The 60948-nt window shown below is 39.8% G+C and overlaps 3 protein-coding genes across 4 annotated transcripts; all 3 read right to left on the reverse strand.

Annotated features, from left to right (window-relative positions):
* Positions 1–18612: 18612 nt before the first annotated feature.
* On the reverse strand, positions 18613–21131 carry LOC143863333 (uncharacterized). Its single transcript, XM_077374017.1, has 4 exons — positions 20613–21131; positions 19485–20390; positions 18975–19367; positions 18613–18699 (listed from the first exon to the last, which is right to left on the reverse strand). Exons 1-4 carry the CDS (start codon positions 21129–21131, stop codon positions 18613–18615), a joined length of 1905 nt encoding a protein of 634 aa, XP_077230132.1.
* Positions 21132–37041: 15910 nt separating this feature from the next.
* On the reverse strand, positions 37042–58543 carry LOC143863982 (putative complex I intermediate-associated protein 30). Of its 2 annotated transcripts, none has more exons than XM_077374791.1 (7): positions 58311–58543; positions 51657–51770; positions 43383–43451; positions 41422–41513; positions 38422–38502; positions 38174–38272; positions 37042–37430 (listed from the first exon to the last, which is right to left on the reverse strand). In XM_077374791.1, exons 1-7 carry the CDS (start codon positions 58360–58362, stop codon positions 37242–37244), a joined length of 696 nt encoding a protein of 231 aa, XP_077230906.1. In that variant the 5' UTR covers positions 58363–58543; the 3' UTR covers positions 37042–37241. The 2 variants fall into 2 exon arrangements, with proteins under 2 accessions (XP_077230906.1, XP_077230907.1); XM_077374792.1 differs by having other exon boundaries at positions 43401–43451; positions 58311–58536.
* Positions 55242–56956, reverse strand: LOC143863221 (uncharacterized). Its single transcript, XM_077373887.1, has 2 exons — positions 55971–56956; positions 55242–55878 (listed from the first exon to the last, which is right to left on the reverse strand). Exons 1-2 carry the CDS (start codon positions 56013–56015, stop codon positions 55429–55431), a joined length of 495 nt encoding a protein of 164 aa, XP_077230002.1. The 5' UTR covers positions 56016–56956; the 3' UTR covers positions 55242–55428.
* Positions 58544–60948: the final 2405 nt, after the last annotated feature.

Raw genomic sequence — 60948 nt, forward strand, 5'->3', positions numbered from 1 at the left:
TTTTCCTGAAATTTAGACCAAAATTCGGTATGGAATAAAATATTAATTTTAATGGTTTCGTTGGATTTCGGCCGAAATTTCAGTTTCGGTGAGGACCGAAACTAAAATTTGAAACCATGCACTCTACATGAGACCATGTAAAGCAAAAAATAGTTAAGATATGTTTAACATTACGAACATCAGTGGAGCAAATTAGTGGTAAATTAATCATGCCACGTGGGTCCAGTGGGGCCACCTATTTAGTGCTGTTGTTATTACATGTGAAACGTGACGTGTCAAGCTGTTCCAAGGCTATTTATCTAGACAAAAGGTTGATAAAGGCACTAAAATCTCAAGAAAGCAAATCAAATAGAGAAAAAGGGATAAGGAAGGGGGCGCATGACCCTACCATTAGTCCCTTATCTCACCAAACCCACGTATAAAAAGTAGAGCCTTTTGGACTCTAGTGTAACAACATAAAACATGTGGTGTATGTTGAATAATCATATATTTATACCTAGATTTGATGTACAGTAGACAAATGGTCACTGATCTGTTAAGAGTCGAATCCCCGATGTGAAAACTAGAATTTCCCTACCACTTTGATCTACTCTTCTATTCAACTCTGAGATAAATGGTGCTCTCTTCCGATCTCTAAATTTCAGAGATTGTACATCTTCTATCACGGTCACTCCTACGCTGGCCGTGCATCTTCCTCATCCAACTCTTTATGCATCTTCTTCATCCGACTTTTTGTCATTGTCATGCTTATGTTTCTGTTGCACTAGGTTTTATATCTGTCTGCCCGGTAAAAAAAGAATTCTGGTGGCCACCTACTGCCACTAACTTACTGCCGCTAACAAGCAGGTGTCGTCCAGGGTTGCCGCGATCCACTAAAGACATTCAAGAACATTTCTACGAAAGAAACTGAAGAAGATTACCCATGTTACGCACTTACATACGGTAAAGACTTTGAACAATATTGATATTCGCTTGAACGCAATCTGACAATCTCTCCTAATAAAGTACTTTCTTATATCTTATTTCACTGGGTGATTGTATTAGGTAGCATAGGAACAATACTAATTTCAACTTTGACAAATAATATATAAAGAGATTATAAATGTTTAGAGCATTAATTATTAGAGCCCCAACTTTATACTAATTTTTTCTAATTAAGAGACACCAAAAGACATGAAAAGATTGTTAAGTGGGTGTCTTTGAATCTCTTGCTCACGAGATTTACAAATAATATATTAAGAATTGTTGAATTATTCATCGGTAGAGAGAGAGAGAGAGAGAGAGAGAGAGAGAGAGAGAGAGAGAGAGAGAGAGAGAGAGATTTCTTAATTTTATGCCTACCCAATAATATGGCAATTCTTTACATTATCGCCATAATATGCCATAGAAAAGACACCTAACAAAGAGATCCTTATGCCAAATGAGTTGCTACACCTAATGCTTTAGATAGAGTTTAGACCCTGTTAGTTTGGATTTTGAGAAACCGACTGTGAGTCCAAAACTGATTATTAGACCCAAAATTAAACGTAAAATAGAGTCCAATAACCAGTCTTGGACTACACAATCGGTTCTCAAAATCCAAAACAAACAGAGCCTTAACCTTGATTATTTATATAGATTACAAGCCTAATGATAGCAGATTAAGAACACCCTATTGTCTTACACAGTTATACCACCAATAAAGCAATGCTTGTTGTATTATTCATGGGATACAAAGCCTAGACGTACCCTGATTAAATCAGACTGAGCAACTAATTATTACTTACTAGAAGTCTTGAGATTCTCCAAATTAAGTTCTCATTGTTTATTAAAATAACTTTATTTGGAAATAAGGACTAATTTTGGTGAGGCATCCAAATAGGAGTTTTTGTTGCAGAGTAGTTTGTATCTGTAGGAGATGAAATATAGAAATCGGTTTGCTTCAAGGCGCGATATCGCTTTCCTTAAGACAGATTTCGCCCCCACCAGAAGTGTGCAAAGGAGATCCGCAAACTGCCTCCAAGATACAATGAAGCCAGTAGAAATGTCCTACTAATATTTGACGATGCTATGCACAAGCGGAGTCAAATCCGAAATGCCCTTTGAGAATAACAAGCCTTAGAGAATCAGTCTAATTACTGTTACTGCAGTATAATAGTAATTAGACAAATAACAATGAAAATAGTAGAAAAAACGAATTTAGAGGGATACAAAAGAGAGTATAATTACACGAGAAGTCTTGAGAATTGCACCAGAAATGGATAAATTCGTCTCTCTTGAAATGGCTAGGTTCTGCACTTTTTATAGAGCCTCTGGTGACTTTTCAGTATGAAAAGCACCCCCGCATAGTGACTTTCCAGTTCGGTTTGAATTCTGGTCGTTAGATTGCGCCCATACGCGATTCAACGATCTAGATCAATCATGGAGTGGCTGTTGGGATATTTAAAACCCCGTCCTTCCCATAACGGTTAGATTGTGACTGATCGCAACTCTATAGTTCGAATCGTATCCGATCGCCTCTTGACCGTTGGGACGATCCAGACGCAACCATTCAATCCGATGGCCCAGATCTCACTCGATCAGACACTATCCGTTGGAGTACACTAGGCCTGCTGGGCCAACCGTTGGGCCCGAACCCAATGCCCAACCCAACCGAATGGACCGAACCACTCGGTCTATCCACTCAACCAGGTCTAGATCCAATGGCTCGGATCAAATCTGGAAAAATCAAAGGCTCCAATCGCTCCTCGCTACGATGCGCCTTCCCCATAACCATTAGATTGTGACTGATTGCAACTCTATGGTTCGAATCGTATCCTATCGCCTCTTGACCGTTGGGACGATCCAGACGTAACCATTCAATCCGATGGCCCAGATCTCACCTGACCAGACACTATCCGTTGGAGTACAGTAGGCCCGCTGGGCCAACCATTGGGCCTGAACCCAATGCCCAACCCAACCAAATGGACCGAATCACTCGGTCTATCCACTCAACCAGGTCTAGATCCAATGGCTCGGATCAAATCTGAAAAAAGCAAAGGCTCCAATCGCTCCTCACTACGATGCGCCTTCCCCATAACCATTAGATTGTGACTGATTGCCGTATCTGATCCCTCTTGACCATTGGGACGATCCAGACGCAACTATTCAATCCGATGGCCCAAATCTCACCCGATCAGACACTATCTGTTGGAGTACACTAGGCCCGCTGGGCCAACCGTTGGGCCCGAACCCAATGCCCAACCCAATTGAATGGACCGAACCACTCGGTCTATCCACTCAACTAGAAGTTCAAAGTGCGCCTAAAAAGCGCCAATAAGGCACCACTATGCGCCCTATAGCCCATTGCCCACGCTGCCGTGCACGTGCGCGAGCGCGGACGGTGGGTTGCACTGTCCTGCGGTTCGACCATGGCTAAGACCTATTGTGCACTTAAACAAGAGAGGAATGGGTGAAGTAATATATGCCCATCTCCAACTTTTCTCCGGAGCAATGTGGGAGTATCTTTTCAATGCACTTCTACACTCTTTCCAAAAGCAAAAGCAAAAAGCAACTTTACAAAAAAATAGTTTTTCTTTTCTAAAACAACTTAAAGGAAATATTTTCCAAAACTTGTTTTGACCACAAAATACTTGATTTTGAAAAATATCTAACAATCCCCCACCATTTTCAAAATCTAAGAAAGTTTTGTCATCAGGCTTGGAATCTTTATGCATAAATAAAGGTATCTCTCAATTTGAACCTTTACTTAGTGAAAATACATCAAAGTTAACCAGAATTCCATAGTAGACATGTCTTTAAACTAGCCATCTATTTGGTTAACCGGACACGTCTCACACATAAGAATTCATCTCTTTAGGCAATTTCTGAAAAACCGACACACGTATTGGCCTTGTGTCTATATCTTGGTTTCATGAGCGCTCTAGAGACTAGCCAAGTCTCATACGAAGCGGCACCACTCCCACACTCACATAAGTAGACTTATCAAGAGTGCCCCTGTAACTATAACACTTCAAACACTTTGTTATAAATCTATTAAGAGCTCAAATGCTCGGCCTTTCCTTTTTATACATTACAGGTATTAAGCAATTTACCTTGGGATGGAAATATAATATATTATAGTGCTTGCAATCACTCCATATGATGTACTTTGACTCATTGAACTCAAGACTTGATATTTATTTAAGTGTTGAGTCGAGATTCCATCATTGGTGACCATTTGGTAATGGCTTTAACCCTATCCCTAATGATGGTTTTCACATCAGATCTCTCGCAAGAGCTTTAGTGAATGGATCAGCCAAATTGTGGCTTGATCTCACATAATCAATAGTTACTACTCCATTAGTAAGTAACTCTCTCACAGTACTGTGCCTAAGTCCTATATGTCTGGACTTACCATTATAAACATGATTATATGCCCTAGATAGTGTGGCCTGACTATCACAGTGAACATAAATCGATGGTATAGGTTTAGGCCATAACATAATCTCCAGTAGCAAATTCCGAAGCCATTCCGCCTCTTCACAACATGCTGCCACAGTTATAAACTCTGCTTCCATAGTTGAAGTTGTTATACATGTCTGTTTCTTAGAGCCCAGGAGACTGCTCCCCCACCAAGGGTGAAAATTCACCCACTAGTTGATGTATGATCTGTACAATCAGTTATCTAACTAGCATCAGTGTATCCTTCTATTACAGTTGGATACCCATTATAACATAAACCATAGTCTATAGTTTTCTTTAAATATTTTAATACTCTACAGACTGCATTCCAATGAGAAAAATTTGGACTACTGGTAAACCTACTAAGCTTACCTACAACAAATGCTATGTCAGGCCTAGTACAAGTCATAGCATACATAAGGCTACCAATCACACTAGCATACCCTAGTTGAGAAATAGTCCTTCCAGAATTAAGATATAACCTCCCACTAGGATCAAAAGGAGTTGAAACAGGTGAACAATCAAAATGATTAAACTTTTTAAGAACTTTTTCAATATAATGTGACTGGGTCAGAGTCAAACTACTGTTATGTCTTATGATTGTTATACCCAAGATCACAACTGCTTCACCCATTGCTTTCATATCAAAGTTTTGAGATAAAAATAATTTAGTACTTTGAATACATTCAATATATGTACTAAATATTAACATATCATCAACATATAAACATATAATGACATCTTTGCCACCTTTAAAGTTGCTATATACATATTTATCTGACTCATGTATTCTATAACCATTAGAAACTAACATCTTATCAAATCTTTTATGCCATTGCTTAGGAGCTTGCTTTAAGCCATATAAAGATTTGACTAATTTACAGACTTTATGCTCTTGACCAGGTAAAATAAAACCTTCAGGTTGTTCCATGTACACTTCTTCATCAAGTTCACCATTTAAAAATGCACTTTTAACATCCATTTGGTGAATGTGAAGTTTGTATATGGAAGCAAGAGCAATCAAGACTCTAATGGTAGAAATCCTAGCAACTGGTGCATATGTGTCAAAATAATCAATTCCGAGTTTTTGAGTAAACCCTTTGGCAACTTTGAGTAAATCCTAGCTTTAAATTTCTATATGGTTCCATCTATTTTGATCTTCTTCTTGAAGATCCACTTACACCCTATAGGTTTAGAACCAGGTGGTAGATCAACTAAATACTAAGTCTTATTACCCATGATAGAATCCATTTCGTCATTAATGGCTTCTTTTCAAAAATCGGCATCCTGTGACTTTATAGCTTCCTCATAGGTTTGAGGGTCACTTTCCACATTTAAATCTAACATTATAGAAGATTTGAGTTTTTCTCTTGTCCCTTCTACTAGGTATGTAACAAAGTCAGGACCAAAACTCTTTTTCCTTCTATCTCTTTTACTTCTTCTAATTTCACTAGGTTCACCAACTTCTGTTTGTAATTCTAAAGAAGGTTTTACAGAAGTACTAGGTTGAACTTCTGTTGGAATTGAAGTGAACCTAGTTTCATAGAAAAAGGCATCTCTAGATTCAATTATTGTATTCATTTCTAGAAAATTATTAGGTTCTATAACTAGAAACCTATAGGCCTTACTATGGTTAGCATATCCGAAGAAGATACACTATATACCTTTCTCACCTAATTTCCTTAATTTAGGTTTATGAACTTTAACTATGGCCCTACAATCCCAAACTTTAAGATAATTCAAGTTTGGTTTTCTTTTCTTCCATAACTCATAAGGGGTTACATTAGACTTTTTACTTGGTACGCTATTCAATATGTAACCAGTAGTAAGTAATGCTTCACCCCAAAAACTTTTATTCAAACCAGAATTAACAAGCATAGCATTAACCATTTCAGTTAAAGTTCTATTTTTTCTTTCTGCTACACCATTTTGTTGTGGTATATAAGGGGCAGAAGTTTCATGAATTATGCCCACTGATTCACAGAAAAGAGGAAAATGGTATTCACTACCCCTATCGGATCTAAGACATTAAATTTTTGTTTCTGTGGACCCCGATCCGAGAGAGAGGCGGCGGCGGACGTGCCCCACGCGCGAAGTCTCATGATCATCCACGTGAATGGAGAGCTCTACCAGGGAACTCTCGAAAGAATGTGTCTCTCACAGCATGAGTGGCGATATAAAAGGTGAGATACCTCTCGATTCGGGGACTAGCCCAGATTTGAGGCGTACCTTAAACAAAGAAGAGTCGCCTTCCAAGGAAGTGGGCCAAGGATCCCATACTATGCTCTGTTGCAACGGATAACCAGAGATTATAAAAAGAGGGTTCGTGCCTGGTTACGAATTCGAAAGGTCCAAAGAGCACCTCGTCCGCCCAAGTGCAAGCACCTGGTCTCTTAAGCCATTTACTTAATGATTTTGAAGAATTTTGGGCAAAAGTCATATGAAATAGGAATCAATATCTCCGAGAAGACGTCTATCTAATCATGCATGTCTCGGAGATGAAAATAATAAGCACACATAAGATAAATGAAATAAGTGTCATCTGAGAATAATTAGGTTATGAATGTCATACCTAATTGGTGTCTAAGTTCTGATGTGCAAACGCATGCATGCTGCAACTAAAGGTATAGGATCTGTACATGAAAGTAAGAAAACACAGCAAAACATACAACATAAATCAATTCTAAACATAACTGGATAAAATGAATCCTAAAACTCTAATGCATTGACTCGGACCAAGATGGCCGTCCATCCCAGCTGCTCTACGTATCCCGGCCTCAGGAAGAATCAGAGTCAACATAGTTCGATGCCCTATTCTAAACTACTATGCCTAACCATCTAGAACCGCTATCCTAGACTCAATTCCACTAGACTCGACTGATTTTTAAAGCTTTTTTGTACAATTGCTTAAGTTCATGTGAGTTGTAATTTTTAGGACTCTATATGCCCTAACTAATGCAAGTTGGTTAGCCTTAAGCTAATGCAGGTGGGCCCTACATCCTACGTGTATCTAGGCTATGCAACCTAAGGAAAACCATGGGTTGGTTATATGCTTCCTAGTCTAGCCATCGATTTGACTAAGTGTCTAACCGATCAACTTGAGGCCTTCTAACTCTAGGGACACTCACACGACAGGACACACCATATCAATACAAATCAGGACAGACTTCTAACTCTAAGACATCCCAAATAGCTAGGACAGACTCCTAACTCTAGAGGAAGATCTTTTTGAAAAGGGTTTGAATATTTTTGTATTTTTGGAAGATTTGAAATGTTTATTTTTAAAGGTTTGGCTGGACTTGGGATGTGGATCCCAAGCTGCACTACGTACCCTATGGAAAGGGATCAAGCCAACGTAGTTCCGAACATAATTCCTAACTATTCTCCTAATGACTCAAGATTTTTGAGATTTTTGGTTTTTTTAGATGTTTTTTATGTTTTCAAGGGTTTTTGATATGTTTTTGAATTTTTAAGTGTTTTTTGAAATGTTTTTGTTGTTTTCAAGTATTTTCGAAATGCTTTTGAATTTTTTTTGACACCAGAGAATAGAATCATATCATCATAAGGGTAGGGTAGACTTCTGGAATCCCGCAAAGGTCGGACATCATCCTATGCTTTGCGGGGGAAAAAGACAGAAACACGACTCTGCAAGGGTTGGACAGCATCCTATACCTTGCAAGAGCGGATAGAAGAACATGATCTGATGAAAGGTTGGATAAAATCCTAACCCCTATGATGATAGAATTTGATTCCTGAACAAGAGGACTGACTCTCTAGACTAAGGACGGATTCCTATGCTAGTAGACTATCAAACTAAGATAAAGCTCACAAGTAATAAGGAAAAAGAGACCTTGTGCATATTTGGTAAAGGTAAAACACCCAGCCGGGCCGGACAGCTACCTAGCCCTAGGGTGCAACAAATGTGCAACCCAATACCGATAAGGGTAAGGGTATGATGCCAAGCCGAGTAGGATGTTCTCCCAAAACCAAATGATGCACAAAGAGGAGGTTTAGCAAGAAAAGTCTCTTAGATACAGAGGTAGAATAGAGAAAAATTGCTAACAAGAAAAAAGAGACCTTGTGCATATTTGGCAAAGGTAAAACACCCAGCCGGGCCGGACAGCTACCTAGCCCTATGGTGCAACAAATGTGCAACCCAATACCCATAAGGGTAGGGGTATGATGCCAAGCCGAGTAGGGTGTTCTCCCAAAACCAAAAGACGCACAAAGAGGAGGTTTAGTAAGAGAATGAGACTGGGTAAGTCTCTTAGACACATAGGTAAAATAGAGAAAAATTCTAACAAGACTAGGCAAGTCTTCTAGGCACAGAGATGAGATAGAGAAAAATGCTAGCAAGACTGGGCAAGTCTCTTAGGATGGGCTTGGGCTATCACCTTCATCGCCCTTGCAATGAGAGGGGATTCTAGTATCTAAAGAAAATTAACAGCAATCTATAAGACTGTGTTAGTCTATCAAAGAGAAAAGAAAAAGCTACCAGATAATTGCAAATTCCACTCTATTCTTATAAAAATAAATCAAGTGCTAAGCAAAAGAAGAATTTTCAATAAAAAAAACAATACACAATCTATAGCAATCATAAAATGGCAAACAACATTAATTAGTCCAGACCAGCCGCTGGATAGCCTAATAAAGTAAAAGAAAAACAATATCAAACACTTCTATGCCCAACCACAAACACCACCCCAATATGGGGATGAAATCAGATGATGCTAAAGTAATCATCTGATATCATATACATATGATAATATTTCTAATCTCGCCTTGAGATCAGACAGTACTCATGTCGATGATATCGAATAGAGTAGTCATCTGATCTCCTTCTTCATATTAAAGAATTTATTTAAATAAAAGTCGAATGAGTATAATAAATGAATGTCCAAAAGAAAATCAAGACTAAAAAGAAATACTTTTATTGACATAATAAATAAAATGAACATAAAGACTTATGTTATGAACAGAACCAACATGATGAACTGAACAAGTGTATGAACCATGTAAATCAATAATATAAAAAATGAACCAATGAAAGGCTGTTACCAGATATGCTGTGATGCTAGTACTCACAAACATGGTTGAACAACTCATTAAGTAATGTGAAAGAATAAAAATAAAGGATATGGGGGTTTCCTTTCTTTTTAACTATGAAACTATAATCATAATGGACAATTTCCAAAGCAGGACAATACTACAAAAAGATAACTTGCTATACATATCTCTAAACAAAAATAAAATAACAAAAATTACTGTAAATATTTTTATGATTCTCAAAAATATTTTCTACTGAAAGAAATCTTGAAGTTTTAAATGTTCTCAAAGAGAAATCATAGCAGGCTCAATATTGTATAGATTCATACAAAATTATCAAATTGACATCTACCTGTAAACTCAAATCATTTTCCTACTCAACATGTTAAGCTTATGTATATTTGTTACTTGCAGCTGATAATAAAAAAATAAATAAAAAATAAAATATATATATATATATATATATATATATATGGACATAATAGATCATTCAAACACAAAATTTAAATAGATCATGAAACAAATCATGCAAATAAATCTATAACATGTACAGAATCATTTAATTTTTAAGTTAATAATTACAATTACTATATATATATATATATATATATAATAAATGAGAAATTTCTGAAATATTGATTTACAATTAAACACATACCTGATAAAATCCCTCTAAGGATAAAGCCTGCCTAATTGATATAAACTGAGAGTGATGTTACGGCAACGTGATATTCTGCTTGCTTAAAGCTCTCCAAAATCATCAAAATTACAGAAATCTCACTCAAATTGAGCAGATCTATCTTGAACTACTGCCGCATATTCCATTTATAATGAAATACAATCAAATCGGAGAGTGAGATGCACTGATTCTTCGGATCTTGTTAGATCTCAGCAGGATCAACAAAACTCAGGAAAAATTGGGAAAAATGGAATTCAATTCAGTTGAACAGGTCAGATCAGCTGATTTGACCGGTCGGAGCTTGACCGGAGTTCTAATTTGCCGGCCGGAGAAGAAGAAGTGATCGGAGAAAATAGAGCTTAGGGAAAATCTATCTCTGTTTCTCTGATTTGCTTTGCACAGATCTTGAGGTAACAATATTTGAACCAAAAGATTATACGGAGCTAGGGTGCTGAGGAAGGAGATTAGCCGGAGCTCGAATCCGCCGGTGGACTCACTGAAAGAAAAAAAAAATCGGAGTCTTGCCGGAGAAGAGGGAGTTTGATCAGAGAAGGATCGGATGGTGGAGGATGTTGCTGGAGATCTGATGGATCTGATCGGAAAATCCGATCGGAGATGAGAGAAACTCGAATCTCTCTCTCTCCCTCTCTCTCTGTTAGGATGAGATCTTCCCCCTCCTTTCAGCGAAAATGAGAATCTCTTGGTCGGAGCAAAAACCGGAATGAGGCCGGAGAAGAAAGAGCTTGTCGGAGAAGTGAAATAGGCCGGATTCCGATCGGATCTTAGCCAGAGAAAGAAAAGGGAGAGGGTTAATGGATTTAGGGAAAATCTCTCTTGCTCTCTCTCTGTTTCAGAGATCTCTTCTGTAACTGGAAAATGACCGGAAGCCGGCCGGAGTATTGCCGGATCTCAGGTAAATGATCGGAGAAGAAAAGCAAAACCCATTCTCTCTCTGTGCGATTTTCTCTCCTCCTCTGTCAAAATCTTTTTTTTTTTAAAATGAGCTTAAATTTGTATTTATAGAGAAAATAAGAGAGTTGATATCTGCACCACCATTTTGATGAGGCGCGCGGTTGCGCGAAAAGTGATGGGCGCACCATGCTATCGTGTCCTATTCGGCCAATGTGCGCACCGCTCCAGGATAAATTCGCCCCCTCTTAGGATAAACTCACCCTCCTTCTGCGAACTTGACCTACGACCTTGTTTGACTCGTTCGCTAGGCAAACGAACTCGGATTTTGACGAGAATTTGCAGGGACCTTGCTGGGACCCTAACCTAGCTTAGGGTGAAATTTAGAGTTTTAAAACATTGGTTTGGTTAGGTTTTGCTCAAACACGGGAGGCTTAGGGTACGGTCAAAATGGGGTGTCTACAGATGCCCCTCTTTGGCAGAGCGTACTTGTCACGCGAATGTCAAAGCTGAAAAGACAAACCATTTTGGCCGACCCGAAAAAGAAGCAAATCAAATTTTGATTTTTGGTTTTGAAAATGATATTTACAAAGATAACACAGTGAAATAGCCTTTCACCGGACTCTGACTCTGCAAACACTGGTGAGATAGCCTCTCTCCAACTCGTAACTCAACAATGGATATATGGATGAGATAACCTCTCTTACAAACTTTAAAGGATTGATTTGATTGTGAATGATCTTGAAATTTGAAAATAAAAAAAAGAATCTGGATGCCATGTGAAAATGGTTTTGAATGCCGTGTGAAAACGGACTTTGAATGCCATGGTGAAAACATTTTTTTTTTTAAATCTTTCAAATGCTGAAAGAAAAGACCAAATTCCAAATCGCGGAGCCATTGGCGAAAACAGCTTTTAAAATCTTTCAAATGGTGAAAGAAAAGACCAAACTCCAAATCGCGGAGCCATTGGCGAAAACAGCTTTTAAAATCTTTCAAATGGTGAAAGAAATGACCAAACTCCAAATCGCAGAGCCATTGGCAGAAATAGCTTTTAAAATCTTTCAAATGGTGAAAGAAAAGACCAAACTCCAAATCGCGGAGCCATTGGCGAAAACAGCTTTTAAAATCTTTCAAATGGTGAAAGAAATGACCAAACTCCAAATCGCGGAGCCATTGGCGAAAACAACTTTTAAAATATTTCAAATGGTGAAAGAAATGACCAAACTCCAAATCGCGGAGCCATTGGCAGAAATAGCTTTTAAAATCTTTCAAATGGTGAAAGAAAAGACCAAACTCCAAATCGCGGAGCCATTGGCGAAAACAGCTTTTAAAATCTTTCAAATGATGAAAAAAATGACCAAACTCCAAATCGCGGAGCCATTGGCGAAAACAGCTTTTAAAATCTTTCAAATGGTGAAAGAAATGACCAAACTCCAAATCGCGGAGCCATTGGCAGAAATATATATTTTTTTTAAATGAAAGGAAAATTCATTGAAATGATTGAAGAAATGACCAATCTTTGATCGATTTCACAAGGTGAATAAGTCATTCTTTGCCAAGAATGATTGAAAATGCATGATCTTTGCTGAAGATAAAACTCAAGAAACTTGAAGAAAATTTCAGGTATTAACCCTTTTAAAATGAGTGAAGAGCATTTTGCTGAGGGTTTGACGATTGCAGGAGCAAATTCTAGACTCCGCTAGGGATAAGATTTTCTGAAAACTGGACTTCAAAAGAAAATAATTTGATTGAAGAGACTGACTCAAAGATTGTGCTCAAGCTTCTCTGGTTTTCTTTTGCTGAGAATAGTTATCCCAGTTATCATCACGTTTGATATCTTTTATGACGTAAGTCATAAAAGATGCCCCTAGTATGAAATACTTCCATGACAGATTCGTAAGAGAGCAAAACACAGGGAAATGGTCAAAAATTTTCATTTCTTTGAATACTTGAGGTTACAAAGCTTTCAGGTTTACAACAGGCTGTATCTGCCCGACAACCGCCTTTCACCTCCGATGATCTCATGCCATTCCATTTGAGCTTGAAAACCCGCCATATGGACTTGAGAATCTACCATCTTCTGAGCTTCACACTGCTGCGCATCACCCTTGAGGGGATACAAATTCATCATTTTTTTTTCTCATCACCCCAGCCTTGGGAAAGATACTAACTACACAGGACTTTGGAGTTTAAACTTGACTCGACATAGAAAAGACCTGGACAACCAGCAAACGAGGACTTCGACGGGCACAATGATTTAAACTCTAAAAGAGACTGAATCTGCTCCTTAGCTTGATAAGTATTTTTAAAATGGTACAATCTACCACTCTTAGAATCTTTCGAAAACCGTATTTAAAGGTGTTTTATTCCTTTTTCGGTATTTCCATCATGGTTATTATTCCCTTGGATTGTTTAGTCTCAACCCCCTGGCTTAGAGAGTGTCAGAAGAATTTCTGCCGGCGCTTACTCAGACTTTGGAGTAGTGCCACCGAAGAAATGAAAGTCTTGCTGGCTTTCAGAGGTTCTGTCCTTTATGAAGTCACTGCCATGACCAAATTGCCTTTTCAGGTTTTCGATTTGGCGGACCGTATGCCTTAATTTTTGCCTGGACTGTCTGCCCTTGCAGATTTTCCATCCAGCAGGCTCTGCACCCTAATTTTTGCTTAAGCCGCCCTTTCGAGTTTTCAGCTTAGCGGGCGAATGACCCTAACTTTTGCCTAGACTGCCCTTACGGGTTTTCAGTCTAGCGGGTCTAAGACTCCATCATTTTTTTTCTTTTTTTTCTGTTTCTCTACAAACCTGGGCCTAATTACACCAGAAGGACTTTATAGGTAGGCTTGGGTTCAAACAAGTTACACATTTAGTAAGTTTTCATGTATTTGACCGAATCTGGCCCTCCAGACTGCCTACGTATCCCCAAAGAAAATGGGAATCAGGTCCGCGTAGTTCGCCCATTTGGGTTTCAAAAATTGATTGTTTTCTTTCTTTCCTCTTTTTTTAAGGATTTGAAAGGTTTGAAGGATTTGACCGAACCTGAATTGATTCAGGCTACCTACGTACCCTGTAAAAAGGAATCAGGTCATGACGTAGTTCAGGCTCAATATCTTTTATGACGCAAGTCATAAAAGATGCCCCTGGTTTGAATTTATCAAAGAAATAAGGTTTTCTCTTTCTTTCTTTTTTTAGGATCAAAGGGTTTGCAAATGGTTTTTGACTTTGAGGATATTGGCTTTTAAGCTCTGATCGATCAAGGACGGCCTCCTGGTGTATTTAAGCATAATATTTCTTTAGTTGGTCCAGGTTTGTAGGTTATGTTAATTTTTCTCCATTTTCATTGAGGAGTCTAACGGCTTTTCCAGGCAGGACTTCATCAACAATATAAGGGCCAGACCAATTTGGCCTGAACTTCCCTCTGGGATCAAACACCGGTGCCCTGTAAGACTTCAAGACGAGATCTCCTGGCTTCAACTCTCGGACCTTGACTTTCTTGTTGAAGGCTCTTTCGATTCTTCTCTGATACCCTTGGATGTGATACAAGGCTCTCAACCTCTTTTCATCAATCATCTGTAATTCCTGATGTCTGGCTCTTGCCCACTCAGACTCTGACAGATTCGCTTCCATCATAACTCTTAGGGACGGGATTCTCACTTCAACAGGGAGGACTGCTTCCATTCCATACACTAGAGAGTATGGAGTTACACCTGTAGAGGATCTGATCGATGTCCTGTAAGCCCATAAAGCAAAAGGAAGCTTGTTCGACCAGTCCTTATAAGTCTCGGTCATCTTACTGATTATGACCTTGATATTCTTATTCGCTGCCTCTACAGCCCCGTTTGTCTGCGATCTGTAAGGAGATGACTTATGATGCTTGATTTTAAACTCTTCGCACAGGTGCACTACTTCTTTCTTGAAATGAGATCCATTGTCAGAAATCAGTTCATGAGGTACTCCATATCTACAAATGATATTCGCACGGATGAACTTCGCAACTGTATTGGAAGTTATGAAAGCAAATGAAGCAGCTTCTATCCATTTCGTGAAATAGTCAATGGCCACCAAGATGTATTCATGTCCACTTGACGATTTAGGATAGACTTTGCCAATGATGTCAATCCCCCATACTGAGAATGGCCATGGCGAGGTCATAGAATGCAGCTCTGACGGAGGCACATGAATAAGATTCGCATAGACTTGGCATTTATGACATTTCTTCACGAATGCGAAACAATCTGTTTCCATTGTGGGCCAATAGAATCCAAGTCTTAGGATTTTCCTTGACAACATCTTACCATTCATGTGAGGACCGCAAACACCTTCATGTGTTTGCTCTATGAGCTCTGCAGCCTGATCTTCATCAACACACAGAAGCTGAATACCGTCAAATGACCTTCTGTACAACTCTTCACCACAAATGATGAAGTTGGCAGCGAACTTCTGAAGAGTTTTCCTCTCTTTGCTGGAAGCTTCAGGCGGATGCCCCTTGCCTGAAATGAAATTTCTGATATCTGTATACCATGGTTTACCATCTGGACACCTGGCAGATATTTCAATGGCATTCACATGTGCTGGAGCCCATTGTAATCTTACAGCTAAAGGTTGAACCTCCATTGTAGCAGAAATGTCCAACATTGATGCCAGAGTAGCCAGAGCATCAGCAAAATGATTTCTTGTCCTCGACAAATGAGTAAAGGTGACATTCCTAAACTTCCCGACCAAAGATGCGAGATAAGTGTGATATGAGATCAACCTTGCCTCTTTCGTTTTCCAATCCCTATTTATTTGACAAATAATCAGGATTGAACTCCGAACACATCGATGTCTTGAATTTGCAAAGCTAAAGCTGCCTCAAGTCCTGCGATGCATGCTTCATATTCTGCCATATTATTGGTGCATTCAAACTGCAACTTGATGGATATCGGGATGTACTCCTTTTTTGGAGATACCAAAACTGCCCCTATTCCTTGACCATGATTATTGACAGCTCCGTCAAAGTACATAAGCCACTTGGAACTCGGAATCTCTTCTTCAATGTCCATGATCTCCTCATCAGGAAAATCAGCCTTCAGAAAAGCATTCTCCTCAACAGGAGCATCAGCCAACTGCTCAGCGATGACCCGTCCTTTAATTGATTTTTGAGTGACATAAGTGATGTCAAACTCAGACAACAATAGCAACCATCTAGCTGTTCTTCCAGTAAGAGCGGGTTTCTCAAACAAATATTTCAGCGGATCCATCCGTGAGAGTAAAAATATCTTGTTCGACAGAAGATAATGTCTAAGCATTTGAGTCGCCCAAACCAATGCTAAACATGTCTTTTCCAAAACAGTATATTTGATTTCATACTCTAGCATTTTCTTACTGATATAGTAGATGGGCTTTTCTTTCTTAGACCCCACATCCTGCTGAGCAAGCATACAACCCATTGCTGTATCTGTGATGGACAAATACATCAACAATGGTTGACCAGGAATGACTGGGGATAGAACAGGCGGCAAAGACAAGCATTGCTTGACCTTTTCAAATGCTTCCTGACATTCTTCATTCCATTTCTTGGAAGAATTCTTTTTTAATAACTTGAAGATGGGTTCACATGTCATAGTTAAATGAGATATGAATCTCCTCAAATATTGCACTTTGCCAAGGAATCCACGAATCTGCTTTTCTGTCTTTGGTGGTTGCATTTCTTGGATAGCCTTGATCTTCTGAGGGTCCACTTCGATTCCTCTTTCACTGACCATGAATCCAAGCAACTTCCCTGATGTGACCCCAAATACACATTTATTAGGGTTCAAGCGAAGCTGAAACTTTCGGATTCGTTCGAAAAACTTTCTCAAAGCGATTGTATGCTCCGGCCGAGTTTTGCCTTTGACTATCATGTCATCTACATAGACCTCGACTTCCTTATGAATCATGTCATGAAGAAGAGTTGTCGCAGCCCTCTGATAGGTGGCACCAGCATTCTTGAGACCGAACGGCATCACTCTGTAGCAATATGTCCCCCACTGAGTAATAAATGCCGTCTTCATCATGTCTTCAGGCGCCATTTTAATTTGGTTGTACCCTGAGAATCCATCCATAAAGGATAAGAGTGCATGTCCAGCGGTATTGTCAACCAGGATATCAATATTCGAAAGCGGAAAATCATCTTTTGGACTTGCCTTGTTCAGATCTCTGAAATCAACACACATCCTGACTTTTCCATCTTTCTTGGGTACCGGTACAATATTTGCAAGCCATTCAGGATACTCAACTACTCCGATGAATTTCACTTCGAGTAGTTTCTTAACCTCATCATGAACTTTCAACTCCCATTCTGTTTTCAGTTTCCGGAGTTTTTGCTTCTTCGGCTTGATGCCAGGGATTAGAGGTAATCTGTGTTGGACAATGTCCTCGCTCAATCCCGGCATGTCGTCGTAAGACCAAGCAAAAACCTCCTTAAACTTTTTTAGCAAGGTGATTAATTCTTCGCGCTCCTCAGGAGATAAAATTTTGCCAATTCGTATTTTCCGAATTAAGGTTTCATCACCTATATTTACGGTTTCAATTTCCTCTTCAAGTGGTTTAGCGCGGCGACTCTCCTCTTGTTGAATCATATGCTTGATTTCAAAGGGAGTTTCATCGGCTTCCTCATTAGAGGGGGAGTCTTGATTGTTATTATTACTTACTTGATCAGGTTTAGAAGCAGAATCAGCAGAAGAAACAAGTATAGGAATATAAGCAAAAGAGTTTTTTATTTCATCAGAATCAATGATTACATCAGATGACTCGCCCACATCAGGCGTTACAAACTCTGAAACAGAATGAAAAAAAAAGTCGACATCAGTATCGACACAATGGGAAATATGTACAGACGAGGAATCCATGAATATATCCTCAGACTTGGACTCAATGCCACCAGGAACAGACTCGTCACCCACTCCAGAGGTAGACCCGACCTCTCTACAGTACATGCATCAAAAGAAAAGTTATAAATGACAGACTCTGGGACGGACTCAGAAACTGACACATACTTTGAAACAACTGACTCTTTTGAAGGGACTGGAATATACTGAAGGACTAAATGGGGTATAACCTGTGAGGTCCAGTTATCCAGAGGTCCCTCGGCTGGGGTGATATAGTCCTCTGGGTTCAGAAAAGGTGCATCTCTTCCAATCATAGCAATGACTGGTGCCTCGGTCTGAAACAAAGAATTCAAGAGTTCCGGTTCGAAGTTCTCAACCCAGTCTAAGTCTGATTCCTCTGTCACAACTGACTCTGCAATCTGCTTACTGTAAAATTCTGCTGGCAGCTCATCTGCAAAGAAAATCTCAAGACCCGGCAGCTTGGTCCCATTCTCATCATACCATGGCTCTGAAAAACCGTAATAAGGGCAATCAGCTCCCTCTTTTCGGAATCTGCCATTCATGATCATACTGAACGGTCCCATGGGAAACTCTAAACCCTTGCGGCGACACTCGGCCCATTTGAACATGTAAGCTCTCATTTCTTGCATCTCCTTGCGAGTTGGCTTGTATCCCAACCCAAATAATCCGTCAACCGCTTTCAACTCAGGCCGCTCAGTCGGACCCTGCATATTCTTTCCCAAACCTGCCCCTGGGAGATATCCAAATCGGCGCATCATCTTGACTACCCGAGTATTGGTGCTAGAGAGAAACATAATTTCTTCACTCATAGCCTCTTTCATGGTGATAGCCGAAACTTCCACTGAAAATCCTGTCAGACTGATATCTCTTGTGTTTTCAGTAACAAGCTCTTGAGATATTTGTCCGACTTCTGGCTCGGGATCTCCCTTGACTGTGATCACCCGGTTGTTTCGAATGAATTTCAGTTTTTGATGAAGTGTGGAAGGGATAACTCCAACCTTGTGCAGCCAAGGTCGACCAAGCAACAGACAAAAAGAAGTCTTAATATCCAATACTTGGAATTCAATGTCAAAGGTTTCTCCTCCGATGACAATCTCAGTAGCCAACGTTCCGATAACGTCCCTTCGAGTATCATCATATGCCAGTATGCCTTGCTCAGATGGAATGAAGTCTTCAGGCCCAAACCCCAGAGTAGTGGCAGTGCTCAAAGGACACACGTTCAAAGCTGACCCATTGTCTACCAGTACTTCTGATACTTTCTTCTGATTGCAAAGCAGGGTAATCTTAAGAGGACGAGTATGATCCTTTCCTTCTGAAGGCAAGTCCTCATCTGAGAAAGATAAGGCTTTTGAAGCCTTGGTCATGGCCACCAAACCGACCAACTCATCAGGAGTAATCTCAACTGATACTTGAGACGAATTCAACTCACGAAGTACAACTTGTCGGTGCTTCGGCGATGCCATCAGTAAGCCCCAGATAGAAACATTAGCTTGGGTTTTCTTGAGCTGATTCAACAAGTTATCTTCTTCTTCCTCAAATTTCTGCTTCTGCCTCTGACTGTCAACCCCTCTTGCAACTTCAGCGGGATTTTCAACTCTAAGCTCAGCTGGTTTGAAGACTCGTCCACCACGTGTGACGTGGCGGAGCTCATCGCATTGATCATTCAAGAGCAACAGATCTTCATCATCTATCTTAAGGATGTATGGGGTTTTTATCTCTTCTTCCTCATCATCACTCACCCTTAGGACGTACAGAGATTCAGATTCTTTCTCTTCATCCTCACACTGGAAAACATATGACTGGTTTGATGGCCCAGCCACATCAGGGTCGTTCCAGGATAATACATATGGCTTTTCTGATTCCACCCACTGATCTTCTCCTTCAAATTTCCAGACATAGGGTTCTTCGGATTCCACAGCACATATGAAGGAAGCAGGATCAATAACAGACTCTTCAGCGCAAATGACATTGACTGAAGGTGGAGGCGGCATTGCATGTGTTGGAAGAGGGTTTCTGGTAACATTTGGTAACTCGATTGACAGCTCCTTCCTATCAATCATATTTTGAATTTGGTGTTTCAAAGCTAAACACCTATCAGTAATATGGCCAGTGTTACGATGATAATCACAGAACTGATCCTCTCTCCAGGATCTCGGCAACGGGTTGGGAGGAGGCTTAATATCAGGCAGCTTGATCTTTCTGTCCTTCAACAGCTTCTTCAAAGCTACGGACAAAGAATATGGAAGGGGATCAAAATGACGAGGAGGCTTCTGCTCCATCGGCGGCCTTCTCACTTCAGTGATTACCCTGGGTGGAGGTCTGACATAATTAACATTATGTACTTCTTTTGGCGCCATCACAGGTCGCTTCCCCTCTCGAACATCAGATGGAATTCTTGATCTCAGGCCTTTAGCCAATGCATCTTCTATCTGGGTCCCAGTCTTAATGAGATGGTTGAAATCGAGGAAATACTGGATAGCCATATGGTGATAATATTGTGGTGACAGATTTTTCACCACAATCTTGATTTGATCCTCATCTGACAGACGATGAGTCATTTGCGCGGCTTTCCTTCTCCATCTGCGGATGAAGGAAGTAAAAGTTTCATTATGGCCCTGCTTCAAAGCCTTCAAATCTCTCTTAGTTACATCGATCCCCTCTTCCATAGAGAATTGTTCGACGAACCTATTTGCAATATTCTCTAGAGTTCGGATCTCCTCTGATTTCAAACTCAGGAACCACTTCTTAGCTGTTCCAACAAGGGATCTAGGAAATAGAAGAGCAACTTGCTCTGGAGATAAACCATGCTGCTGAAGAAGCGGAAGGACTGACATTAGATGGCTTCTAGGACACCCGGTCCCGTCATATTTATCCATATCCGGAACTTTGAATCTAGGGGGCAATGTGACTCCTGGATACAACATAAAATCAGCCATGTTCAACTTTTTCGGGCCTTGAAATTTTATGTTTTCCATCTCTCGGGCTAACATATCCATTCTGTCCGCCATCGCTCTGTCCTCATTGGCTCTATTCAGATTAGGATGACAATTTTCTTCTGCATACTGCTCATCATCAATATCGTCTTCGACATTTAAAACAGTAGGTCGGGCCATTGCAGGAGGGGGAGGAGGTAAAACCGAAGGGTGCTGAGCCACATGCTCCTTGGAGGTAGATTCTCTATCATTTTTCAGACGGGCTATCTCCTCATTCATGTTATTCATCTGTTGAAGCATAGCCTTCATCATCTCACTCATCTCGGCCAAAGCACTTCCAGAGTCGGCCATCTGTGCAATAGGAAATTGGACGGGCGAAGGAATTTCCTGGAGATTGGAGAAAGGTAATGCAGAGGAGGTAAAAGAAATTGGTGAGGAAGAAAAATGACTCAGCCTGGAATCAGCGGACTGACGGGACCAGGTTGATTTTGAAACAAGGATTTTCTTAGGAGCAATGACTGCTCAATCAAGAATCCTGTAATGGAAATATGAACACTAGATTAAAAATTTGATAATTGAGATAAACTATTCTCATCAAATAATGACAAGAGAAACAGAAAACACACTTTCATTGATAAGAAATTTGGGATTACAATTGATGAAAACATCAGTCTTTGATTTCAATTAGATAAACAAATGGTAATTGAAGAAATCAATACGACAAAAATATGATAAGGTCTTCAAGGTCTTTCGATACGGGCTCTCTTTCCCTCGGGTTCTTCTGAAAAATCATTCCGCTTGATCTTAGACGATAGAGCAAATCTCTGACTAATGACTTTGTTTCTCCAGGCAGTTACAATAGACTGGATGAGATCAGGAGTAAGTTTCTCGCAAAGAGGAGGGGTTACGATTCTGGGAGGATATGGTTTTCCCGTAATCTGGTAAAGCAAACGCATGGGTGCGTAGAAGGTTGATTTTTCCAAACCCATAAGATATACAAAGGAATATGGGTAAGTACTAGTAATGACCTGAAGGCATGAATGACTCACCATGTGAAGTTGGTCATGGTCTACATGCTGCAACCAATGGTGCCATTCGTCAATGGATTGGGGTTGGTTGGCCATTGATTGCCATGACGAATGATCCTTAAGGGTATACTTAATGGAATTTTGTGGCTTAAGAATAGTAAGGTTTTCACAAAGCCACAAATAAAGCAGTTTAGCACACCCATAGAAACTATTTTGGACTTTTGAAGGATCAATACGATCTAGTCCTAAGATAGTTTCTGCTAACATAGTAGGAATAGGATTTCTTCCTTTGTTAATCTGGTCTACTATGCCCAGCAGAGCCAATGGGGCAACACGGGGGTCGCCACGAATGATATGGCGAGCAAAAACTCCAAAGATTAAGGCACTACGCCGACAGCTTTGGAAACGGGAGTTAGTAGGGTCAGTGTTTTTAGAAAAAATTTCAATAAGGATATGGTGGACCTCTACATGCGTGCCTTTGAAGCAAGGTAAGGCATCAACGATATCATTTTTGAATAACCCGCAAAAGAGGGAATTAGAAGAGTTTATGTTTGCAGGTTGAATCCAGAGTCCTTCAGATGTGATCTCTAGCAAGGCGCACCAATCTTCAAAGATTGGGCAAAGTTCAAAGGAACCGAATCGAAACGCATGAAGAATGGGATCCCAAAGCTTTGCAACTGCCTGAAGAAATTTCCAATTTATACCAGATACGCTCAAGTAATTGAACGTGCTTATGAATCGATCGATCATGCTTCGCTCATGCTCACGCGGAAGGGTTCTGATGACTTCACTTATCCAAATCTTCAACATATTATTCGACATGATTGAACCTGACATTCAGATAAGATAGAGATTATGAAGGAATAAGAAGGACCTTGCAAATGATAAGAATAATTTGACAATCATTTATATAGGAAGGATACGATTGGTGACAATGGATTTTTCATCTATGATCAGAATGATCAACAGATCAGAAAATAGAACACAGTCATGGAATGACAGAAGTAGGTCATAGGCTGGATCTAAATCTGGCGATGAATATTAACTTTACGATCAAGGAGATCAAGATGATAGATCATGGTCATGAGGATAACAAAGAAGCCATCGGCCAGATCTCAAAACGAAACAGGTAGACAACAAATATATGCACAAATTGAATCTATGATACAACACAAGAATGGTTATCCTCCAAAAAAGGATAATAAAATAGATTATGACCAACAATGACATGTATGGGTCACTGACACTGACGAAAGAACGTGAACGCAATTGATCAAATCAAAGATTCCCATTAAGAGTGAACTTTTAAGCTAACTGATACTGAAAATGGGAACCGAAACAATGCAAACTGACTCTAAAGACTAGCAGTCATGCTCAAAATGATTTGGATAAAATCCGGCAGCATAACGGCTATATAGGGAGGTCAGGGTAAAGTAAACTCATGAGGCAATGATAAGATAGGCTCATGGTTATCTAACTCTATCCACAAAAGGTTCTAGGTAAAATTTGACAGCATGACAGTGCTACAAAGGGTATATGGGTAAAAGGAAATAGTAATGTAGCACTCTGAACAAGAATACTAATCATCTCAAAATGACAGTGTTATGAGAAGAAGGTAATTGGATAAAACTTGACCAAAGTTGAGTCTATGTGACACAGGGTCTAATCCAATGGCTGAAAGATCGAATGACAGATCATGACTATGGTAAGGCAAGTAAGAGTCATATATTAGATATGAAACTGGATAATGAGTGGATGTAACCCACTGAATTGAATAAGGAACTCTAATTAAAGAGAGAAAGGGAGAACCCTAATCTAAAAATCAAAACATATATATATATATATACATATATATCCTAACCAGGGGCACCAGCCCTAAATATATCCAAACAGAGTCAAGATACTTGACTCAAGACAGACATGTGAGTGTACTAGGACCGCATTGTAACCACATAAGGTGAGTTACAATAATCTATACACAGGACAAGGTTCCTAAATCTAGGTTCCAACATGTGTAAGTAACACATGTTCGCTCCTATATGAATAAAATACATATATAAGTACAAGCAAGTCCTAATTGGGTTTTTACTAGGTTAGCAAATATACTCATGTACATAATATATGTAAAAGGAAAGTAGAGCTCCGGACTCAATCAGGTACTATGCATATGATCCATACTTAGTATGTATAACACAAGTGCACCGAGTGCTATACATAGTATGCTTCATTGCTCATCGGCTGCTGTAAACACAAGTGCACCGAGTGTTTACGGGTGCAGCACGAGCGCATAGCTTGAAAATAGATACAACAGCACCAACAGGGTAATGACATCCCATGTGGCACGCATTGTTTCTATCCCGTGGAGCCAATTATAATAAAATCAATAAAAGAAAATAAAAAACAAAATGATGTATGTCTCTGTGCAGTGTGTGAATCCCTTGTTTTAAACACCTATTTGGTGCCCCTGGATTCTAAGCGATTGAATTCCAATTTATAATGATTTTAGCTCAAAATTCTTCAAAATTAATAACAAATGGCATTTTAACAGAGTTAGGCAATGTTCTAAGAGCATCCCCAGCAGAGTCGCCAGCCTGTGGACCCCGATCCGAGAGAGAGGCGGCGGCGGACGTGCCCCACGCGCGAAGTCTCATGATCATCCACGTGAATGGAGAGCTCTACCAGGGAACTCTCGAAAGAATGTGTCTCTCACAGCATGAGTGGCGATATAAAAGGTGAGATACCTCTCGATTCGGGGACTAGCCCAGATTCGAGGCGTACCTTAAACAAAGAAGAGTCGCCTTCCAAGGAAGTGGGCCAAGGATCCCATACTATGCTCTGTTGCAACGGATAACCAGAGATTATAAAAAGAGGGTTCGTGCCTGGTTACGAATTCGAAAGGTCCAAAGAGCACCTCGTCCGCCCAAGTGCAAGCACCTGGTCTCTTAAGCCATTTACTTAATGATTTTGAAGAATTTTGGGCAAAAGTCATATGAAATAGGAATCAATATCTCCGAGAAGACGTCTATCTAATCATGCATGTCTCGGAGATGAAAATAATAAGCACACATAAGATAAATGAAATAAGTGTCATCTGAGAATAACTAGGTTATGAATGTCATACCTAATTGGTGTCTAAGTTCTGATGTGCAAACGCATGCATGCTGCAACTAAAGGTATAGGATCTGTACATGAAAGTAAGAAAACACAGCAAAACATACAACATAAATCAATTCTAAACATAACTGGATAAAATGAATCCTAAAACTCTAATGCATTGACTCGGACCAAGATGGCCGTCCATCCCAGCTGCTCTACGTATCCCGGCCTCGGAAAGAATCAGAGTCAACGTAGTTCGATGCCCTATTCTAAACTACTATGCCTAACCATCTAGAACCGCTATCCTAGACTCAATTCCACTAGACTCGACTGATTTTTAAAGCTTTTTTGTACAATTGCTTAAGTTCATGTGAGTTGTAATTTTTAGGACTCTATATGCCCTAACTAATGCAAGTTGGTTAGCCTTAAGCTAATGCAGGTGGGCCCTACATCCTACGTGTATCTAGGCTATGCAACCTAAGGAAAACCATGGGTTGGTTATATGCTTCCTAGTCTAGCCATCGATTTGACTAAGTGTCTAACCGATCAACTTGAGGCCTCCTAACTCTAGGGACACTCACACGACAGGACACACCATATCAATACAAATCAGGACAGACTTCTAACTCTAAGACATCCAAAATAGCTAGGACAGACTCCTAACTCTAGAGGAAGATCTTTTTGAAAAGGGTTTGAATATTTTTGTATTTTTGGAAGATTTGAAATGTTTATTTTTAAAGGTTTGGCTGGACTTGGGATGTGGATCCCAAGCTGCACTACGTACCCTATGGAAAGGGATCAAGCCAACGTAGTTCCGAACATAATTCCTAACTATTCTCCTAATGACTCAAGATTTTTGAGATTTTTGGTTTTTTTAGATGTTTTTTATGTTTTCAAGGGTTTTTGATATGTTTTTGAATTTTTAAGTGTTTTTTGAAATGTTTTTGTTGTTTTCAAGTATTTTCGAAATGTTTTTGAATTTTTTTTGACACCAGAGAATAGAATCATATCATCATAAGGGTAGGGTAGACTTCTGGAATCCCGCAAAGGTCGGACATCATCCTATGCTTTGCGGGGGAAAAAGACAGAAACACGACTCTGCAAGGGTTGGACAACATCCTATACCTTGCAAGAGCGGATAGAAGAACATGATCTGATGAAAGGTTGTATAAAATCCTAACCCCTATGATGATAGAATTTGATTCCTGAACAAGAGGACTGACTCTCTAGACTAAGGACGGATTCCTATGCTAGTAGACTATTAAACTAAGATAAAGCTCACAAGTAATAAGGAAAAAGAGACCTTGTGCATATTTGGTAAAGGTAAAACACCCAGCCGGGCCGGACAGCTACCTAGCCCTAGGGTGCAACAAATGTGCAACCCAATACTCATAAGGGTAAGGGTATGATGCCAAGCCGAGTAGGATGTTCTCCCAAAACCAAATGATGCACAAAGAGGAGGTTTAGCAAGAAAAGTCTCTTAGATACAGAGGTAGAATAGAGAAAAATTGCTAACAAGAAAAAAGAGACCTTGTGCATATTTGGCAAAGGTAAAACACCCAGCCGGGCCGGACATCTACCTAGCCCTATGGTGCAACAAATGTGCAACCCAATACCCATAAGGGTAGGGGTATGATGCCAAGCCGAGTAGGGTGTTCTCCCAAAACCAAAAGACGCACAAAGAGGAGGTTTAGTAAGAGAATGAGACTGGGTAAGTCTCTTAGACACAGAGGTAGAATAGAGAAAAATTCTAACAAGACTAGGCAAGTCTCCTAGGCACAGAGATGAGATAGAGAAAAATGCTAGCAAGACTGGGCAAGTCTCTTAGGATGGGCTTGGGCTATCACCTTCATCGCCCTTGCAATGAGAGGGGATTCTAGTATCTAAAGAAAATTAACAGCAATCTATAAGACTGTGTTAGTCTATCAAAGAGAAAAGAAAAAGCTACCAGATAATTGCAAATTCCACTCTATTCTTATAAAAATAAATCAAGTGCTAAGCAAAAGAAGAATTTTCAATAAAAAAAAAACAATACACAATCTATAGCAATCATAAAATGGCAAACAACATTAATTAGTCAACACCAGCCGCTGGATAGCCTAATAAAGTAAAAGAAAAACAATATCAAACACTTCTATGCTCAACTACAAACACCACCCCAATATGGGGATGAAATCAGATGATGCTAAAGTAATCATCTGATATCATATACATATGATAATATTTCTAATCTCGCCTTGAGATCAGACAGTACTCATGTCGATGATATCGAATAGAGTAGTCATCTGATCTCCTTCTTCCTATTAAACAATTTATTTAAATAAAAGTCGAATGAGTATAATAAATGAATGTCCAAAAGAAAATCAAGACTAAAAAGAAATACTTTTATTGACATAATAAATAAAATGAACATAAAGACTTATGTTATGAACAGAACCAACATGATGAACTGAACAAGTGTATGAACCATGTAAATCAATAATATAAAAAATGAACCAATGAAAGGCTGTTACCAGATATGCTGTGATGCTAGTACTCCCAAACATGGTTGAACAACTCATTAAGTAATGTGAAAGAATAAAAATAAAAGATATGGGGGTTTCCTTTCTTTTTAACTATGAAACTATAATCATAATGGACAATTTCCAAAGCAGGACAATACTACAAAAAGATAACTTGCTATACATATCTCTAAACAAAAATAAAATAACAAAAATTACTGTAAATATTTTTATGATTCTCAAAAATATTTTCTACTGAAAGAAATCTTGAAGTTTTAAATGTTCTCAAAGAGAAATCATAGCAGGCTCAATATTGTATAGATTCATACAAAATTATCAAATTGACATCTACCTGTAAACTCAAATCATTTTCCTACTCAACATGTTAAGCTTATGTACATTTGTTACTTGCAGCTGATAATTATATATATATATATATATATATATATATATATATATGGACATAATAGATCATTCAAACACAAAATTTAAATAGATCATGAAACAAATCATGCAAATAAATCTATAACATGTACAGAATCATTTAATTTTTAAGTTAATAATTACAATTACTAAATATATATATATATATAATAAATGAGAAATTTCTGAAATATTGATTTACAATTAGACACATACCTGATAAAATCCCTCTGAGGATAAAGCCTGCCTAATTGATATAAACTGAGAGTGATGTTACGGCAACGTGATATTCTGCTTGCTTAAAGCTCTCCAAAATCATCAAAATTACAGAAATCTCACTCAAATTGAGCAGATCTATCTTGAACTACTGCCGCATATTCCATTTATAATGAAATACAATCAAATCGGAGAGTGAGATGCACTGATTCTTCGGATCTTGTTAGATCTCAGCAGGATCAACAAAACTCAGGAAAAATGGGGAAAAATGGAATTCAATTCAGTTGAACACGTCAGATCAGCTGATTTGACCGGTCGGAGCTTGACTGGAGTTCTAATTTGCCGGCCGGAGAAGAAGAAGTGATCGGAGAAAATAGAGCTTAGGGAAAATCTATCTCTCTTTCTCTGATTTGCTTTGCACAGATCTTGAGGTAACAGTATTTGAACCAAAAGATTATACGGAGCTAGGGTGCTGAGGAAGGAGATTATCCGGAGCTCGAATCCGCCGGTGGACTCACGGAAAGAAAAAAAAATCGGAGTCTTGCCGGAGAAGAAGGAGTTTGATCAGAGAAGGATCGGATGGTGGAGGATGTTGCTGGAGATCCGATGGATCTGATCGGAAAATCCGATCGGAGATGAGAGAAACTCGAATCTCTCTCTCTCCCTCTCTCTCTGTTATGATGAGATCTTCCCCCTCCTTTCAGCGAAAATGAGAATCTCTTGGTCGGAGCAAAAACCGGAATGAGGCCGGAGAAGAAAGAGCTTGTCGGAGAAGTGAAATAGGCCGGATTCCGATCGGATCTTAGCCAGAGAAAGAAAAGGGAGAGGGTTAATGGATTTAGGGAAAATCTCTCTTGCTCTCTCTGTTTCAGAGATCTCTTCTGTAACTGGAAAATGACCGGAAGCCAGCCGGAGTATTGCCGGATCTCAGGTAAATGATCGGAGAAGAAAAGCAAAACCCATTCTCTCTCTGTGCGATTTTCTCTCCTCCTCTGTCAAAATCTTTTTTTTTTTAAAATGAGCTTAAATTTGTATTTATAGAGAAAATAAGAGAGTTGATATCTGCACCACCATTTTGATGAGGCGCGCGGTTGCGCGAAAAGTGATGGGCGCACCATGCTATCGTGTCCTATTCGGCCAATGTGCGCACCGCTCCAGGATAAATTCGCCCCCTCTTAGGATAAACTTACCCTCCTTCTGCGAACTTGACCTACGACCTTGTTCGACTCGTTCGCTAGGCAAACGAACTCGGATTTTGACGAGAATTTGCAGGGACCTTGCTGGGACCCTAACCTAACTTAGGGTGAAATTTAGAGTTTTAAAACATTGGTTTGGTTAGGTTTTGCTCAAACACGGGAGGCTTAGGGTACGGTCAAAATGGGGTGTCTACAGTTTCACACTAGTTTTCTACTTCTGTTTTATAAACCTTAAACTTTTCCAACACTTCATCTTTATGACTAAGTAAATATACATAGCAAAACTTAGAATAATCATCTATAAAAGTAACAAAATACTTTTTGCCTCCCTTTGTAGGAACACTATGTATATCTCATAGTTATGTACTAGGTCTAACGTATTAGTAGTTCTATCTACTATGGCAAATGGTTTAGTTATTAATTTAGTTTGCATACATATTTTGCATTTATCTACTAAATCAATTTCACTTTTTGGAATTAAATCTAACTTAACCATATCATTCATTTTCCTAGTATTAACATGTCCTAAACGATTATGCCATAAAGATAAAGAGTCAACAACATAAGCAAAGACATTCACTATATTAATATTGAGTTTAAACATCCCTTCATACATATATCCCTTTCCAATAAAAGTACCCCCTTAGAAAGAATGAACTTGTCAAATTCAAATACAAGCTTGAAGCCATTCTTGTTAAGAATGCTTCCAGAAACTAAATTCTTTCTCACTTCAGGTACATGAGAGACATCGGTTAGAGTGAGGCGCTTGCCGGATATAAATTGCAGTTCAACTTTGCCTCTTCCTTTGACTTCTGCCGTCGACGAATTGCCCATGTAAATGACACTTCCATCTTCAACTATTTCATAGGTCAAAAACAGATTCCTGTCTTTGCAGACATGCCTCGTGGCACCCGAGTAAATCTACGAATTATTGGCATCTTCAAGGATATTCGCCTCTGAAATCATGGCCACAAACTTGTTGTTGTCTGTTGGTGTTTCCAACTTCTTATCTTTAAGAAGTCGACATTCACTCTTGTAGTGACCTGGTTTGCCACAATTGAAACAAGCACCCTTCATTTTCTTATTCTTATTGTTCTTCTTTTAAGGGTGTTTGTTTCTCTTCCGATTGCCTTTCCCTTGTTGGTTCGATTTATTAACATTTTCCACCAAGTGTATTTTAGAGGAAGAATTCTCATGATCTTTATGATCTCTAATTCTTGACTCTTCCTCATTCCTGAGGCATTGAGCCAAGTCATCAAGAGAAATTTCCCCTTTCTTGTGTTTAAGACTTTTTCTTAAGTCTTTCCAACTTGGCGGAAGTTTGTCAATAATTGACGAAACTATAAAGGAATCATCAAGTAAAATGCCTTCCAAATGAATTTGACTCACCATGTGTTGGATTTCATGCAGTTGATCAATAACAGGTCTATCATCTACCATGCGATAATTCAGGAAACGACTCATAGAGAACTTTTTGCTACTTGCATCCTCCGCCATATATTTTGCTTCGAGTGCATTCCAAATCTCGCTCGCAGATCCCATTCTTTGATATATGTCGAATAAAGTATCCGACATAGCATTGAGGATGTGCCATTTGCAGATGTAATCATCTTGTTCCCACTTCAGCCTTGCACGAGCCTGCGCTAATGTCTCATTTTCAACGGCTACCGGCCTTGGGGTGGTGAGAACTCGAACAACTTAGAGCGACGTTAGGATGAAGTGCACCTTCTTTTGACATTGCTTGAAATTCCCTTTGTCAAATCTCTCAAGTTTGACAAAGTCTTGGGACATATGACGGATTGAGTACAACGCCATTAAAGCAAAGATAAATATGTCTTAAGATTGTTGGAGAGTAATTTGTATCTGTAGGAGATGAAATATAGAAATCATTTTGCTTCAAGGCGCAAAATCGCTTTCCTTAAGACAAATTTCGCCCCCACTAGAAGTGTGCAAAGGGGACCCGCGAACTGCCTCCAAGATACAATGAAGCCAGTAGAAATGTCCTACTAATATTTGACGATGCTATGCACAAGCGGAGTCAAATCCGAAATGCCCTTGGAGAATAACAAGCCTTAGAGAATCAGTCTAATTACTGTTACTTCAATATAATAATAATTAGACAAAAGAGAGTATAATTGCAGTAGAAAAAATGAATTTGGAGGGATACAAAAGAGAGTATAATTGCACTGGAAGTCTTGAGAATTGCACTAGAAATGGATAAATTCGTTTTTCTCTTGAAATGGTTGGGTTCTGCAATTTTTATAGAGCCTCTGGTGACTTTTCAGTATGAAAAGCACCCCTGTATAGTAACTTTCCAGTTCGGTTTGAATTCTGGCCATTAGATAGCGCCCATACGCGATTCAACGATCCAGATCAATTCTGGAGTGGCTGTTGGGATATTTAAAACCCCGTCCTTCCCCATAACCGTTAGATTGTGACTGATCGCAACTCTATGGTTCGAATCGTATCCGATCGCCTCTCGACCGTTGGGACGATCCAGACGCAACCATTCAATCCGTTGGCCCAGATCTCACCCGACCAAACACTATCCGTTGGAGTACACTAGGCCCGCTGGGCCAACCGTTGGGCCCGAACCCAATGCCCAACCCAACTAAATGGACCGAACCACTCGATCTATCCACTCAGCCAGGTCTAGATCCAATGGCTCGGATCAAATCTAAAAAAATCAAAGGCTCGGATCAAATCCTAAAAAAGCGCTAATAAAGCACCACTATGCACCTTATAGCCCATTGCCCATTGCCCACCCCGCGCGTGCGCGAGCGCGGACGGTTTCGACCATGGCTAAGACACATTGTGCACTTAAACAAGATAGAGGAATGGGTAAAGTAATATATGCCCATCTCCAACTTTTCTCTGGAGCAATGTGGGACTATCTTTTCAATGCACTTCTACACTCTTTCTAAAAGCAAAAGCAAAAAGCAACTTTGTAAAAGAAAAGTTTTTCTTATCTAAAACAACTTAAAAAAAATATTTTCCAAAACTTGTTTTGACCACAAAATACTTGATTTGAAAAATCTCTAACTGATTTTATATGGACGGCCCTGTAGCAACATTGCGCAGCCAAAAAAAATTACCATAGGGCCCATATATTTGGATGATCTATACAATTCATTTGTGGTCCCATTAGAGGTTGGTCCTTATTTTGCAAATAAGAATATTTTGACTTCATCTTATTTGCAACTAGACATTAAGATCTCTTTCTTGTAGGGGTGTAAACGAGCTGAGCCGAGCTTGGCTCGTTAAGCTCAAGAGCTCGGCTCAGCTCGTGCTCGAACCAGGCTCAAGCTCGGCTCGGCTCGCGAGCCTTACCGAGCTCAGGTTATATTAAGGGCAATGATATATTCACACCCCTCATCTTCCCTGGACAGCCCTATCTAGTGTAATTTGACTACTCATTTTACACCACGGGGGGTGTTCCAAGTAACAAATGGGGTTCCAAAAAAGAAGTGACATATTTTGCCTCCCCCTTTCACTCCCTGGTCAACCCTTTTAGTGTGTCTATATATATATATATATATATATATATATATATATATATATAGAGAGAGAGAGAGAGAGAGAAAACGGTTCCTACACATATGTGTAGATAAGTTATCTACACACTAGCTTAAAATACAGTGGGGGCCACATTATTTGGATGATCCAAACCATTCATTTTTAAGGCCCTCACATAGATAGGGTGTCCACAAAAAATCACATCTATAGAATCATCCTAACCATTTGAACTGTGGAGACAAAAAATAGACTAATTTGTGAAGGTTTAAAGACATCCATTTTACCTCCACAAATCGTAGGGTTGGGATGATCCTATGGATCTGATTTTTTGTGGACACCCTATCTATGTGAGGGCCTTAAAAATGGATGGCTTGGATCACCCAAATAATGTGGCCCCCACTGTATTTTAAGCTAGTGTGTAGATAACTTATCTACACATATGTGTAGGAACCGTTCTCTCATATATATATATATATATATATATATATATATATATATATATACACACTAGCTTAAAATACAGTGGGGGCCACATTATTTGGGTGATCCAAGCCATCCATTTTTAAGGCCCTCACATAGATAGGGTGTCCACAAAAAATCAGATCCATAGGATCATCCTAACCATTCGAACTGTGGAGGGAAAAAATGGACTAATTTGTGAAGGTTTAAAGACATCCATTTTACCTTCACAAATCGTATGGTTGGGATGATCCTATGGATCTGATTTTTTGTGGACACCCTATCTATGTGAGGGCCTTAAAAATATATGGTTTGGATCACCTAAACAATGTGGGCCTCCACTGTATTTTAAGCTAGTGTGTAGATAACTTATCTCAAAAACGGTTCCTACACACGTGTGTAGATAAGTTATCTACACACTAGCTTAAAATACAGTGGGGGCCCACATTGTTTGGGTGATCCAAACCATCCATTTTTAAGGCCCTCACATAGATAGGGTGTCCACAAAAAATCAGATCCATAGGATCATCCCAACCATTCGAACTGTGGAGGCAAAAAATGGACTAATTTGTGAAGGTTTAAAGACATCCATTTTACATCCACAAATCGTAGGGTTGGGATGATCCTATGGATCTGACTTTTTGTAGACACCCTGTCTATGTAAGGGCCTTTAAAATAGATGGCTTGGATTACCCAAACAATGTGGGCCTCCACTGTATTTTAAGCTAGTGTGTAGAGAACTATCTACACATATGTGTAGGAACCGTTCTCTCTCTCTCTCTCTCTCTCTCTCTCTCTCTCTCTCTCTCTCTATATATATATATATATATATATATATATATATATATATATATATATATATATATAGGAGCCGTTCCTACACATATGTGTAAAGAGTTCTCTACACACTAGCTTAAAATACAGTGGGGGCTCACATTGTTTGGGTGATCCAAGCCATCCATTTTAAAGGCCCTCACATAGATAGGGTGTCTACAAAAAATCAGATCCATAGGATCATCCCAACCCTACGATTTGTGGATGTAAAATGGATGTCTTTAAACCTTCACAAATTAGTCCATTTTTTGCCTCCACAGTTCGAATGGTTGGGATGATCCTATGGATCTGATTTTTTGTGGACACCCTATCTATGTGAGGGCCTTAAAAATGGATGGTTTGGATCACCCAAACAATGTGGGCCCCCACTGTATTTTAAGCTAGTGTGTAGATAACTTATCTACACACGTGTGTAGGAACCGTTTTTGAGATAAGTTATCTACACACTAGCTTAAAATACAGTGGAGGCCCACATTGTTTAGGTGATCCAAACCATATATTTTTAAGGCCCTCACATAGATAGGGTGTCCACAAAAAATCAGATCCATAGGATCATCCCAACCATACGATTTGTGAAGGTAAAATGGATGTCTTTAAACCTTCACAAATTAGTCCATTTTTTCCCTCCACAGTTCGAATGGTTAGGATGATCCTATGGATCTGATTTTTTGTGGACACCCTATCTATGTGAGGGCCTTAAAAATGAATGGTTTAGATCACCCAAATAATGTGGGCCCCCACTGTATTTTAAGCTAGTGTGTAGATAACTTATCTACACATATGTGTATGAACCGTTCTCTCATATATATATATATATATATATATATATATATATATATATAGAGAGAGAGAGAGAGAGAGAGAGAGAGAGAGAGAGAGGAAACTCTTGGTGAGCTTAAGCTCACCAAACTTATGGTGAGCTAGCTTGCCCAATCACATGGGGGCCCACTTAGTTAGGATGATCCAAACCATTTATTTGAAAGTCCCTTACATCTGTCCATTTTTGTCCTCCACAAATGGAGGGATTAGGATGATCCTATGGAGCTGATTTTTGGTACACACCCTATCTATGATAAGGCCTTGCAAATGAATGGTTTGGATCACTCCCCAAAATGTGGGACCCATGTGATTGGGCAAGCTAGCTCACCTTAAGTTTGGTGAGCTTAAGCTCACCAACAGTTTCCTCATATATATATTAAATTCTTAACGAGCCGAGCCTGGCCTAACTCGGGCTCCTCTCATTAAGCTTAACGAGCCTGGCAGTCGAGTTAAGGATTCGAGCCGAGCTCGAGCGAGCTTCCGAGCCCGAGCCAAAATTGACATCCTTACTTTCTTGAGTTCTTATAGGATGAACAGCCTTGTAGCTACATGTGCAGCCAAAAAAGTACAGCAGGCCCCACATATTAGACTCTATGCATTTCATTTGTGTGTGTGTGTATATATATATATATATATATGAGGAAAGTTTTTCTAGTCGGCCGACTAGAGAAGCTTCTCTAGTTCGCCGACCAAATGTGTAGCTGATTTTTTGGGCACACCCGATTTATGCCAGGGCCTATCAAATGAATGTTTTGGATTATCCAAATAATGTGGGCACACTGTGTTTTTTGGTCAGCAGACTAGAGAAGCTTCTCTAGTCGGCCGACTAGAGAAGCTTCTCTAGTTCGCCGACCAAAAACACAGTGGGTCCATGTTGTTTGGATGATCCAAAGCATTCATTTGATGGGCCCTATCATAGATAGAGTGTGCCCAAAAAATTAGCTCTATAGGATCATCCTAGCCTTTCGATTTGTGGAGGTTAAAAAAGGACAGTGGAGATTAAAAACACAGTGACCCCACGTTGTTTTAATGATCCAAAGCATTAATTTGATGGACCCTGACATAGATAGGATGTGCCTAAAAAATCATCTCCATAGGATCATCCTAACCCTTCGATTTATGGAGGTTAAAATGGACGCGTATAAATTCCACAAATCTGTCCATTTTTCACCTCCACAAATCAAAGGTTTAGGATGATCCTATGTAGCTGATTTTTTGGGCACACCCGATTTATGCCAGGGCCTATCAAATGAATGTTTTGGATTATCCAAATAATGTGGGCACACTGTGTTTTTTGGTCAGCAGACTAGAGAAGCTTCTCTAGTCGGCCGACTAGAAAAACTTTCCTCATATATATATATATATATATATATATATATATATATATATATATATATATATATATATATATATATATATATTAAATCCTTAACGTGCCGAGCCTGGCCTAACTCGGGCTTGGCTCATTAAGCTTAACGAGCCTGCCAGCCAGCTCGGCTCGTTAAGGATTCGAGCCGAGCTCGAGCGAGCTTCCGAGCCCGAGCCAAAATTGACATCCTTACTTTCTTGAGTTCTTATAGGATGGACAGCCGTGTAGCTACATGTGCAGCCAAAGTACAGCAGGCCCCACATATTAGACTGATCAATCTATGCCTTTCATTTGTGGGTCCCCAACTTTGGCTGTGACCGAAAAGTCTTCTCCACAGTATGACCCTAATTTTCCAATTTCTTAAGGCTTCTATATACTGTGCCATCCATTTTACACCTACAGAAATCGGAGGGTTAGGGTCTTCCTATGGAGAAGATTTTGGGGCATGGCCTATCAACATTGGGACCCACAAATAAATGATTTTGTGATTCGATTATATGGGTGCCACTGTACTTTTGGCTGCCATTTGCAAATAAGATTATATTAAAAATATTATATTTGAAAATCAACATTAGCTTTTAAAATACAAATCTCAAAACAACCACAAAAGCTCAAACCTTTCAACTATGGCTCTCCACAGTGATAAGATTGTATCCAAAAGGCCTGTAAAGGTCTACAATACAAAGTTACAAACTACAGGGTTTTTTTTTTTCTCTTTTTTGTTCTTTCAAATGTCAAAAAAGAAGGAAACTATACTTGTTATTCAAACAACAGTTTAATACACTACAGCAGACAGAAGAGTCAGCACTCTGCAGTAATTTCAATGACCATATAAAGATTTCAGTGTAAGCAACATCATGGAGAATAAAATTAAATTTGCTTGACAGTACAGACAAAATTTTGGTTATTCAAACAACTAGTCTCACAGCAACTTACTGTGTTCTTAAGGCTTTGATCCAATCAATTTCCAGTCTGAAATCACCGGTTCCAGATTTAGCGCCTGGAATACCACCACCTGCATTAACAGAGAGGGACATTCCCACAATGCGTGACGGATTCATTTCCATCTTAACATCTATGACGTTTCCTCTCCACGTTGGTAAATATCGATCAAGAGGAATCTGAAATTTACATTAGAGGCAGTGTCAAAAGCCAGTGCCAAAATTTAGAAAGTCGGTAATAATTACGATTGTACCCACATGGCCATGTGCATGAATGCATGATCGTGTGCATAACCAACATAACTTAGGCCCTGTTTGTTAAGATTATGACAACTGATTGTGAGTGCCAATCTGATTATTGGAGTCAAATTTAAATGTAATTTTGAGTCCAATAATAGGTTTGACACTCACGATTGGTTGTCGTAATCATAATCGAACAGTGCCTTAGAGGCGGACAAGTACGTTGGTATCATACACACATTAAGTGTCAGACACTACTACTCTAGAAAGCTCACACACTTGACAAAACCAAACATTTATATGATTTCGTCTCACCGAAGAGTTTCCAAATTGTGATATAAGAGCAAGTTTTTAAATTTCGGTTTTGATTGCTACATAAATGGAAATTTTTCGTTTACGATTGGAAATTTTGGTTGAAATCTTGTAAAATCATGGAAACTTATAGGAAAGTGTGCAAATAATAGAATTTTAAGATGAAACTTCGGGAAGTGCTAGAATAAGCACAAATACACACTAAGAAACCATCACATAAGCAAGACAACCATCCATAATGATTTAATAACATCGAACACCTAGTGTCTAATAATTCAGTACATATAACATTTCACGTGTAAATCATATAAGGGAAATGATAAATGCACCCCTTTTCATCTGAAACCATGTAATAAGAGCAAGGAACTTGCCTTTGCAATATACCAGTTATCTTTGGGCACAAATACAAAAGCTTGCCATGAATTGTCTTCCTGCTGCCCAGGTGAATTTACCCAATTCTCTGTGTATATCTACATTAAAGAATAAGGCTATTAGAAGGTTGATAAATTTGAGTTGAAAGACTACTGAAAAATTACTACCACATTCCATGGAAGAGATGCATTTGTGGCTTTCTTTTCTCATAAATTTCTTTTATGGGCGGAAGAAGGGAAAAACTTACAGTAGATATATAGCACCTTCCATCTCCTTTAAGCCTCAAAGCTAGTGTATCGTATGAGTCCAAGTCAATAAATCCATCGAACTGCATACAAGTGAAGAAATTTAAGCGCACAGGAATTGAAATTCAAAGCTAGAGGTCAAGAAACAAGTGAAGAAATTTAAGTATGAACAATGCAAGTATGTATAAATCAAAGTACTATAGTACTACGAGATTGTTTCACTTCCATCGCGACTAACTGTGTCGCCCAGAAATCAGCCTTTCACTCTTTTTGTGAAGGGATGAGATTATTCTAGTACTACGAGATTGTTTCACTTCCATCGCGGCTAACTGTGCCGTCAAGAAATCAGCCTTTCACTCTTTGTTAAGGGATGAGATTATTCTCACCAAAAAACATGTTTGTATAAGCTCATCCCTTCACAAAAGAGTGAAAGGCGGATTTCTGGGCGATGCGATGAATACTCAAAATTAATACACAAGTTACATAACACAAGTATATGTTAATATAAACAAAAGTATATGTTTAAGTAAGATCATATACCCCCCTTAATCGTAAAACAGTAAAAAGTGAAAAAGGCATCCAGCACACACGTAACAAATTTTCATAATGCTGGATATGCATGATACTGTTCAATACACTATTATAGCATAGTGCATTGGAATGGAGCTAATATGATAATTTATTTATTTTTTTTGGAAAAAAGATAACATTTATTAAATAAAAGATGATTGCGTGCACTACTGCACTTCAAGGGGAAGAGACTGCCCCATATACAAAGGTAGCACTAGAAGCACACAATTTTGCAAGGCAATCAGCCAAATCGTTGGCACTTCTAGGTATGAGAGAAAAAGAGAAAGCGCCATGCATACAAAGATCACTAATATCATCCAATAGGTAGGCTAATCTCCACAGAACTACATTAATCCCTTTGACCCACAGCATAGTGTTCGATGAATCACTTTCCACTTCCACGCTCCCTTCCATCTGGTTTATGAAGATGGGCGATGCCCAATGGATTGCTCAAACTCCGGCATCTGAAGAATCAGTGGTTCCAATAGGTCTAGAAAAAGGTAGATAATGTCACCCAAAGAATTCTTAAAAACGTCATCAATACTGACTATGCCTGGGTTGCCAAGGGAGCAACTGTCAACATTGAGTTTAATGATATTTCTAGGAGGTGGTTTCAATTTTGCTGCCACTACTAAGCTTTTGTAATGCTACCTATCAAAATTGTGTCCCGATTTCTTATAACGGTGTCCGCCGAGTAGCCTGAAGATAAGAAGTACCCGTGAACATTACCATGAACAGTACCCATGAATAGTGCCGGCCGTGTACTGTACGAAGCTTCTGCATAGAGGGGTGGCCCAAGCAATAATGCCACAAGTAGGAAGCAACAGACCTGTGCAATATATGACTAGGCGAGCTACTGTCTAACCGGTAGAGTCCATCATGCTCACAGCCCGAGCCAATCGTTCAACATAGAAATGTGTTCTAGAAGATTTCTTCTTTTTTACATCTTTGGCCTGTACAATTGTCGCTTCAAATATTATAGGATAGCCAAGCTTTTGGACATGTAAAAGCTTTTCCAACTTATCCCATAATTTTAGGAGCTGATTTAACGCTTTTTGCCAGACAGCCAAATTATGCCAACCTCCTTCGACTCAATGTCTTCTTCCCACTGGGCATCCATTATCTTCTCCAGCTTCCCATCCTCTCCCTTCAACGCCTTAACCAGGCCCTGTTGAACAAAGATATCTAAGGGTGCAACTCAGGTCGGATCCAACCCAAACCCGACGGGTTCAACCCGAAAAAAGGTCGGGTCGGGTTGAGTTTTCCCAACCCGGTTTGAGTTCGGATCGGGTTCGGGTTGAGGATTTAGGCAACCCGACCCGAGTTCAACCCGACATTTTTATGTAAATTTTTTTTCTAAGCTTAAATATTCGGGTTGGGTCGGGTTGAACTCGGGTCGGGTCGGGTTGAACCTCTTCGGGTTGGAAATTGGGACGGGTCGGGTTCGGGTTGGAAAGAAGGGTTCTTCGGGTCGGGTTCGCCTCAACCCGACCCAACCCGGCCCAAGTTGCACCCCTAAGGATATCCTTCACCCTCATCGGGTGAAACTACCCTTTCCGTCAAACCTGTCGATGTTGAACTCAGTAGAAGTCAACTTTACCGCCATCTCAGATCACCCTTGATGCAAATCTCCACCTCGAATGACAAATCGCTCGTACAATGTTTTTACTTCATATGATCAATCTAACCGTGATCTAACAATGACACCCATGATCGCTCTAACCGCGGCCCAACGACGATCGCTCTAACCTGGCTCTAGTACCACCTGTTGAGAAAATATGCCAGGAAAATCTGATTCGATCATGCATGAATAAACAGAAAAGTAGATATTATACAAGCCACAAGATGAATACCGAGATTTTACATCGTACAACCAAGATACATACATCCACGGGTTTGACGATGTAAAATCTCGGTATTCAGAAGAAAAAAAATATAAGGATTACAACGGGATTAATCCACAAATACGCAAACAGCAACCCTTCCCTTGTTCTCTCAACCAAGATTGTACCCAAGTAACCCGAGAAAAATCCAAGAGAAAACCCAAGAGGAACCCGAGAAAAACCTCTCTCGCAAATAATTGGAATCACAAATAATTGGAAAGAAGAAATATGAATTGGAATGCATATGGAAAAAAACTCAATATATAACCTAAGTTGTGAAAAATTGTTAAACTACTTCGCTAAGGTGTTAATCATCGTCCGCATCTTACGCTTAATAAACTAACGTAACGATTGCGCACTAGTAAGGAGATAACGTGATAATTGAAAGGAGCACAAGGAATTGGCATGCATAAGAAACCATGATAGATAATGCATGACAAGTGTCATAAAATCTTCCAAAAGGAATTCAAATATGAAGGACATCAATTTCCATGAAAACTCCGAAATCCAGATACGTAGATACATAATCGTGTCGAAAATACTATTCACCTTTTTAGACCGCATTCCACAAAAACCACTCCGATTTATTCTCCATCTAGAGCCCTCAGTAACTTCGGAAGAAAGGTTGCCAGAGAAAATCCCTTTAGAAAAGACAAAATGGTATCATGGTTGCAGAAATCAAGAATCAAAATTGACTACAGAAGAAGGAAATGCTAGCACCAGAAACAAGAGAGCTGCATGTATGGTTATTCAAGCAAGTTACGCCATGAATGAGAAGAATCACAAGAAGAGGAACTCCATTCTACGGAGAGCAATTATATTAACATAACCATTCAAAGAAAAATAATCATATTAACATAATCTTTAAAAAAACATATAACACCACAAACTGTTACCAAAAAAAAAAATACATACATAGACTCAGCTTATCGACGGTACATACATAGACTCAGCTTATCGACGGTATATTGAATTTCATTTGCATCTGATACTTCAAAGAAAGCCAGCTGATGAAAACTATAAATCCTAGTATTCAAATAAATAAACTGAAATGCACCAGAATGGGAAAATCCTTGCTAAGAAAAGTTACCTAGTAATAGTACCCAAATAAGGCTCTCATTGGAGGATGGCCGGAATGAATCTAAGAGAACAACCTTATCATTTATTTTAAAATTATAAAATTTAGTATAGCAGGTGAGGGATTTGTCAATCTTCATTGGGATCTTGCTTGCTATCTTGACATCCATTTGGATCTAGGTACTTGTAGCCTCTTCCTTCCACTAGCCTCAGACTAATCTTCATTAGAAGCACAAGAGGCAAAAAGGGCCTGGAATATTTTGGGAGTCTTTTATGGTGAAAAGGGTCATGCATTGTTTCTTATGCAGGAAATTAAGTGAGTTTATGCCAAAATAATATGCCATTAAAAGTTCTTACCATGCAATAAGCTGATGATGACTACCTCAAACTAATCCCATGTCTCGTACAGAAATAGACATACTCTCAACTCAACTCAACTCAACAAAGCCTTTGTCCCAAACTAGTTGGGGTCGGCTAAATGAATCCTTTAGAAACAATTCATGCAGAAGGTAAAAGGAATCTACCTGGCTCTAATCCTGGTTCTAGTTGGGTTCTTCTACGCATGGTTTTAAATTTCAGCCGAAACGTTTCGTTTCGGCCGAAATATTTCGGTTTCGGTGGAAAACGAAACGAAATTCACAGTGAGTCAGGAAAGTACCAAACTTCGCCGAAACGTTTCGGAAATTTCCGGTGAAATTTTTACAAGATTTCGTCTTTCGTACCGAAACCGAAACGTTTCGGTTTCGCTGATGACCGAAACCGAGATTTAAAACCTTGCTTCTACGTGGATCATTTTCTTCCATTCTATATCATTTTCTTCTACGTGGATCATTTTTAGAAATAGACATGAGAACGGAAGTATGATTCTCTATTTTCCAAAATGTAGGACACAGATGTGGATACAGGTTTCCCATATCATGACATAAGATGCTAGACATGTACAAATAAAACACCATAAACTTAACTAGATTTACCTTATAAGATGGAATTAATATTCAATTTGGAATAACATCTATATGTCTCCCATAGTTAAAATTATGACTGCAACTATGCGACACTAACAAGCACGAGTGAGATATGTTTATTCTGACCAACACAAGTATCTAAGAGGCATCTATCACGTACCAATATCATATCGTTTCGGACAACGATAAACTGGGCCTAGTCCAATGTTGGGGTATTATAGCATGTAAGGGTCTAATGAACCTCGAATGCTCCATGCATGTAAAACAATTTATATGCTCCAGCCAGGAGTAGAACGGAAAAGGTTTTTTTGAATATTTAGGAGCACTAACTTCCATACAGAATACTAACTACAAAACTGAAAGTTATTTCACACCATTTTGGAATTATTGCAAGTTGTTTTAACAAGCTATTACACTGATAAAGGAATAAGAAATGACAAAGCAAATAATGTTTGTAAAGAAGGCAACCTACAGCTGACAACATACCACACAGACCAGCACCAGCATCTTTGATCTCCAAGGAAGCTGATGATAAACCTGAGAATATATGGAAGCAACAAACATATTAAACTATTATTAATGCTTTGCCAGGTAATCTTTTACATGACCCCTGACAAAATGGTAAGAGCAATCAGTGAGAAAAAAAAAGAGTTGGGTTCACTCATGAAACGGTCAGAAATATCAACTAAAGTAGTGCCCAATCCAACTGGTAAAGAGTGTGTGTGTGTGTGTATTAAAAAAAAGAGTCAGGTGCATTCATGAAACGGTGTCAGAAAAATCAACTAAAGTAGTGCCCAATACAACTGGTAAAGAGTATATATATTTTTAAAAAAAGAATTAGGCGCACTCATGAAACGGTGTCAGAAAAATCAGCTAAAGTACTGCTCAATACAACTGGCAAAGAGCCTCTCTCTCTCTCTCTCTCTCTCTCTCTCTCTCTCTCTCTCTCTCTCTCTCTCGTGTGTGTGTGGGTGGGTGGGTGGGTGGGGGGGACAGCAAACACATTTTACAGTTCATATACAATATACAGATTATTTGAAAGAAATATCACAGATTTTACAGTTGATATACAGTATACAGATTATTTGAAAGAAATTTCTGGTTTTCTTTAGTTCCTGTGGTAAGTCTTCCGTCTACATCTACAGCATACTTAGTGGAGAACAAATAGTCCCCTTCCAGGTACTGTTCTATCTACTTATTTAAATTTAATTTTGCTTATTTTGTGCTACCTGTATTTTCTTCCATCCTTGGCTGCATCACTAACATACCTACATTTTCACATAGCTTGTGATATGTTCTTGCACATCCATCCACAAGGACACTTACTAATTTACTTGTCTACAGATCTGAGGATTCTAATGCAAAAGCACCTTTAAAGATTCCCTGATTTAGGACAGCTACGGAAAGGAAGAGAAACCCAAAAAACTTATAGAATAATAAAAGGAATTTTCAGAACTTGCAGAATTAAAAGGAATTACATGGATTGCTGAAATCAGTCATGGGGTTTAAAAAGAGAAATGAAAGAAAACCGTCCAAAATGGAAAGTCTAAGACACTCAAAGAAATAAATAAAAAGGAACAGTGCGGCATCTGGCCACGTCTAAAACATATCTAGAACAATGTCTCACTATTCCAAATGAAAGGAGGAATGGAAGATAGAAAATAATGGTAGAAAAAATAGTTGCTAGAGTGGGAAGCAAGCGCGAGAAGTAGGAAGCGAGTGTGAAAAGCGGGAAGCGTGGGGTTTATAAAATGAAAATGCAGGAAGCTGAAAGCCATAAAGAAAGTAAGAGAAAATGTGTGGGAAGCGCCACTGAAAGCCAACATGAATCATGCAATAAGCCTCATCAGAAGCGAAGTAGCGAACTAAAAGTACATAGAAAAGTAGGATTGCAGTAGGTTAGAGGAGGGGTGTAGTATAAGTAAGGACTACAAGTAGAAAAGAAGACTTCGCGACTAATTAGAATCACAAGTTTTAGGAATTTATAGTTTCTCATGGTTTATTCATGTATATTTAATGTTAAGTTTTAGAAAAAATATCCAGATAATTTTCATTTGAAACATAAGATGTGAGTTTTCAAGTTTAAATATACTTTTTTTTTTAAATACACCCCTTCAGCATTTCAAAAGGAGAAAATACTCTTTTAGGAAAAAATAATCACTTCAATATGAAGTCTACTCCTTTTTTTTAAAAAAAAATGAGATATATTATATAACTGATAAGGGAATTACAGAGATTAGGGACCAGGAGTCCCTTTGTGATTTACAATATTTGGGATCCAGTGGATCACCAATCGGCCCTAATCCAAAAACTCCTCAGCCACTTCAGCAACATTCCCTCCATGAGGATAGCTCATTCTAAACCTATCATCATCCAAAAAAAACAAAATACCTCCAATCCAAGGCTCCTAAAGACAAACCTTCCAGCATCCTGATGTGTACTTTCCTAAGCGTGTACATCCTACTATTGAACTTCATGATGCTCTCCTTAAGGTGAGCATTTTTGTAAGTCCGACAAAAGTCTTCCATCTCAGATATAAAATCCTCCTCATCGAGATTAATAGCCGGGGCTTCCTCGACATTTAGCTCCTTTACTTCAGGTGCTCTTTTCTGTTTAATCATAGCCTCCAGTTTCTTAATTCCCGACTACCTATCTTCTTCCCATCGTAAACGCCTCAAGTTCTTTTCATCTTCTAAGACCTTGGTGAAGAAGGGGTGCTTATGCATCGGTGACTGGGTTTCTTTAACATTATGCGACCCAGTTACACAAAAAAATATTTCCGGCCTCCTGTTAGCCGCCTCTTTGAAGAGCTTCCACTGTCTCTTCAAGAAGTCCCTAATGACTTCTCTCGGTGTTGGCACATTTAGAAGCCAACTCTTCATTGTAAACCATCGCCTTTACCCTGCTCAAAGTTTCCTCTATCTCAATTAACTCCATAGTACGCTTCCTCTTCCGGCCCGCCATCATTCAAGTTTTCCATCTGATTTTCTCGAGTATTTTCTTTTCCTCTACTCTTACTATTTACAAGGAAATCAGAGGCGAAAATTCCTTCTTTTGTATATCATCATTCCAGACCACGAAAATTCCTCGATCCCCAACACCGTCATCCAAGGGCTGGGGGGATCCCAAATAGCCTTCATCCACAAGCAGCATATATCTTAGGGATTTGAGAAACCCACCAAAACTCACAAGGGTCGCGGCAATATTTTTCTTTTTATTCTTCAGCCCTTCGAAAGGAAAATTATTGGAAGCATCCATAAATTTCGTAGGTAATTTTCCTCGGGGGTATCCCCTATGATGGTTGGGCCCTTTCGCTTTAGATCTTTGCTTCTATGCAAAGCTTGACTTCAGCTTTCGAGGTCTGGGCTCTGACCCAAAAGATATCGCAGAAGAAGATAACCCAGAATTCCCAGATTTAGAGACTCCCAAAACTTTCCTTGATTTCACAAGCCTCTCCTTCCGGGTCCACAGGCGTGCAAAGCTAGCACTCCTAGCACGCCTAGGTGAATGATAAGGACCCTTCAACCTGAACCCTTCCTTAGTGGGGCCCGGTACAGTGGGTAAAGGATGATCTTGTATAGGTTGAGTGTTTGATGATCCCAAGGCACCTCCGTCAATCACAGAAGGGACCAGAGGGGGGGGGGGGGTTCTTCCTGCAGATTTCCTGACACTACAGCTGAACAGTGAAGTTTGAAATTTGAATTCAAAGGAGCGGGCCCCAAGGGATCAACGACTCTCCTTCCTTGAATATCCAAAGGTTGTAGAGGAGGCCTTAAGATGTTATGAATTGATCACTGGTCAAAGATCAAATTTCATGAAATCCAGCTTGTTTGCTATTAATCTACCCCTTTCAGAAGCTATTGAGTTTGCAAAGGTGATGGGGTGTAGGTTAGATTCCTTGCCTTCCTTGTATTTAGGACTCCCTCTAGGGGTTGGAAAACCGGGAAAGAGCTTTGGACTCCTATCGTGGAAAGGATAGAAAGAAGATTGGAAACTTGGAAGAGAAATCTTGTTTCTAAGGGTGGGAGATTAATTTTGGTTAAGGCGGTGCTAGCTAACATACCCGTGTATTATTTATCTATGTTCAATTGCCCGGTTAGTGTAGTGTTGAGAATTGAACAGATTCAAAGAAGATTCCCGTGGGGAGGTTCAGGTAATAAGGGTGGTATCCCCTTAGTAAAGTGGGATAAGGTCTGTGTTCCGTTACAGAATGGTGGTTTGGGGATCAGAAGATTGAAAGAGTTTAATCGTGCTCTTTTGGGTAAGTGGCTTCAGCGTTTTGGTGTGGAACAATCATCTTTGTGGGTAAAAGTGATCGGGAGCAAGTATGGTTTCTTGAATTGGTGTTCAAATGATACTTATAGCAAGGAGGGACTATTTGGAGAAACATTTTGAGGTTTAGGCAAAGTTTTGAAGTGGGAATTTGGTATAAAGTTTATAAAGGGGATCGAATAAAATTTTGGGTGGATGCTTGGTACTCTGATGACCCTTTGGAGGTTCTTTTCCCTGACTTGTTTTTGGTGGCTTTGAACAAAGATGCGTTGGTGAGTGATTGTTTTTAGAATTGCTATCTAAAAAGAAGTGGGGTGGATAAAAGGATTTGGATTTGGGAATCATCTGCCTTCTTCTCAGTGAAATCTTTTTATTTTCGGCTGGTGCCTGCGTCAGGTTCCCCTCTCGCAGCTGGTGTTTGGAAATTTCTCGGGCCTCCATCGGTATCGTTTTTTGGTTGGGCAGTGTGCAGTGGGAGATTTCAGACCATAGAGTTCCTTAGAAAAAGGGGTATGTGGCTGGTAGATCATTGTTCGCTTTGTATGGTAGATGGTGGTTCGGGGGTTTGGGGTTTCATCTCTTTATACATTGCAAGGTAGCAAAGGAGATTTAGGGGTTCATTCTGGAAAGGTTTGGTATTTTCTGGATCTTCCCAAACTCTATATTAGAACTATTGTTGAGTTGGGATTATGTGCTGTGGAAGAAGAAAGGGAAGTTGCTATGGAGATTGAGTTTGCTAGCTTTGTGGTGGGTTATTTGGAAAGAAAGAAACTCGAGAGTTTTCGAAGGAGTGGCAAAGTCATCTTACTGGTTATTTATGAAAATTATTGCTTTGGTTTATTTTTTGGGGTAAGAGTCTTCCTCAGTTAAAATTTGTTTCAGCGTATGATCTGTGGGAAGGATGGAGAATTGTGTGCTGGGAAGGGGTGAGGAGAGAAAAGACAATTCAAAAATGGGTTTCACCTCCTAAAGGGTTCCTGAAAGTTAATTTCGATGAGTCCAGTTTGGGTAATCCGGGCCCGGCTGGAATTGGTGGCCTTGCTAGGGATTCTTTAGGGCTGGTGTCATGGGCGTTTGCTGGTCCAATTGGTAGAAGCGATTCATCTGAAGCGGAAGTAAAAGCTGCTTATCATGGGATAAAACATCTGAGCAGAGACATTTATGATAGGGTGATTGTGGAAGGTGATTCTACTAATGTAATTAGTTGGTTATTAGGTAAAGTGCCCCCCCCCCCTCCCGTGGAGATTTCTTAGTTTCTTTGAGGAGATCTCTGATCTCGTTTTTGATTCGTCTATGGTATTTAAATTTGTAAGAAGATCAGCCAATGGTGAAGCAGACTCCCTTACTAGATCGGGTGTCCATAAAGAGGGGTTGGAGTGGTTTGATTATCTTCCTCCGTGAGAATTTTTATAGTGTTTCTGTTGTATCTTGATATTTTTCCTTTTTGTATTCTTGTGGACCATCTCGATTCCCTTTTTTCAATATATTGCCTTTTCAAAAAAAAAAAAAAAAGGATGCCCCATCACCATCGCCAATGGCTGCCTTTCCAAAATCGGAATTTCCTTCCCTTGGGGAAAGTGGTAGCCCCGAACAGTGGCCTGGCTCAGAAGGAGCAAAGTCGGAGCCCGGCTGTGATTTCTGGACTTCAATTCTGACTGTGAAATACTGACCCGAGGTCCGAATTTGGGTAAGGGAAGGGGATAACTTCCACCATGGAGTAAGAATTTTAGCGGACACAAAGGTCATACATTGATTATGGCTCCCTTCCATATTTACCTCTAGAACTCGGCCAAATATATTTCGTAAGGCTTCAGCCGTTGAGGTGGCCCAAATGTGAAGTGGGATGCCAAAGAAGTTAACCCAGAAAGCTTACGTGCCTTGAACATATTCACAGCTCCAAGTGGATAAAGAGTGCAATTGACTACCCCATACCTCGATACCTTTAGCTAAGGTCTCTACAGCCTCCTCTGAATCAAACATAAACAAAATTTTGTCCTTTGATAGGATACATGGACAAGGAAGGGAGGGCGTATCCCAAGCTCCTCTGAATCAAACCAATTCTCTCCGTTGCCACGATGATTTAGAATGTTTTCAAAACCTCAAAGGTTGAGGTTTCGAGGATTGGTGCAAGCCACCCCAAAAAAAAAATTTATTAAGGATCTCGGAAGTCTCTTTCCTCCTTCCTATCAAACAGGCTTTTAGGGTATCCAACCACGTTTCCACCTCCTTATCTGAAATAGATAAGAGCGGAGAACCACCTTCGATCGATGAGGAGATCGTCCCAGAGTCCGGCCAGCAGTCATCTTCCTTACTAGCCAAGGGGGCTTCCAAAATGGTGTGGTTTGTGTCAAGGGTTGAAGTAGCTTTCTTTCTGTCCACATGGCTTCGACATCTGCCCCGCCATCTGAAATTAAGATAGTCGCAAGATAAGCAACCTCAGTCTCCAGACCTTCAGATTGATTTTCCCTTGTTTCTTGCTTTCCACAAACCCCCCTTTAGTAACTCCAGATAAGTGATCCCATTTTCTGCTTACACCATCAACAACAACTCCACCATTTAAAGTTGCAGTAAGCACAAGATAAGCAGAACCAATCCCCCAACCGCCTTACCATCTCTCCCTGTACACTTGTTCTTTTATAGGATCACCCAATATGAAGTCTACTCTTAATTAAGAGTGTTAGATGAGTTATATAGTTTGTATATCGAGTTGAGGGTATACTGGTCATTTCACTATGTATAACTCTAGAAAACTGTACACTTATATATAAATCATATTGGTGAGGGCCTGATTAACTCTCACTTTTCTCTTTCTCCGCTCTCTCTCTCTCTCTCTCTCTCTCTCTCTCTCTCTCTCTCTCTCTCTCTCTCTCTGTTCTTCCAATCTCCCATCCAACAAAGAGGAAACACACAAGAAGCATTTGGGAAGCATGCTTCCCCTAAATTGAAGAAGCGGGGACTTAGCTTCCAAAGTGAGTTCCCAGTAACTATGGTAGAAACACAAAACCAACAAGTAGATGATAGATTTACGACTATAAGAACACAACCGATAAATAGATAAATTAGAGGGATAAAGAGATTGCAAGATAGATGAGTTTTCAAATTACGTCACCTTGAAGGTGTGGGGTTTCCACATGATTTGCCAAGATCATAGAAAACCAAATTTTATTCAATAATACACTCAATGATTATAAACAAGCTGATGTAGGACGGTTCCTAGCACATTCTAGATTATTCTTGAATTTTTTATTTTCTAGCATTTTCTATTTTGATTGCCTTGAGTTTCTAGCACATTCTAGGATCTTCTTGCTCCTCCTATTTAAGGATTGTAACTTGGGTAGGAAACAACGGTTTACTGCCTATAAATATAGGTTGTGGGAAATGTACAAACCAACTTGAATTTAATAAAATTTCAGTTTTCTCTCTCTTTTCCTTGTGGATTCGAGGGTTTCTTTTATCGAATGACATGTTCTTCTTCTTCTATTAGGTTGTAGACAGTAATCTTCGCCTTTTCCGCACGCTTCTGTTGTGTCACAAGCCTTATATAGAGAAGCTTGGAATACATCAGAATACTTAAAAGACTAGTAACTTTCACAGAAACTTGTGGAGAACCTAGAGAACTTAAAACACTTATGATTTAAAGTACATAAATGACTTAAAACACTTAGACTCCCAAGACCATAGATGACTTAAACATAGATTTTCTAGACTATAAAGGACTAGAGTGAAATAAAGAACCGTTCCTCAGCACCAAAAATGAAAAATAAAGACAATTATAACCCTAAAAATCCAAAAATAAAGAACCATCCTTTTTATGATCATGAAGGATGGTTCCCCATAATTCTTTAAGTCAGAATTCTTGCATGCACAATATAAATCCAAAATCGCAAACATATGAAAGTCAAAACCTTACTGGTTTAGGAGGCTACAATTCAATACTGGCGAAGATGATAGTTGTTAATTTAGATATTCATTTAATAGATTCACTCTCTATCTATGAGAGCTGTGGGCTCTTTTCTTCTCCCTTATTCTTTTTTGCAGCTTGCAGCTTGCAACCTGCTCCATGGACGATCCATAAGGCACTAGCCTAAGCTGTAAAAATCACTTCAAATAAAGGAATAATGAAATCAAAACAATAACACTGTCTGCAACCAGTCAGAATTCCTCCTGTTAAAACAAGATGAATACATACTGATTGAGAGAAGCAAAGAGCACGGAATAGAACCTACGGATTGAATATATATGCATTTATACATGTGGCAAGCAGGTGTTATTTTCCACTTCCGCTATAGCTCCCAAATTTGGAAACTTGGTGTTATTTTACAACGTCTCGGGTACAAATAAAAAACAAATGACAGTAACAATGTGATGGATTTCTAGAGCAAAGAATAAACATCCAGCTATATAGAAACTAGCAGACCATAGAAATTGAAAATGTAGAAGACAGTGAACAAGACAAATGGTAAAATATACCTCCATATTCAGAATCAGAATATAAATGCCACCTTTTCAACTCCTCCTTTGAATTGAAATTGAATACATATCTTTCACTTGGTGGCATCAGATCTTCAATATTCCATGTCAGAGCTGCAGTTCAACATTAATTTTCAAGAAAAAAGAAAAAAGGGCTGCAGTTCAACGTGTAAAAAAAAGAAGCAAACAAGGAGTGTACAAAGCGAAAGAGAATCCCAAAAAGAATGCAATAAGGTTACATTTCCAAAGGGAGTAATGTCCAAGTCTCAAGAATCAATTTAACCCCATATTTTCAAATCTATCAGTTACATCATTTTCTTTTCCTTGTGAGAGACATTCATTTGAATGGTTCTCAATAATTGTATTGAAAGGAGTCGAGATTCATGACTATCAGGGATGTCTTTAGGAGTCGTCGGAACATCCCCCCGAGAGGACCTCATTCGTCGGATTTCCTCTGCACCTGTGGTCCAAACCTTGAGCGGCTCTCAAAACCTTACCTGTCTTGCTTAGATGGAGGTTATTCCTCCATGGAAGTCTTTGATTCCCTCGGGATTTTTAATCTTTGCTGCAGAAGATTGTTATTCTCTTTTGGGCAAGGAGCTGGTGTGGACAGACGTCCTTGGTCTCACTGGCCCCCACTGCGTTCTCACGTCGGCTCTCTGGGGAGTTTGGAAGAGTGGGATACTAGGGGGAGAAGGTTTGATTTTGGAGCTAGAAAAGCTCCTGGCCGAAGAACAGTGGAAGTCAATTGAAGACCAGTATCGAATGGGAGTGATTGGATGTGCACCAAATGCAGCTATAGAAATTTTGGTTCGCGCACCTCGTGCAGGAAGTGTTCTGCACCACGACATAGAGAAAACTCTACGAGCCTGGAGACCTAAAAAGGTTCAAGCTGCAAATTGTAGTGATAATGACCAATGTTTGAAGGTTCCAGCCTCTGTGGTGGAAGATAGAAAGAAAAACCTTAAGAGTTGTCTTATTTGAACTTTAAAATCTAGCTCCTGGCTTCTGGAAGACGTTTGGGCATGGGCTAAACATTTATGGGGCCTTCCAGAATTGGATAAGCCTTTCTCCATTAGTACTGTGGACATTTTATTCCGCTTTGATTTCGAATCTCAAGCCACCTCTATCCTCCGTCGTGGAGGTGAGGCTTTTGGAGGGTATCTTTCTTCCCTCCAGCCCTGGTTCCCTGCCTACAACACGGGTGCCAGGCCGGTTCGACTGAGGCCCTCTCCATGCGTGGTCGTCTGGTACTGGGGTTTCATTTGGGCCAGGTTCTCGAAACCCAACTTTTTGGGAATCATTCTCACTGTCTAGCATTCGCCTCCGCCTTGATTAAATCCCCTTTGTGGAAATCAATTCCCCAGTTTATTAATTTAAAGGTGCACTCTAATATTTTTTTGGTGGGAGTTAAGGTGGTCTCTGAGGACAGTATAAATTCTATGGCATTATTAGTGGTGGGAGAGGTTAGTAGAAAAGACAATTTGCCACTTTGAGGGATCTGTCCAAATTCCTGATGATATAGGATCACCGGCGGCAGTTTTTCCACCGGAAAAGGTGGCAAAGGCCATTGGAGGTGGGTCTGTCCCGGTGGTGGTCCCCAATTCAAATTTTGAATTCCCCACCTACGCACCTGTCCCCCCTGAGGCTGTCCCATTTTCGTCAGAAAGTAGGGAGGCTAGGGTTACAGGTTTTGTGGGTCCTCCATCTGCAAGGAAATCACTGTCGGTGCCTCCAGGTGGTAACAAAAGGAACGCGGGTAGAAAAGAGGTTGTTGACTCCTTTGGCATAAAATCGGCAAAAGATTTGAAGACTTTGAAATTAAAAAATAGGTTTCTTATGGTTGGGAAACGTGATGATGTGAAAGGCACTCGCTCCTTAGAAATGGGAGATGTACTTGGGTTCTCGTATCAGGAGAATCTTGATAAGACCAGGGAGATGTTCTTCGGATCGCATTCCAGAGTCGTTGAAGATAGAATAGATAGAGAAAAGGTGGATGAATCAACCAAAATTGTGAAGGATCAAGAGGAGAAGGAGAGAACAGGGAAGGATTAGTGGAAAAGGAGAAGGAATGGTGTAGAGAGGATTGAGAAATATGAAATTGAGAGGAGGAGCTAGTAGAAAATAACAAAAATATGATTCCAACACAGCGAGACTGGATTGTCTTTATGATAAGTTATGGTGGATTTAATGGCTTCTGGAGATGTCATGTAAATCAAAGGTTCCACTTTCGGGCTTAAGGATTGGAAGAATGCTTCCCCTAGGACTTTACTAAACAGTACTAACAGGCTATATACTCAAAATTTAGTTTCTGTTTGCGGTGGACTCAGAGATTTTCTATTGCTACGTTTTGTCTGGTCGTTTTAGCTAGGTTGTTCTTGTGTGTAGGTGTGTGTGTGTGTGTGGGGGGGGGGAACTCAAACTCAAAGGGGGCAATTCCATTTATAACCCTAGTCTTGCCAGTCGATGCTTTCAAGCATCTAGGCTGTTGGCCAGCTAGTGAGTGGTGGCATATCTCACATAGGTGGTACATACTTGGTGGTTGGAAGATGATGCAAAGAATACAGTTTTTTGTGTAAATGCAGGGATGATTATAAACCAATGACAACGCTTCGCTTATCTTTTGGACTGGTGCCAGCATGTCGACCCAGTCCGCAATAATATTTTGTAACACAGGATGGGACTACTGGTCCCGATTGCTATCTTAATATTAATGAAATATGTCAATTTAAAAAAAAAAAAAATTGTATTGAAAATTTGAGCAGATCAAATTGTAAAAGCGATGAATAATTGACCATTCGATCTTTGGATAGCTTCAATCCAAAGATTAACCAACATTCGAAGTTGAACACTGCTCTAAAAAAAACACTTACGATAGCACTCAGGTGAGATGAACAACCTAAAAGAAATCCAAAAGTACATAAGAAATCGAACCCATGGACTTCATCTTCCTTTGCATAATCAAGCAACCCAAAGTATTCAAACTCGATTTCCAAAGAGTTCTTCACACTAAAGCCATAGTATCCCTAAAATTCATTAACTTTCCATCTTAAGTCAATCAACTCCCTAAAGCAAATTCCTATTTCAGCAATCAACCTAATAATGAGAATTTTAAATCCGCTAATCTTATATTTTCACATCCATGAATAGTAATTCCATGCTATGCCAGTCAAAAGGAGAGTGAAAGCCCAAAGAGAATATTAGCAAATGCCCATTTTAGAAATAGGCACCTTAAATTTTAGGGAAATAAATAAGAACAGATGGACCAATAAGGACTTTATTTCACAGTAAAGAAGTTCTAACAAAATTATCTCACTTCTTTCTCTTCTCTCTTCTCTCCAGCATTTGAGGAAGCCGACACACCCCAAAGAGCTTCCGCCTCACTCTTGCCGCAACCTCAAAAGAGAAAATCCCTCTCTTTACATATATATATATATATATATATATATATATATATATATATCATGTTTTTCCCTATATATATCATGTTTTTCCCTTTCCCACTTAAATTAAGAAACTGAATTGAAATAGGAAAGTGGAGGCGTGGAAACAAGGCAACTTTCCTAACAATCCATACCTTGGCTTGTTTCCCAGCCACCTGAAGATTTTCCCTTGATGTCGCAATCGATCCATAGTCGTTGCAAACCACTATTGGCCTTTTGAAGAACCAGCTACACACCCCCGAATCATCATGGCTCTAACTCCTCCCGATTCAATCAACACGGCCAATGCACATGTGTAGCCGCCAACCCGTTGACTCACCCAGTCAACCCTAGAGAGGAATCTTGACCCATCCTCCCCAGCATAGGTTCTGTGTCACCTTCTCACCATCATCTGCAACCTGAAAACCTGTCTCTGCACCAACTGCGAAAAAGACCCTACGTGTGCGCACACCATTACCTTGTTTCCAACTAGCCATTGAGATCTTAGGAACACCAGTCACCGTGTCCCCAACCAGACGATATAACCCCCCACACTTCTCCTCTTTCATTAGAACCATAAAACCACGTGTGATTTTCATGGCTCTACCTGTAGCTAAAAACATGTAACCCCTGCAATCCAACTGGCCAAGCGATACTAGATTCCTTCGCATCTTTGGGACATACACCACACCACCAAAAGTACAAAGCACTTTATCGAACTTCTTGATCTTCACCATTTCAATTCTCCTGACGTCACAAGTAGATCTGTCACCCAAGGACACAACACCTGCCCTTGTCTCCTGGAACATATCAAAATATTTTCTATTGGAGCATACATGAACAGAGCACCCAGAATCTAGAAACCACTCAACACGAGAAGAAGTGTGATTACCTGAGGAGACTGTGAGAAAGTTTCCAATCTCATCGCTCTGTTCATTCATTACGACCACCACCGTAGTCATAGCACCATTGTCCACATGGTCAGCTTGCTTTGGACAATCCCACTTGATGTGGCCATATTCCTTGCAACGGTAACATTGCACACCCTTTCCATCGACCCTGGATCTTGACCTGCCTTTTCTTAATCCCCTGTCAGACAACCTTCCTATTTGATTCCCACCATGAACAACCTGCCCATGCTCTTCACTTCCTCCAAGAACATGTTTCTTCCTCATCTCATTCTATAAAGAGCGATGCCGTGAGTTACTTCAACTTTACCGTATCCTTTCCATACAATAAAGTCATCACCAAGTTGTCATACGAATCATGAAGCGAAGTAAGAAGCAAAAGGGCATTGTCTTCTTCCTTCAACTTTTCATCAACTCTGTGGAGCTGGTCCACAAGCCCGTTGAACACCATAATGTGTTCCAGAAGATTACCGCCTTCATGCATCTTTCACCCGTACAATTTCCGCTTCAAGTACAACCGGTTGGCTAAGCTTTTAACATGTAAAGCTTTTCCAACTTCTCCCATAATTTAGGCGCATCTTCTTTTTCCATAATATTAAACATAACGTTCTTTACTAGATGTGCAGACTACTTTCAACTCCATGTCTTCGCATTCGGAATCTGTCATCTTCTCTGGCTTCCCATCCTTTCCCTTCAAAGTCTTAGCCAATCCCTGTTGAACTAGAATGTCCTTCACCCTCATCTGCCATAGAATGAAATTGTCTATTCCGTCAAACTTGTTGATGTTTAATTGGGTAGAGCTCGATTTTACCGCCATCTCAGACTACTTTGCACTTCTCGGTGTAGCGCTCCACCTCGAACGATAATCTTTCTTCGACAGTCTTTCTACCCTTCGACGATCACTCTAACCATGATCCAACCACAACACCCACTGTCACTCCACCCAGCCTCGACGATCGCTCCAACCACATCTTTAATACCACTTGTTGAGAAAATCCGAAGGGCAAATCCGATCAAATCGTGCACAAATTAATGGAAAAGTAAAAGTAAACACAAACCACACGATGAACACCAAGATTTTACCTGGTTCGGCCAAGCCTACATCCACGAGCGAGAAACGCGATCTTCCACTATGAGAAAATAATATACAAGGATTATAATAAACACAAACCCGCAACCCTTTCCTTGCTTCTCTCACGCAAGACCGTACACCGAGAGTAACTCGAGAGAAAACTCCAAGAAGAAACCCAAGGAAAAAGCCCGAGAAGAAAGCCTCTTCTATCTCCATTTTCTCTTTCTCTTCTTTCTCTCTCTTCTGTCTTTTCTCTCTTCTCTCCAACCCTTGAGGCAGCCAACACACCCTAAAGAGCTTCCGCCTCTCTCTTGCTGCAGCCTCAAAAGAGAAAATCCCTCTCTTTATATATCATGTTTTTGCCTTTCCCACTTCAATTAAGAAATCAAATCATGTGTAGGTAAAATTGTTTATGCACTCAATCGCTTATAGCTTATCTACGATGCCTCGTTAAAAATCATGGGGACCCACATGATTTGGATGATCCAAAGAATTCATTTGAATGGTCCTTACATGGATAGAAGGTGCACAAAAAATCAGCTCCATAGGATCAAACTAACCCTTCCATTAGTGGAGGGTAAAAATGGGCAGATTTGTGGAGGTTTATATCTGTCCATTTTAACCTCCACAAATGGAAGGGTTAGGATGATCCTATGGAGCTGATTTTTTGTACACACTATCTATCTTTGGACCATCCAAATGAATGCTTTGGATCATCCAAAAAATGTGGGCCTGCGTGAATTTTTTTTAATGGGACAGCGCAGATTTTCTATCTGCGCGCTTGAGAGCAAGAAACAGTTTTCCCATATATATATATATATATATATATATATATATATATATATATATATATATATATATATATATGTATAACCATTCAAAAAGCACTATATTTGAGAGAAGGGGAGGGCAATCCTATTACATCTGAAAAAGAGACCTAACCCTTTCCTGACCAATTTATACAAATAGAAATACTCATACACAACTAATCTCCCCAATTTAAAAGGGAATAATATTTATCAATTTCAGAATGGTTACAAGAACTCAACCTAACCATGAGAAATTTCGAGCTCATCAATTAAAGAATTGTCAAAGATGTCATGCCTCTATCACAGGAAAATAAGAAACCCCAAAAAACACAAAATAACCAACAGAAAACACCTACCTCAGGCTCAGAAACATACCCATATAGTTTTTTTCATAACAATCCATCAAAAGCAGAGAAATCTTAATTTTTCTTTACCCAAATTACCTCTTTTGGTTGCATTGAGGGAAGCTTGCCAGATTGCTCGTAACCTCGACATGTTTGCAGCCTCAAAAGCTCGGAAAATGATTTGAAAAGACCATCATTTTCCTCTGTACAGTAATTTTGCAGCAACGGGAAATGAGAGCCCGGGGACTGTGTTTAAGAATCGTGTGTTACGGTAAGATCCAAGGAGGTACGCTTAAATGAGAGGTTCTTGAGGCGCAGGCATGGGGCCCACCCACACAATGCTTAATAGTTAATAGGTTGTGCCTCTCCAAAAGATCATTTCCATGAGAATTTATATGATGGGTGGCCGTGAAAACACGTGAAGTCTTGGAAAACAGGTACGGCCACTTTTTTTTGATGATCCATACCGTTCATCTGTTTGGGCACAACGTAGATTGGTTGTGCCCCAAAAATCATTTCCATAGGATGATCCTAACCCTCCGATCTGTAGAAGATTCCATAAATGGTTTTTGGAAATCTCCATATTCAAATCAGTTCAGATTGGAGGGTTAGGATTATCCAATGGAATTGATTTTTGGGGCACAACCTATTTGCGTTGTGCCCAAACAGATGAACGGTTTGGATCACAAAAAAAAGTGGGCCGTACCTACTTTTTGAGACTTCACGTGTTTTCACGGCCACCCATCATATAAATTCTCCATTTTCATAGCCCTCTAATCTATAGAGGTTTCTATAATGTGCAATCCCTGTAGGATGGCTACGAAATGATTTTTGTGGCACAACCTATTTATCAATTTCAGTAGTTGGCCGACATTGAGAGCACCGTTTAAGATGGTTTGTGCATATCTAACGTAAGCCTTTGGATGCTCCGGTGAGAAGAAGTTACTCGTGCCAAGTTGATGGAGTAAAAAGAGGTAGGGGCAGACCGAAAACAACTTGGGTAGAAACAATGAGGGAAAGACATAATGGCTAGGAATATAACAGAGAACATAACCTTGGATAGGAGTGAATGGAAGAAAATGATCCATGTAGACAAACCCAACTAGTGTCAGGTAGTCAATTTGAGCGGGGTAGATCCTTTCACCGTCTTCATGAAAATTTTCTAAAGGATTCATTAGTCGACCCCAACTAGTTTGGGACAAAAGCTTAGTTGAGTTGAGTTGAATAGCTAGCCAACATAGTGGGCCCAATGCATGAATGACGTGTAATCGAATTACGGACTTGGATCATCACCCAGCATCTCGAGAAGCAATGGTGGAGGAATTTAAAGCTCTTATCTATAATGACACATGAATGTTGGTACCACCTCCTTCTGAGTGATATAATTAGGAGCAAATGAATTTTTAAAATTAAGAGACATGATGGTAGCATTGAACGATATAAGGCTCAACTCATGGCCAAGGGGTATAATCGGCAAGCTGGGATCGGTTTTGGAGAAATGTTCAGCCCAGTGGTAAACCTCACGACATTTCGCATAGTTTTATCCCTTGCCTTCTCCAATAGATGGTTAGTTCGTAAGCTTAATGTTAAAAATGTCTTCCTACATGATATCGTTGATGAAGAAATTTACATGACCCAACATCCTGGATTTGTTGACTCTAGATATCCAAAATATGCGTGCCATCTTAGGGAAGGCGTTGTATGGCTTACAACAAGCACTACAGCCGTGGTTCAGGAGACTCTCAACCCATCTGGAGCCGTCATGGTATCACAGTAGATCGATCCAATAGCCCAGTGCTGACCACAACCCTAGAAGCTTCACTGTCCGATGAACGACCAATCTAGCCGTCCGCCCAGCCATCCTTGATCCACATAGTTATCCGCTCTTGCACTACTTCAACAATCAAGCCGTAGATATTGTTGCAACATTTGCTTACACTTTGCCCAATCATCCTCCGGTCGTTACCCCATGGCTTCCATGGCGCACACCGACGATGCTGCTGGTCACACATGCTGCCCCTCACCATGTTTGCCATTAATTGCTTGAAACTGGTTGAGCGGATCCTGGAGCATCACAATCACATGCCAGTGCGTCGTTCTGAGGGAGAAAGAACATGGATAAAAACCATGATATTCTTTCATATTAGGGGTGCAACTTGGGTCGGGTCGGGTCGAGCTTTTGCTAAAAAATGAATTGGAATCAACCCGAACCCGAACCGATTTTAAGGGAAAAGCTCAAACCGAATTCTAAAAAATCAACCTGATATTTCATTTCTAGGATTTAAAGAAGGTGGGATTTGATGAGTTCTTACGAAAAAGAAATTACATAAAAGAAAATAACAAGAAGGATGTTAGGCCTAAAATCGGTAACAGATACGGCAGTGACGTAAGAGCTGAGCTGGAGGACCCGAGGAGCCGAAGTGAAGGAGCTGAGTCCTGCGCAAAGAGCAAACGAGGTCAGAAGAGCAACCCGGAGTCGTACTCCGGACAGGCCCTTCGACACTCAAGTCAATATGAGCAGGAGTGCAGAGCGAGTTTTAAGAGTGGTGGGTGAGAAGTTATTATTACCCATTGGTTTGAGCTTTGAAAGCCCTTTTATAGAGGGTGGTTGGATTACCTACCCCAGGACAGGTGTCGGCCTATTATAGGCTTGAGCTTACCTACTCTGAGGTAATTACCATAATACCCCTGGACAGGTGTCGGCCTGTCATAGGCTTGAGTTTACCTACTTTGAGGT

This window comes from Tasmannia lanceolata, unplaced genomic scaffold, assembly GCF_043159265.1.
Source record: "Tasmannia lanceolata isolate RefF3 unplaced genomic scaffold, GAP_Taslan_0.1 ptg000044l, whole genome shotgun sequence".
NCBI lineage: Eukaryota > Viridiplantae > Streptophyta > Magnoliopsida > Canellales > Winteraceae > Tasmannia > Tasmannia lanceolata.

Coding starts and splice junctions, on each gene's coding strand:
- LOC143863333 (XM_077374017.1), bottom strand. CDS start 21,131: ATGAATGAGGAGATAGCCCGTCTGAAAAATGATAGAGAATCTACCTCC. Junction 19,368..19,484: donor CCGCTGAAGTTGCAAGAGGG/GTTGACAGTCAG, acceptor GCATCGCCGAAG/CACCGACAAGTTGTACTTCG. Junction 18,700..18,974: donor CCTTTGACATTGAATTCCAA/GTATTGGATATT, acceptor GTTTCTCTCTAG/CACCAATACTCGGGTAGTCA.
- LOC143863221 (XM_077373887.1), bottom strand. CDS start 56,015: ATGAACAGAGCGATGAGATTGGAAACTTTCTCACAGTCTCCTCAG. Junction 55,879..55,970: donor CTTTCTCACAGTCTCCTCAG/GTAATCACACTT, acceptor GATATGTTCCAG/GAGACAAGGGCAGGTGTTGT.
- LOC143863982 (XM_077374791.1), bottom strand. CDS start 58,362: ATGTCGAGGTTACGAGCAATCTGGCAAGCTTCCCTCAATGCAACCAAA. Junction 51,771..58,310: donor CCTCAATGCAACCAAAAGAG/GTAATTTGGGTA, acceptor GTTGAACTGCAG/CTCTGACATGGAATATTGAA. Junction 41,514..43,382: donor TGGTATGTTGTCAGCTGTAG/GTTGCCTTCTTT, acceptor TCTTTTCTAAAG/GGATTTTCTCTGGCAACCTT.